Source organism: Balaenoptera musculus, chromosome 13 (assembly GCF_009873245.2).
Source record: "Balaenoptera musculus isolate JJ_BM4_2016_0621 chromosome 13, mBalMus1.pri.v3, whole genome shotgun sequence".
Classification (NCBI taxonomy): Eukaryota; Metazoa; Chordata; class Mammalia; order Artiodactyla; family Balaenopteridae; genus Balaenoptera; species Balaenoptera musculus.
The window spans coordinates 18,522,792-18,594,880 of NC_045797.1; positions in this window are offsets into that span (position 1 = coordinate 18,522,792).

Genomic DNA, 72,089 nt, shown 5'->3' on the forward strand with positions numbered 1-72,089 from the left:
AAGGCCTTTTCAGTTTTTTACACCATTCCCATTGAGACAAGTACAATACTCTGTAGCAAATACATGATTTTAAAAAACAAAACTAAACAAAAACACCTCAGTCAGAGATGCTTCAGCCTTAGTTGATGGCTGACCATGCACTAATCAGGTTGGAGCCTTAAAAAACCCACGACGTGTTTAAAAAAAAGTTTGGAAATTAAGCAATCATTTCTAATACCAACTAGAGGATGTCCTGGTTAAAGCCCCTAAAATACAAAGAAATAATTGTTATACTTTCTTTACATACAGTTCTTCACTTTTGCTGTGAAACAGAATTTTGGGCACACAGCCAGACGTATCAGGAAAATAAGCTGGCAGCAACACTATTCCAAATTTTCAAACAAATTTTATTCCCATACAATTCAGACTTTAAAAAAAATTTTGTTAATGTACACAGGGAACATGATTCTTTTTTATGCAAACAATAACTTACGCCTTGTCTCGACTACATTGAAGTGTAAAATCACTGCTGTTGGAGCTTGCCAAGGGGGGCTGCTGGGCGGGAGGTGCAAGCAGTCACCTCTGACCCTCGAGGAGTCTGCAGGAGGGCAGCCGGCTGAAAAATGGCTCTCGGAGGAGGAGGTGAGAAGAATCCTTCCCTTCTAAGAAAGCAGCAGCAAGCCCAGGCCGGGGGTAGGCCCAGGACCTTAGATGAGAGTGGCCCTTTCCCTCATGCCAGGCCTTCTCTGGTGCGATCACCAGCATTCAAGGATGTGACTTAGGCTTCCAGCATACACGACTCAGTCGTCCTTTCACCTAAGCACGAATGAGCGGCTTGAACCTGCCCAGCAACTGGAGTGAGGGCAACTCTTCCATCCACTGTCTGCGGAAACCGGCGGTGCCAGGGAACGAGCACCATGACTGTGCCCAGCAAGCTGGGCCCGTTCCCAGGCCCCACGGCACACCACGCCCATCACACACGAGGAAGGTGGAGCGAGGGAACTTGGTTCCCAGCAACCCACCCAAATCCCTGGAGCTTCCTTCTCTTGGAAAAGCAGAGCCCTCAGCGGCAGAGCCAACACTTCCTCCAGCAGACATCCCCCCAGCAGTGTGGTTCTCCTTGCAAAAGAGGACTGGGGAGGGCACAGATGGAGATGACCTTGGATTACAAATGCAGCTGATTGGTTTCCGAGTTTCAGGGATGAGGCTGGAACACCCGTGGCCTAGGGGAAGGCATCCCTCCAGGTCCCTGCCACCCCTGGACCCCCAGAGGAGCCAAGGTGCAGGGTCAAGGGAAGTTGTGCTCTCCCAGCCTCTTCTGGCCAGTGTGCTGCTCCTATGACATCACCTTCTGTCCACCCTGGCAAAGACAAACACATTCTGCTAGAAGAATCTCACCTGCAGCATGCATTCTGCTTTAAGCAGGAAGACCAAGATAGCAGTGAGATGTAGGAAAAGCCAGGAAACAGTACTCAGTATTTCAGCATTCTTCCACAAAATGTCAAGTGATGGGAAGAACTTGACGGAATGCAGGAATAAATGTGCTGTGTTACCCACATGCAACACAACCAAGAACTGAGGGCAAATTCACAAGCCATGCCTCATAACCTTGGACCACTTCCCTCTGTGGAAGCATCAGTGTTGCAGATCCAGAATCAGCCTTGTACTTACAATCGAGGGCTGTTCACTTCCAGCTCTTGTTGCCTATACTCTCGTGGATGTAGAAAGAACAAGACAGGGAGAGAGCTTCTGGGCACACCGCTATTTTGCTGTGGGGCATGGAACAAGCCCCATACCCCCACTGACATGCTTACCCATTTTGGCCAAGGATAATTAATGCCTGCCACTCCCTCAATTCTTAGAGCTGTGGTGCAGCTCACATGAGAATGATTTGTCGAAGAACTTTCCAGAGCTAACACACTAGATGAACGGGAGGTGGGGGGTGGGTAGCATTCCAGTTAAGGTTAGCCTGCCCCAGCACACTCCCACACTCTCCTTCGTGGGTCCCCTCCAAGTGCCCATTTGTTCCAAATGCTGGCCCCTCACCCCCAGAGGCCAAAGTCCAGGGCCCAGCACTGCTACTGGTACCAATGCCAACTCGGAATGAATGTCCTCCAGCATGAGAAGCAGAAAACATAAGTTAAAGAGTTAACAAAGGAAACAAAGAGGAACCCCTGGAGCTTCCTGTTCAATTGTAGCTTTTGGGGCCATGACCCACCAGCCCCAAGCTGCACAGTTAAAGCCCTGGCAAGACATTGGGGGCAAGCATGTGAGGGGGTCCCTGCAGCTGCACAGGTTGGCTGGCAGGGGGCACTGTGGGACCAGAGGCTAACCTGTGGAAGCCTGGTCTCTTGTACTCCCACATGGGTAATGATGCAATGCACAGGTGTTCACCCTTACTGTGCCCCTTCCCCTTCCAGAAAAATCACCTACCACTTAAAGGTCTGTGCAGTCTCAGGGATGGGGGTGGCTTGGGAAGGTGGGATAGCTGGGGGCTTGTGAAGTTCCTGGTGCAGAGCCAATGTTGCAGCTGGCCCAGTGTGTCAGCACAATGGAGGTGGTAGAGTAGACTGGGAAGTGGGAGGGATCCGGGCCACTTCTGTCTTAGTTCACACATGGGAGAGTGACCCCAGGTCACCCCCCACCCAAAACTGGGGCTGACTGGGAGTAACTGAGCATGACCTAGAAAAAGGCAGAGATTAATTCAATGGAGTAATTTCCCCACCTACCTGGGGCTTAGAGCTGGGGGAGTTGGAGGGCCAGAGAAGCACGAGTCTGCCAACCTCAGTCAAAACTAAACACTAACATTGTCTTTCAGCCAACCCCCGACCTATAAAGCATCAGGCACAGATCCACCAGAAGAGAAGAAATCTGGCATCCAACATTTACATCAGACATTCGTGTACCCTGGATTTGTGTTTTGACTTGTATCCCTAAAGAGGTGGTAAAACTTGCAGGGATAATTTAGTTTTTCCAAGCACCATATTTTGCCAAACAAGAACTAGAAACAGTGAGATATCCAGCTTATCCAAAGGAAGAAGTCAGTGAGCAAAGGGCCTACCCCACCCTCCAACAGCCAGCAGGAAGCGTTTGGGGACGGGAGTGGCTGAGATTGTTCTGAGGCATCTTTTAATTTGTCAGGCCACCCCGCTGGGGCAACCCAGGGCATCCTCAAACATACTACAGGTGCTGCTTCTTAAAGTGCAAAGAGACCCAAGAGGACTAGTCAGCATAGACTTTTAACAAGAAATGGGTACTTGAGGAGCCAAAGAAAAAGAGAAGGCTGGTTTCCCATTATCCTCCCAAATATTCCCTGCTGAACAGCAAATGATCTGAAGAGGTAGTGATTCCACCTTAAGGAACCTTTCACTGGGGGTAGCCAAGTGGCAGAGAGGCAGTTTGCCAGTGCCTTACTGCTCCAGCCAAATATTTCACTTTGATAACACACAAAGTACAAGCATAGAGGCATTTAGTTGAGGTTTAAACCTCCTGATATTGACAAGAGACCAAAATGGCAAAAGTAGGGTATATATTGAAGGATAATCACTCAATAGAATTTCTGTTTATTAAATACTAGGGAACCCTAGAATTGATGCATAATGCAGCTGACCATGTTTTCAAGGTTGTATTGACAGAGAAAACCCAACCTTGCCAATGATAACAGTACTCCAAGTCAGAGAAAGGAGAGCTATCTGTAGATGACATGAAAATGGCTATGGAGAAGATTTATTTAGGTTATCTTCTTTTCCCTCCATTATTTTGATAGCAATGAGAATTTTGTAGTAATTGCAATGATCATTAATCCAATGGTATCAGAGTCACAAAGAGCATGTCTAGATTCAGGCCTTAGTGTTGGGTGCAGTAACTGGACACCACTCTGTATGTCTCACCTTTGGTTTGGATGCCGGAGGGCTAAATTAAAATTTCAGGTTCTTGTTCTACCCGTCCAAAAAAGAACTTTGGATGGGGAATGCAAAGGAGTGACACACAGAGACTGAGACATAGAGAGAAACAAAGAAGCAATGTATTAAAAGAGCAGAAGCAAAAGTACAGCACTCAGAGAAGAGTGCAGGTGTCCTCCTTAGTGAGGAGTACCCGGCAGGGTTTTCTGACTTCCTTTTTTATTTCATCTTAATCTTTGAAAAGGCATGAACTTCTGCGATTAACAGCAGAATATTCATTGATAAAATAGTCCAGGTAGGTGATAATTTCATCTGTTTCTTGCGCGCTGGGCACCTGAAGCCACTGCACATGCCCTCTGAGAGCCATTTCCCTTAAATTTTCCCTTACCTGTTGAGCGCCACACGTGGAAGGTGGTATAGTGGTCACTTGCAGCCTGGGCCTTTTTTTTTGACCTTGCTGGGCCATGTTATATGGATTCTATGATCAAGGTTCCCTATGCAATTGTCAAAAAGCTTCACCAAATTCAAATTTATGTTCTTGCTGCTGAAGCCATTCCTCCATGCTTCCTGATCTCATTAAGTGCAAAACAAGGAGGTGGGTTTGCTTTTTTGCTTAATGCCTATACATGAGGATGCTATCCTTGGGCTCAGTTCTAAATTTCCTGCTTCAGTCTGAGTGCATCTTTAGTTGGATTCAGAAAAGTTGCATTAGAGTAGGAGAGAAAATTCTTAAAAAACATATTTATGTGAAAACTGACAAAGATCCTCTCCCTGATCATATTCTGTCCAGGCTCTTTGAACTCCTTTTCACATGAGCCTTGACTTTTGGACTTCTGTTGTTTGTCTCTGCATTGTCCAATTTCAGCAAGAATCCTGCCAAGTCAGTTTAATCATCCTTGAGATCTGACCCAATTCCTCATTCTCCTTGGTCCTCTAGGTAATATCTAATCACCCTGGCCTGCCTTCAGCAAGAACCCTGTCAGGTTGGTTTAGCCAGAATCAGGCTAATGTTTTCCCTGATGTTTTCTTTTAGTAATTTTCCATCCATTGACCCCCACCTTGCTCCTTGGTATCAATTCCCTTTTTTTTTTTTGGTTGCTTTCAGAGTTGAGACCCATCTATCTCCCCTACTACATACCCCATCGTAGTAGCCCCCTTGTACACCCATTGTAATGTTCCTCTTTGAATAACGTCTGTCTTGCTGTTCTTTAACAAGTTTCTTGAATAATTTTCTCTTTAATGGAACAAATGGATAATCCATTCTAATTCAGATTTTATTTAATATTCACAAAGAGACATTTGCATTGCTGGAGAGTTTGCATTGCTGGAGACATTAGCATTTCTGGCAGTTAACTAACTGCTGGAAAATTAATCTTTATTTAGGGGATTTCAGGCATCAGTTGGAAAGATATTTTGGTGCAGAACAAATTTTTTCATCACCCTTAAAATCACACAGTTTTGGCAACTGTTATTCCATCAACAAGTAAAAGCCTAGTTGTATTTCCCAACAAAAAGGCAAGAAGAGGCTGTGGCTTTAAACACATGGACTCTGTGATCAGCAACACAGTTATGGAAAATGCACACATTTTCTAAGGGATATATGATTAAAGGGAAAAGAAATAATACCTGTAAGAAAAACCCAATAGAGTGTGGAAAAACTATCAAGAATTTTCTTGTGTGAGGGGCAAAATCCTTTCTGAAAACCAACTAAGTTGGGACAATTGAATGCTAATTACCTACCAGTTACAAACAATAAAATGATGTCCATGAGCTCCCCAAATTGCTGTTATTTTCTGTTTTCATTAGGTTTTAAAATTATCCTTTTATTTCACTTACTGTCCCTCCCTGGCTACAGAATTTCATTACCTTCTTTTTTTGTCTGAAATTATAGCTCAAACTCAAAGGCCTAATTAGGAAAGAGGAATTTGAGCAACTCTGACAACTTATTTTCAATAGAAAATCTTCTCACTGAGCAATTCAGTCCATTCAAGAGCAACTGCAGCAAAGCTTTTCCTTAATGATCGATATTATTCTCCACCAAGGCTCTGACCTCATCAGAGTAGTTAGTCCTGTTCGTTTGGTAACTCTCTCTCAAACAATTCTTTGAATATAAAATTATTTGCCACCAGAAGGCATAACATCTCTGCCAGGAAACTACATTACCTATATAGCAAATGTAGACGAATGGATGAGATTCAAGCTTAACATAGAAATCTTTTTTAAAATGAATAAAAATAAAAGAAAAGAAAAAAGAAGGAAAGAAAGAAAGAAAGAAAGAAAGAAAGAAAGAAAGAAAGAAAGAAAGAAAGAAAGAAAAGAAAGAAAGAAAAAGAAAGAAAGAAAGAGAAAGAAAGAGAGAAAGAAGGAAAGAAATAAATCAGTGGCAGTAATTTTTCTATGTATGAAGAATTTTGGAATGTCATCCTACTTGCCCTTTGTTTCTGTCACTGTGACCATTTCTCCAGACTCCCTACTTTCTTACCGACAAAGACACTTTCCTTGACCAAACTTTAGTCAGGCTCCTCTGAGCCCCCTTCTTGATTAAGCCAAGATGTCTTAAGTGCATTACTCACTTTTAGCAAGAACCCAGCTAAGTCAATTTAGCAAGAATCTCACATCTTTGGTATCTAATTTTCTTTGATATCTGATGAAATTCCTTATCCCCTACACTTGGTATCTGATCACTTTGACCTGCCTTTAGAAAGAAATTGTCAAGTCAGTTTAACCAGAAATGTTAACCCCCCATATTTCCTCTTAGAAATTTTCCATCTACTGATCCCACTCTTCTCCTTGGATAAATCCCCATTTGTCTTTGTTGTATTTGGAATTGAGCCCAGTTCTATACAGAGGAATATTTCCCTATATTGCAATAGTTCCTGAATAAAATCTGTCTTTACCACTTTAACTATTGTTCAGCTCTGTTTTTCTTTAACAGTACATGTAAATTTAACCCTTTCTTTTTCTCTTGGCCAGTAAAACTAAACTGACCTTAGTACCATCTGTTTATAATCTTCCCCTTCACTTTAGAATTCAACTTGCAAATCTCTATTCTTGAAGATAGGGAAGGGGTCAAGAATAAACCACTGTGGCATAAAAAAATATTTTGAATGGAAGGCATTTGAGTTCCTGAATTTTTAACTGCCTAAAAAGAGAGCCTCCTAAAAGAACTCAGCTGTCATAAATCTCCTCTCAGGGAGCAACTCTAATCTCAGAGAAAGAAGTCAGCACCACACCCAAACAGACACTGTCACAAAACTATATCTCCCCTCTATTTTCCTAAGGTCCCATTAGTCTTTCCAGAAAGACATTTCTTCTTCCATAAATGCCCTCTTTTCCCCTTTCTAAGAAACCATTTGTTCTCTCAGAAGTGCCCCTATGTCCCTCCCTGTTCCCTATTAAGATGGTATATAAACCTCAAATTCTAGTTGCCTCCTTGAGTCATGTTTCTTTGTGAACTCTAGTGTATATGTACATAATTAAACCTGTTTTTTCCTCTGGATAATCTGATAAACTGTCTTTTGTCAGTTTAATTTGCAGGCCCCTAATCAAAAATACAAGAGGATAAAGGAAAAGTTTTTCCACTCCAACAATAGAATTTTTGGGTTAAATCCCTTCCTGCTAAATGCCTATAGGGCTACAACGAGGCCCCCATTTCATGATGGATGTATCTTCCTTTTATTATATTTATATTATACAAAACTGTTTTTCTTCTTTGAATAAACTATGAGATCTTTCAATATAAAAATTATTTCATGTTCATCTTTAAAACTTCTTTATAACTTATGTAGTACATAAAACAAAGTATGCCAAATAAAAATCTATTGAATGAATGACTGGAATATACAAATGAATGTGTTCATTGTCCTACAGAGGATTGTCAGCACAATCAGAACACTGTCCCAGCAATTTTCTAAGTTTTCTGATTTTATCTCTGTGACTGAATAGCTACATCATCAATAAAACATGATGTCTGAAACTCACAACAATCTCAGCACCCTCTTAAGGATTTGTAGATTAAAGATGCACATGAACTGGGTCATTTCATTATTATCTAGGGAGTGGGGCTAAGAACATGATTATATAGTTAATGATTTAACAAATATAATAGACTTGTCTCTTTGACCACTTGCTTTTCCTTCTTTCCCTTTTCTTCAATATAAAAATATTTCAAATTGTGTTTTCTTCATTACATCTAAGATAAATCATTTATTTGTTATTTATTTTTTGTCTACTCATGTTTTCTACTTGCCCCCATTCTGTACAGAACGTAAGATTCACTAATGAAGTGAGAGATATGTCTTAATATTTATCATTATCACCTAATAGTGCATCGTAGCTACAACACACACACACATACACACACACACACACAAATCCTTAAAAATGTAGTGAATAAATAGGCATCATTATTATTATTGATTAGAAGTTACCTTGCATGAAATTTACTCCTCTCAACCCTATTATTGTCTATTATTTCTCCTACATGTTTCTACAAGCTTACCAAGTTCCTGGTCTGATGCCTGAAACTTGGATATGTGCAATATGGTCTTATGCCACAGAATATATTTTTTTTCCCAAGAATATCATATGTGATAGTTTCCAATATATACTAGGAAAATAACTAACATTTATTTACAGCCTATTATTTCATCAGGAATATTGCCTGAAACAGTTTATTTAATTTCACAGGAATGCTATGAGGTCAGGATCCCTAATTTCATAGGCGGAAACAGGCCATATAGTGTAAGTAACTTGTTTAAGATTATGCATTCAATGAGTCTTACAGTTGGAATTCCAAGTTTCGAATTATAGTTTGCATGTTTGAAGCAGTTTAACTATAGTTTCATTCTCTTAGGTCATGCATTTTGATTCTGTATTAACAGTAGGAAAGTAAAGAGATTTCCTCTTCATCTAGAAAAGGTGGAGTTGAGAAAAACTTCTAGGTTGCAGCTTTAAACTCAAATGGTTTTACTAGCAGTATTTCCCACCAGGAGTCCAATTCAGCAAAATCAGGAAATCTGGTTTCAAGATAAGTGCATCAGTGTGTGATTCAACTTGAAAAACATTTCAGAGACATAAAACTATTTTACATGAGTATATCATCTAAAGGAAGTATCATCAGGCCCACTGCAGCCTAAGCAGTTCTATCCTCTTGAGGAAATATAAATCATTGATGAAGGAAACAGAGTAAACAAGGCTCCAATGAATTAAGTAGCTATATGGGAGCTGTCCTAGTTTGCTATCTCTACTAAAGTACAATAAAAGGACAGAGAAAGGAATTAAAGTGAAAGCAAGCAGAAGTATTACATATTAAGGAATCACGCAAGATAATTCCAGACAGGTTAGAAATGACTTTGAAATATAAACCATTCTGGGAGGATCCACACTATAAGGGAGGGATGCATAACCAGAGGGAGGGGACTACTGGTCCAGAAACACATCGTGCCACCCAATAATAGGTTAGGTCCAGATGAGGGACTGTTAACTAACATACTGGAATTCCTAAGTTGTAAAAAAAGACATAACTGAAACAAGAATTTTTTAGGGCTTTAAAATGTTGCTAAGTTTGTTCTTATGTCCTGCTTTTTTATTTTAATTTATTTATTTAATTAATTTATTTTTGGCTGCATCGGGTCTCGTTGCAGTGCACGGGCTTCTTGTTGCGGTGGCTTGCCTTGTTACAGAGCACGGGCTCTAGGCACACGGGCTTCAGCAGTTGTGGCACTTGGGCTCAGTAGTTGTGGCTCGTGGGCTCTAGAGCACAGGCTCAGTAGTTGTGATGCACGGGCTTAGTGGCTCTGAGGCATGTGGGATCTTCCTGGACCAGGGCTCAAACCTGTGTCCTCTGCATTGGCAGGCGGATGCTTAACCACTGCACAACCAGGGAAGCGCCTGTCTTGCTTTTTAAAGGTCCATTTTTAAGGACCTTCATATTTTTTCCCAAATATTAAAGTAATGAGGACTAGGGAAAAATATACCACCAGTTAGAGATGAGTATCTTTTTCTAATCATTATTTTGACTCATAAATCTCTGCCTATATATGTCTATTTAATTGAAATCATATTGTTTATCAGTTTTATTATATCATGTTTTCTCTTGACACTATATAATCATCATTCCCTCAAGCTATTAATCTATCTCTCTATATAAGCATAACTTTTAAAATTTATTATTTCAATGTATGAATGTATGTAAATTATAAAAATATTTTCATCTTAACGGGTATTTTAGATTTTCTTCTCATGACAAATATACTTTTGTAAAAATCTGCATGCATATCAAAGATTTTTTTTATCCAGCTAAATTTTTCAAAATTACTAAGTTCAAAAGAGGTATATTTAAACATATTACACATATTATCTATTGCCCTACTAGTACAGCTGGTCTCCACCTATTCTGCCTCAGTGGCTAGGCTGTGCTCTCTTCAAACTGACCCATGCAGACTATATGATTGCTTTGTATTCATTTGAAAAGGTCAATAAAAATAAATAATAAACCCTAAGACAGGACCAATCATTCCTACTTTCCTGTTCCGCTACCACAAATCCTGGGTCATGTGTTTCTGGTACCAGCTCTTGGTTTGTGGCCAGCCTATGGATGGTACAATTTTCAGAATGCTGAGAGGAGATGAGCTTTGAAGAGAGTTTGGGATGATTTAAAATTGGAAGCAGCTGTGTAAATTTCTCTCCAGTACTTGAGGAGACCCTCAGTCACAGAGTGGCTGTCAAATTAATGGTAACATTGTTGGAAAAGTTTTATATGATTTCTAAGTCAAGCCAAGACTCTGAACAGACATGGTTTAGTAAGTAACAGCCTCTGAAGCACTAGTCTTCGTGTCAGAAATTAGGAGAACAAGAGGATTCCTGCTGGTGGGTTAAACTATTTTGAAGAACCTTTCTGGAATTTGTGCACATGCACTGCTCTTCCCTGTATTCTGCTTACCTGGACCTGCAGGTAAGAGCCTGTGACTACCAGGATTTTGCTTTGATTTTGTTTGTTTGTTTGTTTCCACCCTCCCCCCACCCAACCCCCCCAAGCAAAACAGAACAAAACAAAAAACTATTTATTTTGGGATTTGCAGGAAGAGAGGAAGAATGAATACTGGATAGGTAACCAATATAACCTATTTAGCAAAGCACTTGTCATACAGTCAATAAATATGTGCTAATTTTGTTAAATACCAAATATCAAAGCAAGATAGATATCGCATTTTATAGAAAACATAAAAGTAAGAATTATATTTCTTGATTTATCCTGAGTGCTGTTTGAGAAGGTCTCTTAGTCACTTTTAGACGTATGACTATGTCCCAGGTTCTTACCTGCATAGCACATTCAGATGTGAAAATCACATCTCAACTCTAGATCTACAACCACCTGCTGTCTCTGTCTCCGACTGCAGCATTTCCTTCCTGAACTACAATGGTGGAAATATTTAGTGGGAAGGGACCATCTTTTTAGACAGGGTTAAACCTTTATTTCCCTCAGGGAATTGCAATAGTTATCAAACCTCCCCAGACTCCTCCAGATATGGAAGTTAATGGCTAGAATTTCCCATGTGAGGGCTGGCTGTGCATTAAAGGATTAGTACCTATAATCCTGAGACTCTCCCTCTGGTAAACGGGCTCCTTTAACATAGAAATTGTCTTTGCTTTTTAACATTTGCAACACTCAATACAGCACATCCCCAAACCATCGGCTGAATAACTGTGCACTGAATTCCCATTAAAAGCAATTAGCTGTTTATGTAAAAAAAAAAAAAAAAATCTATAATTCTTTGTTTTGGAAAAAATAATAAGTGTATATGTGTGTGTGTGCTTGTTCTTTACTGAAAAGATTTGAGTCATAGTTTGGCAGTTTTGCAATTCTGGATTTTTACATTTTGGTTTTTGCTGATAAAGAGCAAACATTCATGTCATTACATGTTTTTCATGGGAGGGTCTTTGTATTTTATTTTTTATTGACAGTAGAACTTAAGAGTTAGGTCTGGCTGTTTTCAGTTGTCTTATTTAAAACAATGGGGAGATAATCTGAGTCATACACAAAGTGAGTGAAAATTGATAGAGAGGAAATAAGCCTAGATATTCCAAGATTAGAGCCAATAAATGAAAACATTGTGTCATAATTTTATTAAGACAAATTTTATAATTATTTTGTTGCATACTGATACCTACTACCTCCTCAATGAAGAGGATGTTCTCAACGAAGGGCATCCAGTACGAAGTATGTTTCATCCAGGTATCTGTCCATTACACCTTCATTACCATAAACGTTATAAAGTGGCCAGTGATTCAGATCTTCCTAGAATTTATACACTTCTGCTTATTTTTGCTAAGGCAGTTGCTTTATCTGCCTTAGCCATGGCAAACTCAAATACATAACAGAGTGTAAAGGACACTAGATGTGCTGTTCCAGTCTTCACCTGAAAGCTTAAAAGCATTTTCATAGTAATACAAATCATAAGAAATAAAAGATTGGAATTAAAGCATTGCTTTGTAAATCTCTTTTATTAAAAGAACTATCACTAGTGTTTTGTCATTGTTGTTAAATTTCCTATGTGCTAGCCAAAGGGATAGGTTTAATTATTTGGACCTCATCTTAGATGAACTGTAACATATAAAGGGGAGTAAAAATCTGTAAAGCACCCTGGATCCCTCTTTTCCCCTTCCTCTTCCCACATTCAGTCCATTCCATCTGCTAAATTAATCCTTTTACTGCTACCATTATATCTCATCTAGACAATTGCAAAACAAATTTATTTTAGTTTCTTGCTCTTGCTAAACATGTTCCATGTTTGGGAATTTGCTCTAGTTGTTTCCTATGTTTAGAGCACTTTGAATGGAAAACTTTGAATTATGAGGACTTCTTTGGCCTTCACATTTCAAAACTGCCATTCAAGAGAGAAACTTTTCCTAATCAACTAAACTGTAGGGGAATTTCCCACTTAAGTCACTAACATATCACCCTATTTTTATGTCTTTATAGGAAAAGATAGTATCAAAACTATTACTTTCAAGTATTTGAGAGTTTGAAAATAGAATCATAGTACAAAAATATGCAAAGATACTGTAGAATTTATATTTCATAAGACTCATGCAGCCCTTTTTATGAACACCTCAGCCTTTCCCTACTGGATAGGCTTTCAATTTTGACTGGTCAACTAATATTTTCTTCAGGTTAAAATGTTTTCATAACAGATTCAATATTTTGTCCATCCCTATCAGACCTCAGGTAAATAGAGAGTTTTGGATCATCTAGTTTGTTTAGTAAATAGTCATTCCCTGTTCTACTCTCAAGATGGAGTTTGAGTAGGGGGTTTACTCTGTCATTGTGACATTAGAGGCAAGTCTTGTTTTCTGTAGTGAATGTGACTGATCCTTCTGGATATTTTGAATGAAGATTGGAAACAACCACTGGAATCCATGGAACTCTCACTATGGTCTTAAATACTTCTGTACTGGTGGCTTCTTTATTCTATACTCAGGGGTATGTGGTCTATGCTTTTTGTCACAACTGTTACTGGTTCTCACCAGGTGTACACAATTTCAGTGCATCTGTATTCATGGGAACCAGGTGCATTCTCATGGGCTTTGTTGGCTATGGAATGCAACCTGTCCCATGCTTCTCCTTTGAGGATTAGGTCACTATTTCTGATGCCTGTGAGCTCACACTTTCTGATACATTCGACCCAGATATCTGACTCTGAGAGTGTGCAGGAAAACAGTTAACATAGCAAGACTGAGGATGCTATATTTTAAAAAAACCTGCTTGCAAGTGATGTTTTGGCAAGACTTTTTTTGTGCAAACACTATGATTTATGTTGAACACTTTCTTTCCTTCTGAGAGTCTGAGATTTTGGTAAATGGTAGGCAGAAGGTGCCTATGTAATACATACTTTGGGCACCCATGTTGCTGCATTTATTTGCCAAGGAAGAGTATACCTCATGAGACCCCTTGTGGGAAGGAGAGAGCATAAAGATGCCTGCACATGGATTTCTCCAGACTCCATCTATATCTTTTCCCCTTATTATCTGGTCATATATCCTTACAACATCACTGTAATAAGTCTTAGCTGTGAGATAAATATATGCTGAATCCATTTGTTACCAAACCAAACGTGGATCTGCTTACCCGCGTGTGGTAAAGCTAATCTACTAACACCAGGTTGTGGTGAAGGGAAGTGCAGTGTTTACTGCAGAAGCCAAGCAAGGAGTTGAGGTAGCTAGTGTTTAAAAGGCCCAAGCTCCCTGAAGACTTTTAGGAAAAGACTTTTAAAGACAGGGTGAGGGAGGGGGATTGTTGGATGTGTGATCAGCTCGTGGACATTCTTCTAATTGGCTGGTGGTGAGGTAATCAGGAGTCAACATCATCAACCTTCTGGTTCCAACTTGTCTGGGGTCTACCTGCTATGTTCTTCTTCCACCTGGGAGGGGTTTCAGTATCCACAAAACAGCTCAAAGGACATGGCTCAGAATATTATCTATAGTCCTTGAGGAGGAACTAAAGGTCCTTGACTATGTTTAATGGCTAAACGATAATTATTTTGTCTTGCTTGACTGTTATTATTTTGTCTTGCTTGACTGTTTTCCTATCTTTCTGCATTTTCTCACCTCTTTGATTAAATTTACTCTTTGGAACTCAGGGAAGGGTTAGGATGCTAAAGTATTTTTACAGACAAGAGACAGGGAGGGGACATGGAGTTGGGGTGGGGGTTGTTCAGGGAAGGTCCCATAGGATCCTGCTTTGTTACAGAGCAAGTCCTTCTAGTGAATATCCATACATAGAGGTGGTCTTAAGGAGGGCTTGGGTGAGAAACAAATAAACAACAATGACAACAAAATGGTGTCATCTCCTTGCTTTCACCACTCTGATGTATCTTCTCCTGTCCCACAATCTTCAGGGATTTTTATCCTATAAATATATTTTGTAATTGCCTTTCTCTAAAAATAATTTTTAATGCACTTGACAAATAGCCATGTACTTTGGGACCATTTTGAGGAGATGTATGCCCATTATAAGTTATTTGCATTTTTTTCTAGTAAAAAAACGTATGTCTGCAAAAGACTTCAGTTAAAGGGACTATATGGAACTCTGATGGAAAACTGTAAAAGGGATTGCATTGAGTTGGTAGAGAAGCATTTAGAATACTGACTTGATGCAATAGTTTAGGATGAAAATGGCCTTAACTAAGGTAGTTGGAGTATAGCAAATAGTGAAAGAATTGATTAAAAGGTTGAATTTATATGCTTGTACAGCAAATAAAACATATCAGTTGCACATTGAGAGGACTCTCCTAACTGTCCTTTTACCTACCTGCCTTACATAGGAGATAATAACATTTATGTGACTACAAGAAAGAAAAGAAAATTGCATTCACTATCTGAACTTATGTTGGTCATTGAATATGGCACAAACTCAATAGCTTCTTTCTGAGTTTTCTTCTTATTTAGATTTTATAAGTGAATTCTGGCAGGAATCCATCCATTTTTATCCTATTACTCTCATAAACTTTACTGTTTTACATAAATTCAATTTTGAAGTTCTGAATAACGTTGAGGACAAAATGTATTGCATAAATGTGGGTGTCCCCTATTCTGAGATATGGGAGAGGAGAGAATGCTGAAGCATCTTAACTCCTCCAATCTCTAAGGCTCATTTTCCCCTTCCTCTCTTATTTCCCTCCAGCCATGCATTTTGTTAAATGTTCCAGTTACATTTAGCTAAAATAAATAAGCATGAGGGAAAATACTCTGTGATAACATAGAAATGGGACTTGAGTAATGGCATGGATTATTTATTTGAACAAATAAGCATTTTGAATTCTTTTGAACCAGGTCACATGTAGGGTGGCATGAGGTTTACAAAAGTGAATAATGTATGAACTTCTCCTTGAAAGAATTTATAGGCTTTCTGTGACTATAAGATGTGAGAAGAATGCCTATGGAAGTCATTTTCTTTCTTCTACCCAAATAATTAGAAGTTAAGTCACCCTCCCTGGCCTCTCCTAAAATGTACTTTTAGGAATAACAAACTGTCACCAGTCAGAAGGATACACTGTATAGTGCAGAGACTAATGGCAGGAATATTTAGTAGGAGACAATGATAATGTGTTGTCAGTGAAGAGGTAATTAAAAATAATGATATGAAGTGGAGGGGATAAGATTCACCTTGCAATGTGGGAAAAATAAATAGGACTTGGGAGGTAGGGGGAAGGGAGACAACACATGATTCTTAGGTTAACTTGTGATAGGAAGAATTTTAGTTCTTAGAAAAATTTAAAATAAATTTAAAATGTTAAATGAGGACATAGGCAGTTGAGAGGATGGGGAGGTTTGTGAAATTGTTTAGTTTTAAATTCATTCAATTTAATTCACTGAAGAGCCAGTGTTTATATTAAAGTTTAAATGTAGAACAGTGTATGCAGTGTCAGGTGAGGCCACTGACATTGTTCCAGTGAGAGGGTAAAAGGGAGCTAAAAAAGAAAGAATATGAGTATATATATGAACTCCCTTTTATCTTCATTGATCTTCTAAGAGTAACTTCCTTTTCATCTAATATTAACAAATACTTTTTACCTTGAAATAACCAAAACAATGAAGGTAGTCGTTTTTTGTGTGTCCAATATCACTGTGGTATAGTTTTATCTTTTGACATGATGCTCATTCTCCATTGTTTAAAAGCATAATTTATTGGGCACTTACTATTTCCAGACATTTGCTATATGCTTTGCATGCAACGTCTTATTTTAAATATGAGAACAGTGTTGGGGAGTGGGTCATAATACTTTCCTAAATGTACACAGTAGAATTCTGAATCTACATTAGGTTATGTGGCTGAACCGAGTTCTAACAACTCTTAAGTAGCAGAGTCAGATTTATACATCCTGTATGGCTTAAGGGAATACAGTCAGCCCTTTGTATCCATGGGTCTTCACAGATGGATTCAACTAACCAAGGATAGAAAATATTTGGGAAAAAGTTCCAGAAAGTTCCAAAAAGCAAACTTGAATTTGCCACACTCTAGCAACTATTTGTGTAGTGTTTGCATCATATTAGGTATTGCAAGTAATCTAGAGATGATTAAAGTGTATGGGATGTTTTACATAGGTAGGTTATATGCAAATAGCATATTTGGATTTTGGTATGAGGTTGGGAGGGAGATCCTGGAACCAACCCCCAGATACCAAGGGATGACTGTATATGCATAAGAAACAGACAACACTGCTTCATTATTCATTGATTCTTTGGACTTTCTTAAACATCATTCAAATGCAATGACAGGCAAAATGTGGCTCCCTCAATGTCTCTGCTTTTAGTTATTGTAGTTATTAAGTATACAAAGAATAGACTGCTTTCTGTCTTAGCCATGGAGCAACTTGCCATCTCACTCTGAATATTCTCTATTCTTTTTTTTTTTTTAAATAAATGTATTTATTTATTTATTTTTGGCTGTGTTGGGTCTTCGTTGCTGCGCGGACTTTCTCCAGTCAAGGCGAGCGGGGACTACTCTTCAGTGCGGTGCGATGGCTTCTCTTTGTTGCGGAACACAGGCTCTAGGTGCACAGGTTTCAGTAGTTGTGGCTCGCAGGCTCTAGAGCGCAGGCTCAGTAGTTGGGGCGCATGGGCTTAGTTGCTCCATGGCATGAATATTCCCTATTCTTGTTTCTATGTTGAATCCATGATCTCTGCTGACCTGGTGGCAATGTGGAAGGTTTCTTGTACTAATTTTGGAGGAAATGATTAAACTCCCTGTTTGACCAAAGGCCCAGGAGTCTATACCAAAGCTTGTATTTTAGTAACCTGGATAATACAAAGATGTGGGGGCCAAATTTAGACACAGGCTACATATTGCTGAAAAAAGTGGAATCCGAAAATTACCTTGATGACAACTGGTGAAAAAACTGGAGGAAGGTTTGAGATATTCTAGAAGGGAGCTTAAGTAGATTTCAATGGCCACTTTAAAGATTATTATATAGCATTGAAGCCGAAGCTGATGTTAGAGAGCATAAATGATTAACAGAACAATTCAACACTCTTTTATGATTGCCTGCAGCAGTCCTTCAAATAGAATGAGGGAAAAGGAAACAAATGTTGGCAAGTTACCAAAGTATCAGAGTGGCAATATGAGTACAAGTGAAGACCAACCATTGAAGTGCATGAGAGAGGCACTAGTGAGGCACTGCTGATATGAAAAACTGGGAGATGTCTCTGTTTAATGGAAGAGGCAAATGAAGTTAGTGTGGGTTCATGTGGAAGAACTGGAAGCCAAAATATGGGTCAAGAGCAGCTTCAGTAAGAGCAGGGAAACCAGAACTAATGACACTGTCATAGGAAGAATTTCAGAATTACTATGAATGCCCATTCATATAAATGGGTGACCATTCTTGTGGGTAACAGAGTGAAGTAAATATTAACATTATCAGAGTAGAGAAGTATGAAGAACTAAGACATTGTAATAATGCTAGGAAATTGAAAAGAAGGGAAATATTGATAACCATAGTTAAAAGATTTTTGAAAAAATTGGAATGCAATGATAATAAAACAAAAGTATCATTCTCTTTGCTCCTCAATTATCCTTCTCAGTAATTTCCTCTAATAGAGTATTCAGCATTTTAAGCTCTAATTGTTTATGTATCTGTTCCCACAAAAGAATGTGAGCTCTATAAGAATAGAAAATATATTTTATCTTCCTTCTGGTCTGGCAGTACCTAATACACTTTTGTGGGATGAATGGATAGATTGATGCATAGAAAGATGAAAGGATGAGTGGATGAATAAATTAGTAAGTGTATACTTTATGACAAAAGTATGGACCCTAAAGAAAAAAAAAATACTGACATATAGGGAGGTATAATGGTGGAAAAATATCATTGGAAAGTCCAGTGAGTAGAATGTTCTCATTAATTCATGAGTTAGAAAAATGCAAAAATGAATATCTTCCATTAAGAAGAGGTTCTTTTCCCAAGAAAGGGGTGCTAACTGAGGAAAATTACAAGTTCAGAACAGTGTTGGTATAAAAGATAGAAAGTCATCATGGATGAAAAAATTGGCATATGATAAGGAGTGTGGTTGAGCTATATTGAAACACCTTTGTGGGTGAAGATAACAGAAAGATGCAACTAATGCACAAGAGAGTTTGCGTGGATAAGTGGAATGAAAGAGGCAGGCACCTGAGCAGTATGCTTCAGAAACTAAAGCACAGCAAATGGAGAAATGTATGGATACATTTAGTGTTTGTTTTATATCAAAGATTGACAAACCTGCTCTAAAACAGGTCAGATAATAAGTATTTTAGGATTTGTGGGCCATACTCAGCTTGGCTGTTATAGTGTGAAAACAGTCATAAACAATTCATAACTCAATGAGGAAGCTATGTTCCAATAAAACTTTATTTTGTGGATACCGATATTTGAATTTCCTATTATTTTAATGTTAATGTTATTTTGATTTTTGTTCAACAGTTTATAAATGTAAAAAACACTTGTAACTTGTAAGAAATAAAAAAAAAAAAAAACAAGTGATGTATCATTGAATTTGACCCATGTGCCTTGACAGGTATAAGCATGTATACGTTTCAACATAATTTATTCACTCCTATATACTTCATACATACACATCTCTCTGTAAAGATGCGTTACAATCTGTAAGAAAAAAGTAACTTAGTAGTAGTCTAAGAGTTTAATTATCAGATTGATTAAAAGGGAAAAATTCTGCCTTAATGGTTATAAATGACACTTATCCAGGGTTTTCCTAAGTGGCTGAATGAAAAGTGATCATTCAGAGATGGCAGTGCAGCTTCAGCTGAACAATTAGAATAAAAGGGGAAATGAAATGTTCAAACTTAAATATACTGGAGAACTAGTCAAATAATTTCAAATATGAGCCTCAAGATATTTATTTCCTTATCCTAAAATAAATATGTCACATAAATGTATGTTGACTTTGACTTATTTATTTTTTTGCAGTGGAATGGGATAAGATCCTTCTATAAATTCTATTAGAATACACCATCTATGTAAATAGTACTTATCAGTAACTGTATTTTAAATATTTAAATTGTTATATCCACAACCTCTTCCCAAAGTGAAATATCTTTGATAATTCTATAATTTATGCACTCTAAAGTTTTGGGCTCTTGGGTTATGCACCATGTCCTCACAGAAGGTCACTGGGAGACAGACTTTTCAATAGATCATGGGTCTGAAAAAGCATAGACTCAAATTCTAGGGTCTCAAATAAGGACTTGGACTTGGTGAGACAATAGGATGAAATAACACAAATTTAGGGCACAATCCAGAATAAGGTATTAATGCCAATTTATTTGAGATCAAACAAAAGCAACCACAACCATCAATGTGCTAGACATGAAGCAAAAGGCTTTTACACAATGATCCTAAAGATAAGTGTTATTACTCTCCATTTTACAGATAGTGAATAGCAGAGCTGGAATTTGAACCACACTTTGGAGCTATGTAATATGTCTAAAGCCCCTGAACTTCAGGTAAATAAGAGTGCTGGTTTCTGAAGGAGAAAGACATCTACATGGTTTAAAGGGCAGTACTAAATGGAGTTAGGATTATGGATTTGGATATTTAAGTCAGTCAAACTCAGCCCCAAGTTTTAGTGGTGTGGACTTTGGGAGAAGTTACTTAGCTTATCTCTATGAAATGGAGATAAAATTACCTGAGGTGAAAGGTGGTTATGAGCATTTGTTTTAAAACTGTATATAAAGCACCTAAAACATTGCCAGATATTTTGTATGTTCTCAATAAAAGAAAGCTATTATTTGACTTTAGATAAGACAAAACTAGGGCCATGGGCTGCCTTATTGGCCAGGAGAAAATAGCTTTGCAAATCACACCCTGTTATACCAGCAAAATTTTTCTTTACCTGTTGTGTTTTACTCTAAATACCTCCCTTCAGAACCCAAATATAGCATGTTGTAAACTTACATGTTCTTTGAATATATATTTATTTGTTCCTGTAACTGACCTGGTTCATTGTTAGTGATGACCGTGAATTGTGTAATCAACTTAATTGAAGTATGAAGATAGAAAAACCCACAGGTTGTACCTTTTTCCAGAATTCATTTTTTAATTGCGTCACATCAGTCTTGAAAATAAGCTCTTAAATAGTGAACTTTAGGGCTGTAGGCAATTTATGTCTGTCGGGTAAACACATCCCTTCTAATTCTTGCATCCCCATCTTATCATCACACTTCATTTAGCCACATCCAGATGGTGCTGTTGAAAGAGGCTATTGCTCCAGCCCTAGTGAACCACAGTCCAAAAATGAATACTGTTTACCTTAAAATAAAATCATCAATTGGTTACAATATAGGTTGTTTCTCTCAACACAGAAACACCAGCCTGGGTTTAGCAAATGGGGGGTGTAGAGGAGGACAGAAGTACAGAAGAGTAGTATCACTCACAACGGCCAATGGCATGTGTGAGGCTGCGAAGAAAAGGTAAATCTGTGATTCAGGAAGATATTGGGATGAAACCCCAGGAGTAAAGGGAGAAAAGAGTTCCTGAATATCACAGGGATTTAAGATTTGACAGATATTTGCATAACACATCATTTTGGAGAAGTAGAGGAACAATTAGATTCAATAATCTAAGTTTTGTGAAAATGTAGATCAGAAGAAGAAACTTATGCAGCCATGTCATGTGTTCCTTATTTTATCCTTTGCTGTTTTTCATACATTTTTCTCTCTGTTCTTTTTTCACCCTTACCTTACTTTCCATATCATCTTTGATTAATTTATTCTTCCATTCTCTTTTTTATGAAATTTCTCTTTTTCTCTAGGTCATCTGATTATAGCTAAAGATATATCTTGGGGGCTTTATTTCCAATTCTATAGCTAGCTTATCTTATAACCTGGAAAAAACTTCAACACTTCATAGATGTGCTTGAGTATCAGAGCTGAAAGGAAACTTCAAGATCATTTCCTCTAATATTTTCTCATTTTACCAAATGAGAAAAGATGAAATTAAAGCTTAGAGAGGTGAAGAGAATTGCCAGGTGTCAAGACGTTTGTCAATAGCAAAATCAAACTTAAGTTAGACATCCCAACTCATTTCAGAACTCATAACAGTCAGCCTTTCAGCTCCAAGTGATATGAAAACCAGTGGGAAAGTATTTGCTTTTTTTTTTCTTTAAAGTAGGATGTTTTGGTATTAAAAATTAATACTAAATTAGTATAGGCAGATCCATGTGGGAAACCAAGTCATAATCAAACATTTGTGTGTTGATAATATTATTAGATGAAAAGGGTTAAATACATTCAAATGCTAAATGAGTTCAGGTTAATATATCCTTATCAATACAATAATGAAAACAACCAAATAATATATAAATAAATAAATAAATAAATAAATAAATAAATAAATAAATAAATAAATAAATATATATATATATATATATGCTGCCATAGTGTGAAATAGCTCACAGAGACATTAAATTTTAAAAATTAAATATGATTAAAATGGGTGAGGGAATTTTCCAATGTGAGAGCAGAAAGACATATGTTATTCACCTTTTCACCATCCAAATGTAATAAGAGAAAAGGGGATGGATTTGTCAATGACAATAAGAACTAAGATTAGTGCTCAATAGTCTCCTAGGCATTAGGAGAATTTTGACTAATCAAAATTAGAATAAAGCCCTAAATCAACATGTGAGTTATGTTCTGTCCAAATAACCCCTGTGTGTCTCCAACAGAAAAAAAGTGGGTTCTTCACTAATAATGGGGTCATCCTTCCCCTCCCAGCATGGGAACACTCTTCCCAGGCTGAGAACCCACTTCTCTCTTTTCATCACTCATCACAATCCACTTGTTTTTCACTGCAGTTTCAGGACTACGGTTATCAAAAAGGTAATTTTACAAATGTATAAAAACGATAGAGGGAAGCCCTTTAAACTTGATGGTACAAAGTTAAGCACAATCATAATTAAGAAAGAATCCTTTCTCTCATGGACACCTCAATTTAAAAAAAAAAAAAGATAAGCTTTTCAATCAGAACTTAATATTTAAGTGGAATTGTTACACTTATAACAAAAAAGATAAAGAGGTTAAATCTAGTAATTCTGTACATTAGCAGAGCCAAGATACATATCCAATGATAAGTAAACAGAAAGATTGAAAATCACAACATGGAGGTATTGAAAAGAACCTGTATCTTAAAGATAAAACAAAGGATATAACATGTAAAGTTATAGTATGTGTGTGTGTGTGCCTGTGCTCTCAAAAGAAAATTCAGAGAGATTTACTTGATATGAATATTTTATTAAGTGAGAAACAAACTGTTCATGAACAGGGATTCTTCAAACCCCAAATTGGTATGAAGTTCATAGGCATGATTTTATGGGATAGCTTATAACGTTAAAATGAAGAAGTTGTTATATTTTGGGTGGAGGGATGACTTAAGTTTCATTTATGATTATCAGAAGAATTTACAAGAGTAACCTGTTTTGTTTACATTTATGAAATAAACTAGACTAAATTTTGCCTAACGTGGCTTAAATGATTCTGCATGGAGGATCTTCAGGATCAGTCTCTATTTTATTCTATTTTAATAGTGTTACATACATGCAACATACATAAAGAAAACTATAAAACATCTATGGAGCATAAAGTATTGCAAAAATGTAAACAAACTCCTCTAAAAACCACCCATATAAAAAATAAATATTACCAAATGATCTAGTCAGTGCTTATATATACCTACTCATTTGCCCCCTTCTATTAGTTTTTATTCCTTCTCAGATTTCTGTGATTTTCTATCTAGGATTATTTACTTATTTTTCTTTCTAAAGAAATCATTAGAATACTTCTTTCAGTGTTGCTTGTCTGGCCATAAATTCTCTCTCTCTCTTTTTGTCTACAAATGGTTTTAATTCATATTTACTTTTGAGGACATTTTTTTCTGTATTATAGGTTTTCAAATTGCAGTTATTCTTTTTTCTGCACTTTAAGGCTATCATTTCATTTTCTTCACATTTTAAAAATTTCTAATGAGATGTCAGTTGTCAGTCAAAGTGTTTCTTTTAAAGGCAATGACCTTTTTACTCAGAGAGCATTGAAAATATTCCCTTTGATATCAGTTTTCGGCAGTTTTTTTAGTGTGCCTAGGTATGTCTGTATATGTAGTAGGTGGTATTGTATGCCACCCAGATTTTCTCACCAGTACTGAAGCACTCATTGTCCCAGGTTCTGAGACTGTCGGCAATCAGTTAGATTCATTTGAGTCTATCTTTTTTTTAATTAATTAATTAATTAATTAATTAATTGATTGATTATTTTTTCTTTTTGGCTGTGTTGGGTCTTCGTTGCTGTGCGAGGGCTTCCTCTAGTTGCGGCAAGTGGGGGCCACTCTTCATTGCGGTGCGCGTGCCTCTTTACTATCGTGGCCTCTCTTGTCGCGGAGCACAGGCTCCAGACGCGCAGGCTGAGTAGTTGTGGCTCACGGGCCTAGTTGCTCCGCGGCATGTGGGATCTTCCCAGACCAGAGCTCGAACCCGTGTCCCCTGCATTAGCAGGCAGATTCTCAACCACTGCGCCACCAGGAAAGCCCTTGAGTCTATCTTTAAGACTCTCTTTAGAAGACATGAACCTTATTCAAGGTCACACTCCCTTCCTAGGGGCTACTCACATTCAATGCCTGGTTGATGCACGCACACAAAATCCTTGCCGCCATCCTCCAATTCAGAACAACTCTAAAAGTCAGCCCTGACTCTAGAGATACCCATGGGATTAGTTGAAGCCTTTAAAATTCCATTGCAGCTCAATTTTTCCCTCTGACCAGTTTTGCTTACTCCAGTCTCCCACAGATGATCCCAAGAGCATTCCCTAATAAATGTTCTGTATGCAAAGAGCCATCTCAGATTCAGCTTCTAAGTTAACCCCACCTGCAAGAGTCTGTGTGTGTTTTTGTACACTGCTTGAGGATTGTAGTGATTCTTTTTTTTAATTAATTTTTATTGGAGTATAGTTGATTTACAGTGTTGTGTTAGTTTCTGCTGTACAGCAAAGAGAATCAGTTATACATATACATATGTCCACTCTTTTTTAGATTATTTTCCAATATAGGTCATTACAGAGTATTGAGTAGAGTTCCCTGTGCTATACAGTAGGTTCTTATTAGTTATTTATTTTATATATAGTAGTGTGTATATGTCAATCCCAGTCTCCCAATTTATGCCTCCCCCATTTCCCCCTTGGTAACCATAAGTTTGTTTTTTACACCTGTGACTCTATTTCTGTTTTGTAAATAAGTTCATTTGTACCATTTTTTAAAAAAATTCCACATATAAGTGGTATCATATGACATTTGTCTTTCTCTGTCTGACTTACTTCACTCAGTATGACAATCTCTAGGCTTATCCATGTCGCTGCAAATGGCATTATTTCATTATTTTTTATGGCTGAGTAATATTCCATTGCACACATGTACCATATCTTCTCTCCAAAGAAGACACGCAGATGGCCAAAAAGTACATGAAAAGATGCTCAACATCACTAATTATTAGAGAAATGCAAATCAAAACTACAATGAGGTATCACCTCACACCAGTCAGAATGGCCATCATCCAAAAATCTACAAATTATAAATGCTGGAGAGGGTGTGGAGAAAAGGGTCCCCTCCTACGCTGTTGGTGAGAATGTAAATTGTACAGCTACTATGGAGAACAGTATGGAGGTTCCTTATAAAACTAAAAGTAGAGTTATCATATGATCCAGCAACCCCACTCCTGGGCATATATCTGGAGAAAACCATAATTCGAAAAGATACATGCACCCCATGTCCATTGCAGCACTATTTACAATAGCCAGGACATGGAAGCAATGTAAATGTCCATTGACGGATGAATGTAATGATTCTTGATTCTGTGGCTTGATGTCTTAGATCAATTTCAGAAATATTTATACTATTAAATATTCAGTATTTCCCCTGACATATTCTTCTGTTATCAAGCTAGAAATAAAAATATACATATAATCAAATTTTCACCATTTCCTGATATATATAATTTTGTTTTTTTCTCTGTGTTTCAGTCTAGATAATTTCTATTCACATGTCTTCCAGTTCACTAATCTTGTACACAGTTGTATCCAAATCTAAAAGCATCTATTGGGAAAAAAAGTTTATCCAGAAATGTATGAAAAACTAGCTTTTCTCAGGTGTGTTCTACCAAAATTATATTTTGCATTAAGATAGGGCAACAATAGAGAGAATAGAGAGAAAAACTTGGGAAATAATTATCTACCAATTAAATTATCATTTTTTGGTGAACTCAAGCAAATGCCTTTCTGAGATGCATGGAAGATCAAATATAATATTGAATGACAGACACCAGACACACAAGTATGAAAATCAGATGCTTCCATTTAAAAAAAATAAGAAAATAAGAAAATCTATAGCTCTAGAAATAAGGAAACTAAGTTTTAGGAGGATGGAGAATTAAAATGAAGGAGAGGCACAAGAAGGGCTTATGGAGTGTTGGCAGAAGTATATTTCTTGATCTGTGTGTTGGTTACTTGGGTGTTTGTGTTGTAATTATGAATTGAACTACACATTTTTTGCTCTTTTATGTATGTCTATTTAATCAGAACATTTATTAAAGACAAAGGTAAAGATAAAAAGCAACAAGTCATATAAATGCCAGAAAATGGCTCACTCATATATAGAAAGTTAATTAATGACAGATCAGGCATTTTAGACCAATGGATTTAGGAAGACTCATTTAGTGAATTTTACTGGCTATCCCACTTCACTCCATACACCAAATTTAAGATTGATTAAAGATTTAAATATCAAATGAAACACAGAATATAAGGTTGATAGATTTGATCATCAAAAAAATCAAAATGGAAATAAATTCAAAAGAAAAGATATTATATTAAATCCTCATTATGTGGATGCTCATTTTTTTCCTGCTTTCTTACTACATTGTTTTACACTAATTTTTAATGTATGCTGTATTTCATTTTAGCCATTTTTTATGCTACATCTAAGTTTTATTTTTTTTAACATCTTTATTGGAGTATAATCATTTTAGCCATTTTTAAAAGAGAGAGATTAGAACATTAGAAATAGATATAACAATTCTGATATATTTGCTGTGAAGAGGGACAGAGAGGCAGAGCTGCCATTGAAAAGAAATATCGGTACAACCAGGTTCCATTGTTTCTGTTGTTATTTTTTGTAGAAGCTATTCTATCATGTTTGAGTGACATTAGAAATGATCTAGTAGAAAGGGGCATAGGAGAGAAAGTTGTCATTTCAAGTGAAGAAACAGAGTAGGTGAGAGATGATGGGTTTCAGAGGATATTGAGAAGAGAAGTTACTTACCAAAGGTTTCCAGCTAGTAAGTGGCAAAACCAAGATAATATCTTTCCCTTTTCTGGAGGTCTGCTTTAGGTGGCTGCATCTATCTCCACCATCTGCTTACTTCTAGCATAAAAATTAATAGTAGTAATTACCTCTTTAGCCTTTCTATTACTCTGTAATATCAAGAGATTTTAAGTAGCATTTTCCATCACAGGGCTCTAAGCCTCTAGATGCTTTCAGATCTCTGTGCCATGTAGCTCTGTATTCTTGAATCAAATCAGATGTACCTTCTGTGCTAATGACTATAGTTATGTCCTTAATCATAATTAGAGAATGAGTAATACAGTAGTTAAGATTTGGGCCTTTCCAGTCAGACTTACCTGAGTCTGAATCTGATCCTGTCACTTCCTATATGATCATAAGCAAGTTAATTTTCATAAGCCTCACTTTCTTTACCTGTAAAGTGAAAGCAACAACTCATAAAATGCTGTGAGAACTAAGAAGCACCTGTCTCATGAGATGTTGTGAAGAAATGTCATTATGTATGTAGTGCTTCAAACAGTGGTACATACTAAGCTCATAATAAATCTTAGTAATTATTTCATAAAGCTCTAGTTTTCCACTGACCTTAATGAGAATAAGGTATCTGGCAGTCCTGGGTTTTAGTTAGAATGAAGAATAGACATTTGTGTCACCTTGGCCAATCCACTTACTATCTCTAGACACCAATTCTCGACTGTCAAAAGAGGAGATGGGTCTGCAAGATCAGAGTATTTTGAAATTTAGTAAAGGCAAGCCTGGACATTTAAACAGAATATTTGCTAATTCCATGAGATTACTTGTAATGATTGGATAACAAATAATATAGTTTATTGGCCCTAGACTTGTCTCTTTACCATGTAAATCTAGCAAGAAAAACTTTGGAATTTGACAATTTTAAATTATAAACATATGATTGAACTTTTTTTAGCCTTCTCCTTAATTTTCATTGCTGGCATTACTTAAGTTTCTGCTGAAAGCTGTTGGAAACTCTCCCCAAATGGAGAGGGGAAGGATACGTACTTTGCAAATAATTTCAAGTGAGTTATTGTATCCCCATCATGTTCAGAGACCTCTTCACAGGTCGGTGAACACATCATTAAGTATACCTCTGTCCATTTTCTTTTTTTTATTCCTAATTTTTCCTTGTGGCAAAATACAAATAAAATTTGCTATTGTAAACATTTTAAACTGTACAGTTCAGTGGTATTAAGTACATTCATATCGTAGAGCAACCATTACCATCCTCCATCCCCAGAACTTTTTTTTTTTAAACATCTTTATTGGAGTATAATTGTTTTACAATGGTGTGTTAGTTTCTGCTTTATAACAAAGTGAATCAGTTATACATATACATATGTCCCCATATCTCTTCCCTCTTGCATCTCCCTCCCTCCCTATCCCACCCCTCTAGGTGGTCACAAAGCACCGAGCTGATCTCCCTGTGCTATGCGGCTGCTTCCCACTAGCTATCTATTTTACGTTTGGTAGTGTATATATGTCCATGCCACTCTCTCACTTTGTCCCAGCTTACCCTTCCCCTTCCCTGTATCCTCAAGTCCATTCTCTAGTAGGTCTGTGTCTTTATTCCGGTCTTGCCCCTAGGTTCTTCATGACCATTTTTTTTTTTTTTTTTTTACATTCCATATATATGTGTTAGCATACGGTATTTGTTTTCCTCTTCCCAGAACTATTTTTGTTTTACAAAACGTAAGCTCTGTACCCATCAAACAGTAACTTCCCATGACACCCCTCCCCCAGCACTTTATAACCACAATTCTAATTTCTTTCCAATTAAAAAAAAAAAATCTCACTTTTTTCCCCATGCCCATCATCTGGTAACCACTATTCTACTCTCTTACTATGAATTTTTCTTATTTTTTTAAGATAACACTTATAAGTGAGATTATGCACAATTAGTCTTTCTGTATCTGGCTTATTTAACTTAGCATAATATCTTCCAGGTTCTTTCATGTTGTCACAAGTTGGAAGATTTCCTTCTTTATAAAGGGCTGAATACTCTACCATTGTGTGTGTGTGTGTGTGTGTGTGTATGTGTGTGTGTGTGTGTATGTGTGTGTGTATATCTCACATTTTCTTTATCCATTTATCCATCGTCAGACAATGTTCTTTTTAATGACTTTACCAATTTACATTCCACCAACAGTGTACAAGGATTTGCTTTTCTCTTACATCCTCACCAACACCTGCTCATCTTTTGTTTTTCATAATAGCCATCCCAACAGGTGTGAAGTGATATTTCAGTGTTGTTTTGATGTCATTTCCTTTATGATTAGTGATGTTGAGCATGTTTTCATATACCTGTTGGCCATTTGCATGTCTTTTTAGGGAAAAATGTTTATTCTGTTACTCTGCCCATTTTTTTAATTGGGATTTTTGTTTTGTTTTATTTTGCTGTTGAGTTGTAAGAGTTGTGATGTATTTTGAATATTAACTCCTTAAGAGATAAAAGTTTTGCAAATATTTTCTCCCATTCCAAAGGCTGCCTTTCATTATGTTGATTGTTTCCTTTGCTCTGCAAAACCATTTTAGTTTGAGGTACTTGCACTTATATATATTTGTTTTTGTTGTCTATGATTTTAGTGTCACCTCCAAAAAGCATTGCCAAGACCAATGTCAAGGAACTTTTCCTCTGTGTTTCTTCTAGGGGTTTTTTAGTTTCTGGTCTTATGTTTAAGTCTTTAACGTATTTTATACATATACATTTTATACATATGAAACAACAATATAAATCATGAAGTGGTTTGCCCAAATGTATCAGTGCTTCTCTGTTTTCATCATCTGTTATGTTTTTGAACCCTAATCCATTTCCTATGGGCAGAATTTAGAAGGAAGAAATGAAAGAGACTTAGTGGCAATGTTCATTGGCTTCCTCATCTCTGTGACTAGTTCATCTTCTCCTGGAATTTGTTTTCATGAATAAGGCCAAGGTAGGAATATCCTGTGAACCAGGAAAAGGGTACTCAACTAGAGTAAAGAAAAGAGTGTGCTATATGAGTCAAAGGAGTAAGGGTCTAAATGGGTTTGTGTAAATGGGCTCAAGAGCAGGAATATGACCCAAGGGCTAGAAGAGACCTGAGAGAGTTAGGATGAAGCAGTTGTCTTGGAAAGTCTGCTTTTGTTTTACTATCTTGGTTTCTGGCATGGTACAAACCATAGGTCATAATTTATCTCAATACTTTTAGGAACAATGCCTTTGGGATGCATATTGGAAGGTGGAGTTTCTGTCAGTAGGTTTCTAATCCACATTGTTTTATATATTTTCATGGAACATGATTTCATAAGCATAAAGTCAATTCTTGCCTGAGCTATTTCTCTAAGAGCTAAGGGTTCCATCTCTAAACTTTTGATAGGAAAGAAAGCATTTTGTGTGCCAAAGCACTGAATCAAAGAATGAAAAAGAGAATGGATAAATCTTTTCCCAATAATCTTGTGATAAATCATGCATCTGAAATGCTTTATAATTTTGCTATGGAAATGATGAACTACTAAATGGATTGAGATGTGTCTTATATTGCTCTTTTTATTTCCTTACTTTGCACATACATAAATGTCCCATTATAATTAATGGGAATTTACTTAATGTTGACATGAATGAGTTTTGTTATTTATTTATTTATTTATTTATTTATTTTTGGCCGTGTTGGGTCTTCGTTGTTGCGTGTGGGCTTTCTCTAGTTGCAGTGAGTGGGGGCTCCTCTTCCTTGCGGTGTGCAGGCTTCTCATTGCAGTGGCTTCTCTTGTTGTGGAGCACGGGCTCTAGCCTCACGTGCTTCAGTAGTTGTGGCTCACAGGCTTTAGAGTGCAGGCTCAGTAGTTGTGGCTTACGGGCTTAGTTGCTCCGCGGCATGTGTGATCTTCCCAGACCAGGGGTCAAACCCGTGTCCCCTGCATTGGCAGGCAGATTCTTAACCACTGTGCCACCAGGGAAGTCCCATGAATGTGTTTTTAACGAAAACTGTTGATATAGTTTTGTCAGTTCTTAAAATTATTTTTCCCCTTAGTCAGTAGAAGGGAAAATAAAAGGCCATTATGTTAGGCAGAAATCCTAGGACCCTTTCTCCTACAAGATATTTTTGCCTTTGGATACTTTCCCCTGTCATTTTTGACATGCTAACCACCCAAGGACTGCTACAAAGTTGAGAGAAGTGCGATTATACTAAAAAACATGGAAATGGATTTCTGTCAGTCACCTCAAGACTGTTTTCAGAAGGAAAATAGTTATTTTTTTTAAATTGAAAATCCATCTTAATTACTACTTAGGTCCATGGAACTTTATTCCTTCTTAAAAATGCAGAGGAAAAATGCTTAATATGAACTGAGTGAAACATAATGAATTGAAAGCAGAAATACATTTCCTATTTCCCTGCAGGTTTCACTATGATGACAGTAAAGGGTAAAAGATATAAACCAATGAGGATTGAGAAAAAGAGTTTAGGAAATATGACAACAGAGTCCTAGAAGGTAAAAATGGACAGTGGAAGATTATTAACTGACTTATCTGATAAATGGAGGCTTACATTGGGCAGACCAGAATGAGTCTCTACAGAAAAGAATGACAATGAGAAGCAAGGTTAACCAGATAGACATTTGAAAAATCTTGAGTTTGATGGCATAGGCTTCCCAGGAAAGTGGTGGTGAGGCTTCAAGTTAAAACCAGAGAGATTAGTTAAAAACTTGTCATTAGAGTTGTGATGACCATGGGGATACTCCTTTATCCATTTGTCTCACCCTCAATCTCATAGTCATGGAAGTAATCCCTTCCAGCTTGTCCAAAGATACTGTTTTCTTAAAATATTTTATTTGAGAGCCTCTGGATTTCTGGATACAGTGGCAGGGGATGGGGAACATGGAAAACTAAGGTGAAAAAATAAAAACATAAATAAACTGGAAGCTGAAAGCTGAATGGTTAGTTTTTCAGACATCTGCATCACCCTAGAGTAATTCTATATCCTCCGCAAGCTGGATTTTCTTTTTTCAAGACATTGAGTTTCTTCAAAACCTGTCTTAAAGAAATCTGAAATGTGATATCATTCTTCAAAAAAATCTACCTCTCCACCAAATCACCTTACGTTCAAGTCCTCTACTCAGCATGTCCCATCCTTTAACTTGAGCTTGTAGTCAGGTTTCCAGTGTCTTATTATTATAAATAGAGAGTCAGTGATTACCAGAATGATGATTACCAGATGTTTAAGAGAGCTTACATGAATGGGAGGGACATTAAAAAATGAAGTTGAATAAAACAAACAGTACAGGAAGCAGATGAAAAAGAATACATATATGTAGGTATGTATAGATAGATATACACACAAATACACACACAAGCTTCAAAATCGTAAAGTAAGATATCACATTACAAAGAGGAGAACACTACTAAAATATCTGAGACAAAAATATCATATGTAGTTTTAAAATAAGAATTAAAGTACCCGAACAATAGTATTGGGGTTTGAATATAAATTAGAACAAAAAAGACAAAGAAATGAGCAAGAGGATTAATACAAGGAGGACAGACTATCAGAGATGATAAGAATATTAGAAAAATAATTGGAGGAAGTGGATGTAGAGAATTTCAAATAAATAATAATACTATATGATAAAGTACATAATAAAAATAAATTTTCCCAAACTGAATTATATGTATTTTCTGAACAGTATACTAATAAGTGGGCACTACATTCAATGATAAAAAGCCCACAGCAAATCAAATCTTTATAAAATTGCAAAGTGTAAAGAATAAAAAGAAAGACCCAAAAGCATCCAGAGGGTCGAGAGAAAAATTATATACAAAAGAAGTGAGCATAAAAAGTACTTTAGTTTTCTTAATAATCACCCAAGATTTGGGAATTGGAATAATGTCTTCAAAATCTGAGGGCAGTTTATTGCATCCAAGAATTCAATATAATGGCAATGATGAAAAATATAATACAGATAAAGTATTACATTTTTAAGGCCTTTGGAGAATAAGTATTTGTGTACAATATAATAGTACAACATATGTTTCCCAGGACTAAATAGAGCAGGAAGAAAGAGGGACAGAAAGAGAAGTTTTCAGAAACATAAAGGAAGTGATAGGAGTCTTTGGTACTATGTTGAACAATTGGGAAGAAATATAATATTAATATGCCTGTGGCAGATCTATTTGTAAAGATTATATAAAACAACTTATCAATAAAAATATTTGCAGAATTATAATCATATAAATAAAAACTACTTATATAAAAATTGGACAAAATTAGCTGAAAGATGGTGCATTGGAAGTTGCATGGAGATACTGGAAAACTCAGTTTTCAACAACCATAAAGGTCAGTAGCTGAACAATTATATTAACAAAATAATCAATTATAAAAATTATTTAGAAATATAAAGACAAAACATTGAAGAACGTAAGTAAGAACTGAATATGGGGCCTCTGGAGATCAGAAGAGGTGTCTGGGGGCAGTTGAAGCAGAGGACTGTTGTATTTTGTAGTATATATCTTAGCGCTATTTGTAAATAACGTGTAAAAAGTATAACTGATAAAAACTAAAAATTAAATAAAAATATTGAAAGCACTCGAGGTTATATTTGGGTTTGAAACCAGCAAATAATTCATGGATAGGTCTCTAGCAAATACACTGCTCTCCAGTATGAATAATGTATTTCTAGCTTTGTTTGAAGTCATCAGTGATCATGAATAAATGACTACGTATATTAATTGCTTTAATATATTTAAATATCCCTATAGCTTACTGGTTGGAATCAGAACTCTAACATACTACCATGTTGCTGAGGGCCTACCCTTATCTGAAGAATATGAAGAGTACCTCTCTGACTTATTCAGACATGAAACTTGACTATTGTTTCCGGTACTAATGTGATTTTGCTCAAACTTTTTGCTCCTGGAGACAGTGCCTCCTGTCAAGCTTGAAGGTCATGGTGGGTTGATGATGCTCCCTTCCTTTGGGGAAGTGAAAACAGCTAAGTAGCTATGTATTTTAAAAATCTATGTATGCATTACATTACTCTATAAACTAGAAAACTGTTCAAAATTGTTATTCTGGAGCAATAGTTTACCAGCATGCATCATCAAGAGAAAAGTTATGCACATTTATTTATTTCAGTTTACCCTTGATCTCAAAACAGAAAAAATGTGGTTTCACCCCTTCCCTTCTTTCTTCCAGAAAGCATAAAGATGTAGCCATAAGTTCTGAAAACTGTATTCCACTGAGTTATACACTGCTGTGGAAGGCAACAGAAAGGGAGATGACACCAATCTTATCAGTCCCCTTAGAAAGGACTGGATAGACTTGGTTTAAAAAACTAAATAAATATGCCTCAACAAGATTGGTTTCTCCTTCCAACTCTGCTGGGGGACAAGAAATCAACTTATTCTTTGTTCTACCGCATATATTCACCACAACTGAATTAACTAAATCATGCTTTGGTTTCCTTTATGTATATATTTTTTGATAACCGTAATGGTCAAATGTGATAAGTTCAGGCTAGTGAACAGATGCAATGGTTCCATGTCAAGGACAGAGAAAGCTATATCTTAGAGATCAAAAACTGGTCATCTATAGAGTAAATCCAATCTAAACATAAGGCTTGTTTACAGAACAGTACAAATTATTGAATAGGTGTGATATATGGCAAGATTTCTATAGTGGTTGATAACCTCCCTACCTCCTTCTCTCCCTCCCCTAAAATTTAAATAATGGGCAATCATATAAAAATTAGATTTTTAATAAAAAGTATTCCTGGCTATCTTGGAAAATCAAAAGACCTCTCAGTGTTGGGTCTGTTCTCTTACCAATGTCTGTGGGATATGGATGGTAGCTTCCCATGGTAGGGTGGCTTAAGCCCTCAATTTATTCACCAACACTTCACTCACTTATGTTATCTATATGACCCGTAAAGGCATTTAACTTTTTACTACTGTAATGAAATACACATAACCAAAATACCAAAAATAATCTCTGAGGGTGATGGTGATGTTAGTAATTAGTTAGATGAAGGATTTAATGCTAATCACCCATCATAGATATCTTATCCTATATCATACCTATTCAAAAATGTGTTGTTTTCTAATTGCCCAAGTACAGAGGAATAAATTGCATCTGGTCCCTGGTAGTCCAAGAGGGAAAAAAAAAAAAAAAAAACACAAAATTTTAATCTTCTGTTGTAGAATGGTGTTCCTTTGACATCTGATTTCAGGAGCTAAAAGCCATAGGTTGTTTATGTTTGTAGTTCACTTTTCTTCACTCCTCCATATTTCTTTTCCCATTTTTTGGTATTTTCAGTCACATGTTATTCCTCAAAGATCTTCTTTCCCTTCCCTTTGTACTTCTGTTCCAACTAGAATGTTGCTCTCCTGCCCTTCTCCATCAACCTACTTCTCAACCCTCAAGATGAAGTCATGCCTTCCTTCTATTAAAAAAATTTTCCCTAACCCACCCCTGAATGTGTTAGCCCATGTGTGTGCACACACACACAGGCACACACATACACACACACACACACACACATACTTTCCAGATGGAATCAAATGCTCCTTCTCTCTGCTCCCAGAGCAACCTGGATTGACTATATTATATGTAATATACAGTTGCTTACTTGCCTGTCTCCCATACATGGCTGGATTACAGGCACACTAAGCATCATTCATTTTCATACCCTTAGGTTCTGGACAGGGCTTGACACATACAGAACTCACTAAATTCTTGTTAAGTGAATGAATAGTAAAGGGCCTGAAATTACATAGTTAGAATGTAATCAATTTAGGGAAGCCTTTGATTCCTGTTAAAATACACATAGCCTTGTGAGAGGGAGCGCATATGAGCTTTTATCAATCATTTAGAATTGAATGAGAATGATACCTATAATTATAGGTTCTCGAAAAAAAGGAAAGGGTATTGGAACAAATAAAGAAAAGGGCAGGATTTACAAGAAATAAGGGCACAGTGAGGGGAAGGTGCCAAAACTTTTTCTAGTTTTGTAGAGACTTATTTTGACTGGCGCTCTCTGTGGAGAAACAGAAGCCAGGGTGGATTTCATCTAAATATTAACAGTATTTATCCTTTTATCATCATAGCCACTGTCCCATTCAAAACCGGGTAGAGTTCTCTGTGAGGGATGAAGGTCAATAAATTTACCCATAATTGTTTGGCACATAAGCCTCACCTGAACTTTGTCCTACATGAATTCAACCAAACTATAGCTGATAATATTCCCAAAGGAAAATTGTCACCTGGGTGATTTCTAAAGTTAGATGAACTAATTATAAAATCCCAAATGAACATGTGACTTTTCATGTTTATGCTTTTGCCTTCCCTTTCAAAAGAGCCAAGTGAACATTATTTCAGAGTCTGATAAATTGAATGTCACAGTGTTGCGATGTTTTCACCTAGATTTATCCCATAATTTAACTTGACTAAAAAGACCCGGAAAAATATCTATCTTGGGAATTCTCTGGAGGTTCTGTGGTTGGGACTCGGTGCTTTCATTGCTGGGGCCCGGGTTCAATCCTTGGTCAGGGAACTAGGTCCCGCATGCTGCGAGGTGAAGCCAAAAAAAAAAAAAAAAAAACTCTATCTCAACTCTCAGCAATGTCTCTTTTTCTATTCCATATACCCTGAACACACACATACACACACGCAATGTATATGTGTATATATGTATACAGAACTTTTCAAATTTTGCAGTTTTACAGGATTTTTTAAAATGTGGTAATTATTTTAGATTATATTGGACATTTCCCTATGGTTTTGGTTTATTTGTGCAACAGGGGAGGGATTAATGACATATTTTTCAGTTTAACTATCAGGGCTCTCTGTTCTAGGTAGAAACATTGTTTAATTGTTACAGTAATAGACACATGCTTGGTGCATCATGATTGTTTATGTGACATGGTGCTGTGTATAAACCAAAGCTTGGCTGTATCCTGGCACTTGGGTGCACTAAAACAGCTTTCTTGGCAAATAGCCTTATATCTTTTACTATAATCAGTAAATTGGAAATAGTAGAAATGGGGATGAAGTGAGAAGCAAAGAGGGCCAGGGATTTTTTTGTGTTTGTATACCTAAGTTTAGAGGCATACACATACATACATGATTGGGGGAGAATGTGCAGATGGATTTATTCTGAAGGTTGGAACAAAGGCTAATTTGTTGGATTATTAAGTGAAAATAATGACTCAATATAAATATTTTCAATTGAAATATGACATGTATTAATTCCTTTTCATAGGAGGTTTTCCAATAAAACAGGGGGGAGGCAAAACATGTTTTTCCAAAGATACTACAAAGACTTCATGGGATCCAACAGAAGATTTAAAAATGGATGTACATCTCAGTCACCTGATAAAATTTTTTTCCTACAGATTCCTGGAACCATCACAGTCCTACTGACTGAATTTTTATTAATGGGACTCAGGTGTCTGTATTTCTCAAAGTTTCCCCAGCTGCTTCTGAGGCTTCTAATTCAGCACTTCCCTGTACACCAGCATTTGGGAACCACTTCTTTAGATGACTCACATCTCTTTTCCCTCTAGAGTTCTATAATCCCAACTCTGGGAGAAAGCCAGACAATTTATATAAAGGGTATAATCTGTATTTCATTGTTGCCTAATAAAACAAAAGTAACTTTAAAGCATATTGAAAACAATTTCAAAATCTCAGGGAACTCTTCTGTGCCATCTTTCTCAAATAATTAGTTCCTGAGATAATAATACTCAAAGAAGAGTAACAGTCTTATGATTTATTAAATGAATACATAGTTTCTTTGGCTTCCACATATATAGTCTCAGCTATACGACCTAACTTAGAACCTTATTGTTCATCTGTACCTTTTTCTCCTTTCTATCTCACTCTATTGATATCAGCAGACTACAATAATTTGAAAATATGTGCACCTTTCACTGAATCATCTTGTTTGGATCAAGCAGATCTAGCAAATCTTTCTTAGTTGAGAAAGTTATTGCTATTTTTAGACATGATCATCTCTGCCTTGCATTGTGCTTCATTATTCTGCAATTACAGGGTTTGCCTTTGCATGCAGTCAGAGCAAACTACCAGCAAATGCTTCCATAAAACCTATTAATTCCACTAATTCTTTGCACCTTTTGAATGCAAGGGCATTTGGTTCCTAATTTTATTTCCAAGATGCTCAAAGTGCCAGTCTATTAGCAAATTATGCCTGATGTGTGGCCTTCGTGTCAGTTGAATTTTTTTATTGGCTCTTTCGGCTTTTCCAGATTGTCATGTCATTTCTTTCCTTCTGCTGTTTTTTGAGTATGTTTCACAGAGGTGAGATGCTATGCATCCCAGCTTATGTCCTAATTAAGCTGAATGTAACACCATGTATATGAGGCTAATTCTTCTGGACTTACAGTAAATTGATCACTCTGTCCCCTCTACAGAAACCACATTTTCATCATGTTAACTCTTTGCCCAGGAAAGTGGAAGCACAGGTGGTTCCTGAGGAATATTTGAATCTCAGGACCTATGACTTTTGCCAAGTGAAAGCTCAATAATTTTGCCTCTTTACTAGTCTGGTTAATACGATGTGTCATCTATTATTAGAAGAGACAGGGTTAACCAGCTGACTTTCAAACCACCAATTAGGAGAGTTGAGTTCAAATGCACTATAATACTGATTCACTCAGTGGCATCCTCATTTGAAAAGTAAGCAATCTGATTAGATCTTCGGTTCTCAAATGCCAAAAGAATGTAGCAGATTATTGGGATCATATGTTACATTATGGAATCCTAAGATCCTAGTAAATAAAAATATGTAGGTGTGAAAACCTATGTAGAAGCTTAGCAATACATTTTACGAAAACTCTCAAAGAATTATAATGCATCCAGTTCTGAAAACTACTGAAATTAGATAATATCTGTGACCCCATAAAATTATGTAATCTGGGGATTTGACCAGACAAGAAAAAAATTACCCGAATAAGACTGCCTCATTCAGTTTGATCGCTCACCCCTGCTAAAACTGGGAAAGGAATGTACAATCCAGAAAATATAAATAAGAAGGTGGGTGATTAGAAAGGAAAACATTGAGATCCTTTACCATGTCATAAGAAGATTTGATAAAAAAAAAAAAAAAATCAGAATGTTGTTTTCCCTTAAACATATGATCCTTTAAAAATTCCCCTTGAAAAACAAATGACACTAAATCTTCTCTACAGAGAGGAAGCTAGAGTTCCCATTTAAGGGTCATAGACTTAATGGAACAAAATTGTGCAGAGAATATACTGTTACTACTTTGTTCTAGTGCATGAACTTTTTGTTCCTTATAGGTATGAAGCCCTGAATTTATGGATTTTTTTGAAAAAAGGAGACACATGTTACTAAGTCTATCCTCTCCGATATTATTTCTGTTTGTCTGTTTTTAACATTTCCCATACACTAGGAGTGGGGCTGATTACTGTGGGGTGTAAAGTTCCTTCCTTTGGCCATTCATGGTTAAAAGTTTTTTGTGTTTTTGTTTTAAAGAAAGTGAAATTGTATTAGCGTGTTATAGGCAATGCATTACATGAAGTGATCTTCAGTGCACAGCTCATCTGAGCTGCAAGCGGATAAATAAGAGAGTGAAACCAATTATTATACACAAATATAGAAACAGGATCACTGTGAACCTCAAACAGAGGACTGAAAATCACTTTACAAAAAAAGCAAATGAAAATAACACCCATTTTTTTATTTATAAAAGTGCCAGCTCTTGAGTGGCAGAGTATGAAAAAGACCAAAGGACTCATATATATATTTATATTATATGCTACATACATACACACACACATATATACATACACACACATACACACATGAAAAAAAATACTATACAATAATAATTAATATATGGCACAAATGTGCAAGTGAAAAAAAGAGGGGCTGTATATATTGTAATGATTTAGGAAGATTTAAAGAAAGAAGTAAATTTGAGAACATTTTTGACAGTTGAGCAGACTTATACTTGTCAACATTGACCTTGCCTGGGGAAATGGGAGGAATTCCAAGGAAAGGAAAAAGTGAACAAAGGCCAAGAGGCAAAAAGATAAAGGTTGTAGTTTGTTTTATTCTCCTCAGTGTCTAGCACCAAGTAGCTACTTAACAAATGTGTGTTGAAATTAATAGGGATGAAGGAAGAAAGGGTGTTTGTCATGTATAAAGCCGAGGGTGTGTGGCAGGCAAAGTAGAGGATATGAAAAGCTCGATTGGCTGGATCGACGTTTTAGAGGGTATAGTAATTCATTTGATGTATCAGCTTGGAGGGTGTTTTTGGATGAGATTAACTTTTAAATCAGTGAACTTTGGGTAAAACTGATTGCCCTCCATAGTGTGAGTGGGCCTCATCCAATCAGTTGAAGGCCCAGTAGAACAAAAAGACTGGCTTCCCTGAGCAAGACTGACTTTATACTGGAACTACACCATTTGCTCTCCTGGGTCTCCAGCCTACTGGTCCACACTGCAGATTTTGGACTTCCCAACTTTCATAATTGCTTGAGCAAATTCCTAATAATAATAATAATGATAATAATAATAATATAAATATATATCTACAGGGTTTGTTTTTTTTTTTTAGTATTAGACATGAGATATTCATTTTGTGAAACAATGCAAGTGATTGTAAAATCCCACATACTATTTGATTAAGTGCAGTAGGGTACAGTCATGTGTAATCTTTTTAAACAGTAGTACATCTAGTCCTTTGCACTTAATTATTACACAAAAATTATAAGACCAGTGAACAAGACATGTGAACTGACAGGGAAATCGGCCTACACAATGAGAAATTATAACAGTACATCGACTGGATATAATTTTAGTCAAATGTTTTAATGGTGCAATTAAAGTAATCAATTAAGGGTTCAAATAAATTCTTTCAATATATTAATTTCTTCAAAGTCATGTTCAGGCAAGGTGCTGTTTTTAATAAAGAGATATGGTGATTGTGTAAATGCTTTGAATTGTATGTAACTATCATTTGGTTTCTAGGAAGGGGACTGAAGATTGACTCTTGAATGAGAGGGAGAAGAGATGATTTGAAGCAAAAATATTCTTTTAGATGAGAAGTGACTGGATTTTGAATGCAGACAGTTTAGAATGACTGGGAGGAAAATGAATGATTTAAGCATTTTTGCAGAATTGAAACTATGTATTTGTCAACTGATTACACATGGGGATTGAGGGAAAGGCAAGATGAAGATAAAGAGAAGGTTTTGAGGTTGAGTTCCTGCAATCATGAGATGTCATTTGCTAAAATAGAATGTAGGAGGAGGAGGTCTGCACCAGACATTGACCACAGATGCCAGTCTCTGATAGTGTTATCTATCAGCACATCAAGTTACCAGGAAGAATCTTGCCAGTATTAAATGTAGACACCTGGGCAGATACAATGAATCTGAAGGCTTGTGGGTAAAGTCCTTGAAATTTTCATAACGAAAAGTGTTCAATCACCTCATTAAGGATCATTTCAGGGTTTTAAATCTTCCCTTTCCCATTACAGTCCTGAATCCCAAGTTGTTAAATAAAATCTAATATAGCTCTGGGAGTGGGGAAGGATTTAAAAGACAACATTGTTGGTATGAAGCTTCCAGGAGAAGAAACAGAAGTACTACAAATAGAAGTGGCTTGGGACACTTATTTGCTAATACTTTATGATCTTTTCTTTCTCTATTAATTTATGCAAATAGTGTGACTGGTACTCCCCTCTATTCCTAAAATGGCAAAAGAACTGTGTACATTTGGGGGTTGGAGTGGTGTGAACTGGAGTCTGGTTGAAAGAGGCATGGAATGGGAGATCCAGGTATATTCAATGCTAAGCCTTAGATAAAGTGCTTTTTTATATAATTTTGAATTCCTTTAATGTTTTCTCATTAGAAACAATCATTAGATTGTTAAGGTCTTGAGGAGAAAGCTAAGAAGAAAGAGGCTAAGAAGCATATTTTCCTGTTGAGATAGTCTAGGCAAAAAGAGTCTGTTTAGGGAATATATGGCCCATCCCAGTGTTTAAGACAAATTGTATTTCAGGACTCAAATTCTGGCTATGAACAAAGAAGAAATTTTCTAAAATACACTCTATAGACCAAATCCTATTCAAAACACTTTACATGTACAGGTGCTTGCATTTCTGAAGATCATAATGTTCATTAATGCAAAAAATTAATGCAGTTCATGGAAAAAATAATGTAGATAGAGTGGATCATTTAAGACCTTTGAAACTTTGTAACCAGTGTACTAACAAAAGCTTTAATGATACTGATAAATACCTAAGAACAAGTTTAAAACTATTTTAAATTCCTGATAAAGAAATGTGATAGTAAGTATAGGATTTTATATTTTTAAAAAGCTACATGTAGCTTGATAATGAGGGTGAATGGAAAGGAAGAGGCTACTGAATGATGAAGACAGGAAATAATGTAAAAAGATTGGTGAGAATCAAAAACTTCTAAGGCAAAGCGTGTGGCCAGATTGATCCAGGAGGAAGAATTGAAGTGAATGTACAAAGCGTGTGGCCAGATTGATCCAGGAGGAAGAATTGAAGTGAATGTACTTAATCTTGAGTTCTTAGACTTTTCGTTAAGCTGCTGTTACATAATAATGCAAAATATAAACAGACTGGGAAAAGTCATGTATAACTCAATACAACTTTCCTTTTTACCAATCCCATAGAAAGTATTCATATAATATATAGTAACTTCAGCAGATCATATCTTGTATGTTGGTCAATCCTCATAATAACTCTGTGAAGTAGTTACTCTAATTATCCATATTTTAGTGAGGAGAAAATTTGGGAACTGAGAAGTTAATGTTCTTCCTGAGAGAATTCAACAAGTGGGAGAATTAAGATTAGAAGCATGAACGTTTGGCTCTAGAGTCTGTGCATTTAACTGTATGTAAAGCCACCCATCAAGGGAGTCGACAGCACCTTTGGGAAACTGTTTTAGGTTTCAAGAATTCAGGATCCCACTCTCTCTACAGCATTCAATAAAAATAAAGTTAAACAGTTGTAAATAATATGTGCAGATTTCGACTTAGTGAGGTTGAATTGTCTGAGAAATATTCAGTATATGTTCAATGGGATTTTACTGTGGATAAATAGGCAGTTGGTTTGAATTTTAGGTGAGAGTTAGGGGTTAGGGTAGAGATGAAAGCATCACCCAAAAAGATGTAGCAGTTGAAACTGAGACTGTGATTGCTCTTAGAATAGCTTTAGATAAAAGATAGAGCTATAAGAACATCTGAAGTTAAAATTTAAGGTATATCTTAATACACAGTGACAGTAAAGTAGAAGAAAAATAAATGTCCAGAGAGGCAAGGAGAAAATTGAGAAAAGACAGTTTCAAATATTTTTTAAATATTCATTTTTTGAAATTAATCCAAAATAAGTCACTATTCACACGTTAGGAAAGCAAAAGAATAAATACTTTTAAATGGAGGACAAGGTAGGAAATGAGATTGAGGATATTAATTTTATAAATAGTTTCAGAAGAATAAAGAATGAAAAGAGATTATTGACCTTGGTAATAAATGACCTACACAGTTCACAGTCCCTTCTTTGAAATCCCATGTTCCAACACACTCTATGATTATTAATACAGGATCATCAACTTTTGCCCACAGTAGTTTAGACCTGGCATGACACCTGACCTGGGGAAAGCCACTATATAGTCATGACAAAACAAATCCAATCCTCTTCCTAGGAAATTTAGATATGGAACCCTGGACAATTTTAACGACTGAATTGTTAGTGGGAGCTAAGTTCCAAGATCACTAGATGTAAGTCCAGAATGAGCAATATGGATACTTAGAACCATATGCAAGTTTAAAGTCCTACAGAAGCAGAGACTGTGCAGGAAGGATAACAGAGTAAATATTCAGAAAAAAAAAAATCTGTGTTTTAAAGCACAGAGAGAACAGTTGCCTGATGATTCTCCATTCACCATGACAGATAGCTTTACTTACTACAATTAGGTACCATAGAATCCCCTGTGTCCTTGCAATACTATTTCTACTTGAAGTTTGAGTGCTTCTATTTTACTTGTCATAGACATTCATTTGGTGAAGCTAATTTAGATAGGTAAAAATTGTATGCTGCTCACAGACACTGAATCAAGGATCTATAGTCTACTTTTCCAGTCTTATTACTTCCTATACACAATTATCTTTCTTGTCCCTTATTTTTCACCTTGCATACAGTTTCTCTTTTTCCTGGAATATTCTTTCTGTGTAACCCTGTCCTTCTCAACCACTGGAGTATGACTTAACATTGATATCCATCAGAAAGACTTCTCTTAGCTATATGTATTTTTGTTACAAACATGCAATGCTCAATATTGCACCTTGTCAATTTTAGTCATAAATGGCTCACTAACTCAGCATCCTGCGTGATTTGATTTTTACCTTAGCCTTTCTTCTGTTTGTATTGTGTTAACAGAGTGAACTCATCCACTTTCTTTATATAAATATATCATACCTAAGCTTTTTTACAGGACTTTATTTCCACAAAATACTTCTAAGGAACAAAAAGAGAAGAGATAATCAGTAAGTGGATCCCTTATATTTTTTCAAAATACTAGGTGTCAATGGTGGGGTTGTCAATCTCAGAGCCATTCCAGTGGTCTCCTTACTAGAGGACAACAGCAGTCCCCTAAGTGAGATAGCTCATGCTGAAAAGTTTACTTCTTCACCACTGACTATTTATATACAGATGGATTCACCTACAATCTACAAATGTACCAAATATTTTGATTGAGGTCAGCAGGATCATAGTCTTACAATTTCACAGTTTCCCTTCACATTTTCCCCTGATATCTTCCCTTTGGCTTTGAGACTGCTTTTGATTTTATCTTCTGACATCTACTCCTGGGCTGAGTCTTACAGATTTTAGAGCCCTCTAATTATTCTCCCCTCAGTTCCTCACATTTTCATGATTTGGGTGCACTGCTTCTGGTAATAGACAAGCTCTCCTCTTGTTTTAATCCCCAAACCCATGCAAGCATACTCAGTATTTCTAGTTTCTCCAATAAGAGAGTGACCAATTTTCCTACAATACAAGCTTAGCCTCTTCTCTTTTAACTTTTCTCCTTCAGCTATACTGTTTCCCTATAAGCAGCAAGGACATGTGAATGCTAAAAGCAGACAAAATGGATATTTCAAGAAGCAGGGTACATGCTACATTAACTTTGGTCATGTACTGAACTTCACCTGAAAGCAAATATATTGTTCAATCAGTACTCACAGAATGTTAGCTACTTTTAACTAAGTGGATCTTTCTAGACTAAAATATTAATAGTATTACAATAGGTAGCATGCACTGTGTGCTTCACATACTGTAACTCATTAAAGCCTCACAACAACCTTATGACTTAGATATTACAATAATCTCCATTTTCCAGGTGAGGAAACTGAGGCATAGTGACATTCAGTAATATATTAAAGACTAAGTAGTTAGTTAATAGTGGAGCTATAGCTTGGGCTCAAGCAGTAGTGCTTCAGATACTGCAGATTTACTTACTTTTCGAGCTACCAGTTCCTCCTGAAATTGACCAGGAAGGCAGCCTCCAGATCATAGAGAAGATGGTGAAAATGCATAAGGTGTGTAGTGAGGAGGTCATAGATCTGAGGATGGGGGCCAGACTATTAATAATTGTTTCCTTTCCTAGTTACAAAATAGACGGATAGAGTCCAATTGGAATGCTCCAGCAGCATTTTTATTACAAATATTTAGGCATGCATACCCCTCAGCTGGGTGCAAAAACTCACTTGGAAGGTCAGTCTCATGAACTATTACTCTCATCATGCTGAATGGTGAAACTTCAGAATTGATGGCATACCTACAGCAAATTAAGAGCATTTCAGAGGATTTGGAAGTTTTCCTAATAGTCATAAGATTCAAAAAAATAGAACAGCATGCTAACGGGTTTCATAATTGGGAAAGGATGTTCCCAGCTATTGGTTCTGAGACAGATATAGGAAGGAAAACCAAATCTTGGGAAGGAGAAGAGGTCCAAAGACAGGAAAGACAGGCAGGAAATATACCACAACTTAAATGCTAAAATAAAAACAGGGTCATGTCCAGGCACAGATATCAGTTTCTTCCAACTGTTCACCCCAAGTCCAAAATAGTACTTATAACACTCAGGGTTTGTAAGGTAATCTGAGGTCAAAGATTGTAGGAATAAATAAAGTCTAGGTTTTGCAGTAGGTAAAAGTTTGATGAAAATATTATGGTATGAATTCTTTTAAAGAAAGAAGACCTCAATTCTCAAAGAGAAATCTTAAAATCTTAAAGTTAAGGCAGTTCTGTACTTTAACAGCCAAATACAGGCACTTTTGAGAGTGAAAAGGGGGTGCTATTAATAATTAAACTAGACAATGACATAAATTGGACTGTTCCAGGTAAACCGAGACATATGATCATCTTACTTAAGGGCATAGTTATATGAGTGAGTTTATGTTCCAGTTTATTCCCAAAGTGATACAAAAAGTTTGAAATAAGTAAAACAAATCTGGACTAGTGACTGCAATGTGTGAATTCTAGCCCCAGCTTGGTCACTAGCTAGATATGCAGATTTTGACAGGTCACATAATTTTTCCAAACATTTCTTTGTTTTCCCTCTTCCCATTTCTACTTATACTGCTAAGTTTAAAGTTCTGCAGAGGCTCAAATGAGGAAATGCTCTGAATGATAAATAAGATCACATAAGCCTACTGGCATGGGAGGTTTTAAAGGTAGGTGAGATCAGCTGCTGTCTGCATGGATGATTTCAGGGCTACCAGGCAGACTCCTTAATCCTCTGAAACACCTTTCCCACTCCATCCAAGCCATAATAGTTAAAAATTAAGGAATTTATTTAAATATATCCAGCAAAATTCATACTAAGGATTTTCAGTTGCATATATATTATATGCATCTTGATCAATATAAAGTTGACTTCTTTTTTTGTAAGGAGTATTCATTTTGGAATTGGATTTTAAAGGAAAACTAGACTAGGAGCCCCAGGAATCCCCAGAGGAGGCCAACAGGGTGTAAAATATGAAGCGATATAAGCTGAAGACAGATTGTTCCCACACTACCAAGGCTGGAAGTCATTTTATATCAAAAGATATTTAAACTAAGACATAATCAATGCCCTGTTCTCGTGCCACCAGCACAGTGTTTTGAAGAGTGAACTAATAATTGAATCAGCAAATTGTTTTGTCCACATAGCTTGGAGTGATTGGTTTGACAGACATTTTCGTCTGCTGTTGAAGCTGACTGGTTGATCTGGCATTGCGTAGAAGAAGCTTATCATCAATGATGTGGATGTGGCAGGAGAAATTGCAGTTGATTGATGGTATTCACAAAGTGAAAGGCTTTGATGATTGAATCCTGAAATATCAAATCTCAGAAGCTTCACTTGATGGTCCCAGTCTTCAAGGTCTTTGTGTTTGTTAGGTCCTGGAGCAGAGATTCTCAGTGAAAGTAGTAGACATACAGAGTATCAGGAACAGTTTAGGGCATGCCATAGTTACTTTGTTATCAGTGTTAAAGCACAGAAATTTGCAAATGACTCGCTATTATATAATAGATCTGATTCAAGTAATTTCTTGTAAAAGGTCACTTTGTTCTCTTTTACTCTACTTTCTTTCTTGAGAGAGAGGAAAGCTCATAATCTTGTTCAATCCATGTAAGAATCTCTAACATGCCAACATGTTAAATCCCTCCACTCCAGACTTGAGAATTTACACTGCATGGTATGTCTTAACTCACATTATCACATTTTTCACTAGTTACCTTATATGAATGTAGCTTGTTTAAGTCCTTGTTAAACTCATATCTCATGAACTTCAATATGATCTGAACCAGTGGAGCTTTGGAATGATGGGAAAAAATCATGTAAAATGTGGTTCTGAGCAAGGAAACAAGTCTGCCTACAAGTAAGACACATGAAAAGACAAATCACCTCCCTCTAGAATGCCAGAGATGCCCATCATGGGAAGAGGCTTCAGGGTACATACATGTATACACACACACACGCAAACATGCACATGCAGTAGTCCTTTCTCTCTCTACTTGTATGCAAGTTGGTTAGTGTGTTTTCTATTGAAACGTAGTAAGAAAGAAAAATGAAATAAAATACAGTGAAATGTAGGAAAGAAAGAAATATGAAAGATTGGAAGGCAGGCTACCTTTTATCTGTCAAATTCCCACTTTCTTGCTGTGAGATTGTTCTTTGAGGTATTTTGCTTTCTTAACATATATTAGCTCTCACCTAAATCCTTCACAGTGCATTTAGAAGTAAGTAAACCATTAATACGTTCATCTACATGAAATGGTCCTTTCACTGTTACCTCCGGTAGCCATTTAACTGAACTTGATATGGAGAACACATTGACATTGTAAAGGTTAATGATCCAATGATTAACAATACTCATTTTCAGAAAATGGCTTTAGTCATTGCTTCATAGAACAAGGGGAAAAACAATTTGTTCAGTAGTCTCCAGTGTCTGGGGGGATGTCTTTCTTTTTATCCTAAAAGCAGAATATTATCATTGTTCTCAAGCATATAACAGTGCTAACAAATATTAGGCAAAGTGGCTCCTATTGTGTGTCTTTTTCTGTAGCTTGGTACAGAAGGGTTAAATGAGGCAAGAAGGCTTTCCCTGATATAGGAGCAGCCCAGAAGCAAATAATTGGAAAGCATCCAACCAGGTAGACAGAGCTTGGTATCAAGTATGTGGTGACAGGTGGCATGAGGAGCCTAGAGTCTGGATTTGCAAAGTGAAATCCATCAGGCAGATGGAGCAGGGCAACACAAGAGCTAGGAAGAAGCAATATTTGGAGTTTCTTATGCTAGGCAAGCAGTGCATTGGGATCATAAGTAAAACGAACTGTGAAAAGGTAAATCCTAGACAAATGTTAGAGGACTTCAATTTTTTAAAAATTGAGTGTTCATCTTTAAGAAAGGCAGAATCTTTATTAATACTTGAGTTCAATATAAGAGGTCAGTCTTACTGCTACCTTTTATTAAGTGCTTACTGTGTGCCAAATTATGAATGTTTTCTGTATCTCTTATTTTATATCCTCCCCAAATTCATAAGGTATACATTGTCAGGACCACATTGTAGATGCAATGACCAAGACAGAGGAGTGCAGTGGCTTATCTAAGTGTCACAGCTACTAAGTGGCAGATTGTCTACTCAGATACAACAGGTTTTTTTTTTTTTTAATTAATTTATATTTTATGTTTGGCTTCATTGGGTCTTCATTGCTGCACGCGGGCTTTCTCTAGTTGCGGCGAGTGAGGGTTATTCTTCGTTGCGGTGTGCAGGCTTCTCATTGTGGTGGCTTCTCTTGTTGCAGAGCACAGGCTCTAGGCATGCAGGCTTCAGTAGTTGTGGCGAACAGACTTAGTTGCTCCGCGGCATGTGGGATCTTCCCGGACCAGCACTTGAACCCGTGTCCCCTGCATTGGCAGGCAAACTCTCAACCACTGCTCCACCAGGAAAGTCTTGATACTACAGGTTTTTACAAATTTTTATTTTATTTATTTATTTATTTTTGATTTATTTATGGCTGTGTTGGGTCTTCGTTTCTGTGCGAGGGCTTTCTCTAGTTGCAGCGAGCGGGGGCCACTCTTCATCGCGGTGCACGGGCCTCTCACTATCGCCGCCTCTCTTGTTGTGGAGCACAGGCTCCAGACGCGCAGGCTCAGTAATTGTGGCTCACGGACCCAGCTGCTCCGCGGCATGTGGGATCTTCCCAGACCAGGGCTCGAACCCGTGTCCCCTGCATTGGCAGGCAGATTCTCAACCACTGCGCCACCAGGCAAGCCCGATACTACAGGTTTTGATAACAAAGGCGGAGCACAAAATCTCCATTTAAGAGTAATGTGCTACTTCTATGTTACTTTCTTCATTGTTGATATTGTTGTCATTACCATAACCACAGAAGAAGCAGTATCATCATCAACCTCATCTTTATCATGTTATACAGGATACTGTGCCCTGATTCTTTTTCCCTGTCCATGAATCCTGTTTCTGATAGTCATCCAAAAGATAACCATCCTCACCAAGAACCACAGCTATTAAGATTATATCTAAAGTTACCTAAGAATCTTCATATGGCTTCACAGTTTTCAGTTATGAAAACAAAAGCTCTCAGAGGGAATCTAATCAAAGAATTTGGTCACATAGGTGATAGAAAAAGCTGAGAAGCCTATCAGGTGAGACTGAGGTTCCTCAATGATAAACAACAGCTGAAAAGACTAAAGAACAATGGAGAGAATATATTTCTGGAGCTAGGAACCTGAAACCATCGACGAGGGGCTAAAACCAAGGCTAGGGACATCCAGTGCAAAATGCGATCACAGAAAGGATGGATCAAGCTGCCAGCTAAGCATCCCCCTTTAGTTATACCTAAAGCACAAATAAGACCTGAATCACCTCCATAGATACCAACTGAGACAGAAGGAGGTGGGAAGAAATGCTCTGGCTTTTCCTTTCTTCCTGTCCTCACTAGCAAACACTCACCACAGCCTCATTGTCTGAACTCAGCAGGAAACCAGCTTACACAGGAACCTGGGAAATTAAACATGCAGGGTTACCACCTTGCCCAACTGAGTGAGGCAGAGAGAGGGTGAGGAGTGGATCTAAGCACAAACAGGATGATAAATGTCACAACAGTCCATCTTCAAATGATGGCTGCTTATCTCTTTCAGAGACTCCTTCATCAAGTCCCCCAAACTGAATTTTCCATGAACCAAATAACCTGTATTAATCTACTATCACTGCTTTAAATTACTTCAAGTTTCTTACCTCACATTTCTGGGGGTCAGAAGTCTGAAATGGGTCTCACTGGACTAAAAATCAAAGTGTTGGCAAGTCTGCATTCCTTTCTGGAGTCTCTATAGGAGAATCATTTTCCTTTTCTTTCCTGCTATCTAGAGATTGTCCACATTCACAGTTTTATGGCCACCTTCTATCTTCAAAGCCAGAAAATCTCCTTCCTACTCTCTGACATCCTGACTCTCCCTCTCTGTCTTCCTTTTAAAGATCTTTTAAGGACCTGCTCACTCAAGAACTCTAGGGATTGCATTGGGGCCCACGTGGATAATTCATGATTAGCTACTTAGCAACCTTAATTTCATCTTCTACCTTAATTTTACTTTGCCATGTTAAGTAATATATTCAGTTTCCGTGGATGAGGGCATGGACATCTTGGGAGTTGGGAGCATTATTCCGCTGAGCACATAACCTATTCTTTTAATTGTACCATTTCAAATAATCCCTGATTTTGATAAGAATTCACTGTGCCAATTTCATGCAATACAGTAACAGACAGGCAGAAAACTCATTTTATTAATGTTGATGAAATTCATTTGAATCTGATCAAAGGACTTACCAAATCTTCAGTGGCATTTTATTACCTAGATATCATTTTGGCTGCTTGGAAATTTTACCTTTTTTTCCTCAGAATTTTCATTGTTTTAGACAGCTAAACATGCTTATGATTGACTTCTGTTTAAATAAGGTGTCACTATTCCAAGCACCAAGATTGAATAAAATTAATACCTACTTTCTATATAAAATAATAAATTAATAAAATATAAAATTAATACCTACTTTAGTAAATATAGATAATTGCATATTAGTATAACAAATTAGCTCAACCCAAATGGATTTTATTTTGTTTGTTGATCACTGTTGCTCAACTGTTTTGGCAAGTATCTTGGAGATGAAAATGGCTGCTTCTGAGAACTAACCTATACTCTGGAGTCTAATCTAGGGTGCTTTCCTTGGAATTAGGTTCTAGGTTTTAATATTTGAAATTCTGGCCTCTTCCCCTGGGGAATGATCCTTAGATAGACAAATCCTTGGCTAGCTATGTATCTCTGAGGCACAGAGAAATACCATTTGTCTCTTCAAATTGTCTTTTGGTCATATATTTTTTCTGATAAATAGATTGGTGGCTAGGAAGACACTTTGACAGTGGATACACCAATATAAAGACATGAAATATGACATTTTTATTCAATTTATCAAATAATGTATATGGCAACCTACTAAAATATTTAAATGCCTAGTTTGATTTTTATCAAATCTAAAGAAATTCATATGCTTTGAATTTAATTTGACTTAATTATAGAATATACTTGATATATTATAGATTTTATCTATACATTCAAACACATATAGCTTTCTAGAATTGGGAGAGCAATCTACTGATTTGTAAAAAGCAGATTCAACTACCTATGTCAAAATTCAACTTTTCTCACATTTTTAGCTCTGTGACTTTGGGCGAGGTACTTAACTTCTCTCTTTGCATATGTTTCCTCAAATGTAAAATGAAGACAAATGCTGCTATCCATTTCTTAAAACCAATGCTAAGATAAAATAAGTTAATATATGCAAAGCATTTAGAGCAATGTTTTTCAATAATAAATGCTACATATCTTCGGTGTTAGAATAATTGGCTGATAACTATTTCATTTTTAGTTATTTTTCACCAAATTGATCTATTATTAAGGATTACAAAGCTCTTTTACATATACCTGGATACAGAGAGTGACCCATTGTTCTGTGTGTGTGAGCTTTTCTGTAAACACAGAGCTGTGGAATTGGCCATGTTCTGTCTGCAAGACTCCCTTTAAAGACATACTCTTCCTTAATTTAACACCTTAAAAACTTTCCATCATCCTGAAAACCACTTTATTTTCAAGCAGATTACCTAGGTGTTAGTTGAAGTTATCCTTTTCACATAGTTAGACACATTCTAAAATGATGAAGAATGCCACATTAGAGAGAGGTAAATTTTAGGATTGATCAGAACGAGAAACAGCATAAAATTGTCAGCAGCAGTAATTTGAGTTGCTTTTATGAATATACTTATGGGATACAGATCAATGCTTCTAACTCTCCAAATATTTTCCCTGACATACCCAGAATAGTGCCTCGGGTTCCACCCTTAAAGCTTCTGTGATTTCTAATCTAGCGTTCACACTTCACAACATTGAAATGCTTGTTAAAGGAATAAAACCTTTCTTATTTCAGCCAACAGCTCTGGGACCTACACTGTAGCCAGCTTGGGCATAGTTTTGTGGCAACTGGATAAACTTGAGGCATGTAAAGAATTGGAGAGATGTTCAAGGCAAAGATCCAGGACTAGATGGGCAAGTTTTGAAGAAACAGTTTCAAAGAACAGCTAAGCTCACTTTCCAATAATTGTTAGGGCAGGTACCAAATGGAAGAAAACAAAATGTCATTTCCCTGATAGAATCAGCAACTTCACACCTCAAGTATGGACCCAACAGTGTGTACATACTTGAAGCTCTGGACACAAATATTATTAGGTATTATTATCATTTTCTTAGTAGGAAAAAAGATTAGTCACCTTAACAAAGCAAATAGTTACGTTTCTTTGTTTCTCTGCATATTTCATGAGTAGAAGGTACTAAAGAGATAAGAGTAAACAAATAAGTAATATCTAATAATAACAAATTTTATGAAGAAAATAAAATGGTAAAGGGCTACTAACTGATCAAAAGCTACATTGAAAAGAAAGTTTTATTAAATAATTTAAAATATTTATATTGTAGTTTTGATTTAGACAGTTGAAAACTTACTCTGTGCTATTCTAAGCAAAACACAAGTACATCATTTATATCACTTGTTTATTTCAACAATACGATGAGTCATTTTGCTGGTACCTCTGTTGTATGGACAACAAAATTAAAAGTAAGGACAGTTAAACAAATTGCCTAAGTTCAGACTGGTAATATGGTGGACGTCAGACATATATTCAGGTTTTAAAGTTTGTGAGTTATCACTTTGTGTGTGTATGTGTCTAACCAAAATTTTAGACCGCTTTGTCTAACTTATCCCCTCTTCTTCAAAATGAGAAATGGCTTCACCCGTGACTCTTCAGCAGGCTCTCTTCTTCCTTCTTTCCCTGCAGCCTCCTCAACTCTTAGAAATCTTCACTCAAAAAGTTGTGTAAAAGAATAACAGTTGAAGACATTACCCTCCCCAGACCATCTTTATTTTAGTAGTCATCTCAGCCTTAACAGAAAATAATTTCTGATTTGGTGAATTTGGGTATTGAGTTGGGAGGGAATCACTTGGAGACTTTCCCAGGGCTCCATAAACCACACTGAAGTGCTCCTGATACTGCCTGAAATATGTGTCTTTTCTGTCTCGGTTTGGTTTTCTCTTCTCGGCCACTCTAATATTCCTTTTCCACGTTGGGCTATAACATCTTCTAACAACAGTCTTTTCTCCTGCTAAATACTGCTTCTTATCAGTTGTCCCTTACCTCCTCCTATCTTGATGATCACTTTATTAAACTAGACATCTTTAGGTATGCTAAGCTATTTTCTTGTTAGAGCCATGGTTCTGAAACTCGGCTCCATATTGGAATAACCTGGAGAGCTTATAAAAACCCCCATGTCCATGCTAATTAAATTGGAAGCTTGTGAAAGTGAGGCCTTGGCATAAGTAGTGTTCTAAGCTCCCATGGTGATGGCAACTTGCAGGCAGGGTTGAGAATTATTGTGTAAAGCTTTAATCCCAGACCCCTAATGATTTTTATTTATTTATTTATTTTTAGTTTTGGCTGTGTTGGGTCTTCGTTTCTGTGCGAGGGCTTTCTCTAGTTGTGGCAAGCGGGGGCCACTCTTCATCTCGGTGCACGGGCCTCTCACTATCGCGGCCTCTCTTGTTGTGGAGCACAGGCTGCAGATGCGCAGGCTCAGTAGTTGTGGCTCACGGGCCTAGTTGCTCCGCGGCATGTGGGATCTTCCCAGACCAGGGCTCGAACCCGTGTCCCCTGCATTAGCAGGCAGATTCTCAACCACTGTGCCACCAGGGAAGCCCCTAATGATTTTTTATAATTTTCTTCATCCCCTTCTCAAAGTATCCATCATCAGATTGCACCAGAACAGAGATTCATCTATTAATTTGGTGGTTATAGCAAAGGAGCTGTTAGGTGGTCAGGGCAAGGTCCATCGAGGTTAGGCAATGGGGATATGGGTATGCAGCTTCAGTATTTTCAGTTCCTTCTCAGATTTTTTTTTTTTTTTTTTTTTGCTTAGGTCTCATTCATGCACTCATTCAAGTCGCTGAAAAAGAAGTCAGCAGGAAAAGAGTATAAGTAGAGTTGCTCCTTAGGGTGATAATGCAAAGGGCAGAGGGTGTAAGAGGAGGTAAGGGATCCCAGATCGCAGAAAAGTAGATGAGCTCAGAAGAGCCTGATGAGGTCAATGTCAGTGAGATTACACCTTTCACCTACACTCAGTGTCTGCCTCATGTTGAAAAGTATTGTGAGTGAATAGACTTGGCTTTGACTCTTGGCTGAAACTATAATACAACAAGGAAGGGAAAATCTCTTAACAGTGGTTTCCAAGCTTAGAGGCACATTATAATCACTGGGGAGCTTGTAAAAATCCCCAGGCCCAGACCGAATTCCATGCTAATTAAATCAGAATGGCTGAGGTGGAGGCCCTGGCATCAATGCTTTTTAAAGCTCTGTGGGTGATTCCAACGTTGCATCCGTTATAGCAGCGGTCCCCAAACATTTTGGCACCAGAGCCCGGTTTTGTGGAAGACAATTTTTCCACGACGAGGTGAGGGGATGGCTCAGGTGGTACTGCGAGCCATGGGGAGCGATGGGGAACGGCAGATGCAGTTTCACTCGCTCGCCCGCTGCTCACCTCCTGCTGTGCGGCCCAGCTCCTAACAGGCCGAGGACTGGTATCAGTCGGAGAACGGGGGGTTGGGGACACCTGCGTTATAGAACCACTCTGCTAATAACCGCTTCTTAGAGAAAAATTCAAAGTTTTCTATCTTTTGCCTATGGTGTTTGGCCAGGGCAGGAGGGTCAAAGAGGATGTTCCCATTCTTCCCTCCACCAGCCCCGTAAGTTATCCCTCTTATGGACACTCATTGACTAGAAGCTGTGGAATTGATTTCTGATCATGTACTTCATTTTCCTTGCACTAGACTAATTCCTTCACTGCTCAGATCTTTAAAAGGACATTGCAACTCCTGTGGGAAATGATTTATAAGTGATAAGCCTCAAATTTAATTACGTGGACCTAGTTATAGGCTTTTTTTCTCTAATAGTCAGTAATCTATTTTTCCTTTAAGTGGTCAATGAATAGAATACATAATCGCCAAGTGTTTTTGAGTGACACATTATTTCAGTGGTCCTTTCCAGAGTGGCATGCAATAGACCTGATAATTGTCATTTACTGGGGCTCAAAGAATTAAAATTTTTTTTTCTCCCACCAAAGCCTTTCTTTACAAACACTTGTCTGATGGTATACATCATCTCATATGTAGTCATTGAGAGATTGCGAACAGGGAAAAGTGGGTGTTCTTTTCTTTTTAGACACTTCCAATCATTTTGAGGAAACTAAACACAGGCTTACACTTAATTTATTTTAATGGTTCTCAATTTTTAGAATGGCTATGAACCACCCAGGATGCTAGAAAATTTTCAAATTCCTAAGTCTTATTTTGAGACCTTGTGGTCCAGTAGTTCCTTTGCGTTTTCCTGGAATATTCATGTGGATCAAGCGGCCTTGATGATTATGCCATAAATAGTCAACTTTCTAAGTTTCACAGATAAAATAGCAATAATAATATCACCAATTTTTTGTGCTGATGGAATGGTATAATTTATATAAAGCACTTACCAGTGCCAGGTACATAATAAGTGAGAGCTAAACTATATATGTTGTATGTCAAATCATGTGGTATTGCATTACATTATTTTATATTCCATATGAATGCAAAACATTTTAAGTAAGTAAAGAAGAAGTTTAAATAATAAGTGAAGGGATGTCAAGAGGTGGTCAAGGTCGGATAGAATTAATTAAAGAACGTTTCACTGTGTTGGTGAGTTTTAAAGGGCCTTGAATCAGCAGCAAAGAAAAAAAAATAGCTATTACTCCTGTTAAAGAAATTGACATTTGACAATAAGTGAGAACATCATCACTGACTAACTTGGCTGAATCTCCTTGTTATTCTTATTAAAAGTTCCAGCTTTATGACAATGTATTATAAAATGATAATTTATCTTTGTTGAGTGATTCTATTTATGAACCATCTCATATCATTGAGTTTCTGGCTCATGTGTACATTTTAGTTAGCTGATGAATTAAAAGGTAAACTAATATCAGCCCAAAGCTGTCCATGATGGATGCTTTGTGGACATAATGCAATGGGAGGTGAAGAAACCACCTTGGTTTTTGCAAGAGTTGCAGGAGCTGGTGCTAACCAGAGGGAATTTGCCATATCCAAGGCAGATGCTACAGTCAGTTGGCTAAATACTCTGAGTTAAGAAAATGTGCAAACATTTGTACAGTCTGGCTTTGGGGACCTCAACAATATCAAATTCACCATGCGAGTCAAGTGGATATATAACCTTTCCAAGCCTAAAAAAGCAAACAGAAAATGGACTGAGAGAGAAAACAGCAATGAAAAGGCACACAGACAGACCTACAAGGTCCAGCTTTATACCTCTTTATAGGAGGTGGACTGCAAAGCATGCCAAGCTCTCCAAACATTGCTATCTAGGCTGCTTTTTTTCCCCAAACAGAAAGAATGGCTCATTTGATCTAAGGCAGGAGTTTAGGATCTATAGTCATCCCAATGTAATATCAGGCATTTTACATGTCAGACTGTGCTAAGTCCTTATTTATGGACTCTGTTTTGAAGTTTAATGTGCCAAAATTTGTATTAATCTAAATACATTGGTTCAAATTACAAATATTTATTGAATACCCACCATGTGCTAGATAATAATATAAGTGACATTTGAAAATAAAAATGAATAAGACCTCCTTGAGTGCAAAAGTTATGTTCAATCCAGGGAATGTTGGCATGAGCCCATATGTAATGAGAAACCTAAGTAATAATTAATGGAAGAAAGATTTCTGCATAAAGTCCAGGCATTCAAGTACAGACCTCAGTGGAAGGTGGAGACTTTGTTGTATCAGAAAAATATCAAGATATTTTTCAGTCTACACATGTCTCTTATACTTAAATTTTCAACGTGGAGGATGTAAGCATAGATAGTTTTAAAAATGCCCCTAGGAAGATCCTGACACTTATACTACTACCTGTGGTAAATCACCCAATTAAAGACAGGAAGGAGGAGTCTATTTTCCCTCTGGGGTGATCTTTGAAAGCCTTTCAGAAGAAGTAACACAAAAATAATTCCTTAATGTATTAAAAACAAACAAAAAAACATTGAAAATAATTTCAGCAAAGGAAAAATAATTTCTACCTGAGGCACGGCACAGAAGTTCATGATTCATGATTTTGGGAGAACACCCATGTTCAAATCCCTTGAGAATGACCTCCTATATGACGACACATTAGTGTTATCAACGTGAAAAAGGGAAGAGGTATACCTAATAGCTACCTCTCCAAGGAGGACATCTCGGAGGGAGTCTGAGATGGTTAAACAACGTGGTTTATGATGGGCCAGCTTCACTGACATGTGCCTTTGCACTGGGACTTAACTCAGAAGAAAGTTCAATGCTTTGTAGTTGTTGTCTTGAAATCTTGTAATTGTTCATTTTATATTTGAATTTGTGGTTTTTAAGTAAAGCCCAATGGGACAATGGAACAAGTGCTGGTAGCTTCGAACCTTGGCTTGGAGTGGTGGCTTCACAGGCAGTGAAGTCTCCCATCACCTCCCCACTTGCCCAGCATGGGGTTCTTAACCTCAGCCTCCCGGCGCCCTGGACTCTGGGCTTCCTCAGCCTCCTCTTTTCCTCCTCCACCCCAGGACTGCTACAACTCTCCACTCTTCTTTCAGGGAGAGACCTCCATCCCAAAGATCTGGGTTCCATCATGAAGAGACTCAGGGCAAGGCATGCTGACACCAACCCTGCTCCAGGCTGGCAGCTCCACAGCTGTTGGGTGGGTGAATCAGAGGAAGTGAAGCTCTGGGCTGCCCCAGATCCAGATACTGGGCATGTCCTGAGTTGCAATCTTTTGAGAGTCACCTGTCTGCCAAGGGTTGGAGTGGGAAGCTGAGGGAAGGAGAGACTGATTTCCCGACTCATGGCCAGCAAGAGAGGTCTGTTTAGCAGCTGGCAGGAGGGGGACCCAGCAGCTGGTGAGTCATGTATGCTCACTGATTCCTGGGCCAGCACCCTGGATGCATGTGACATTCTGCATGTACCCTGCAAGTATTTTCATGCTTCAGGGAGGATGACATTAAGTAACAAATAAAAAACCCACCATGTTATGTCAAGAGAGAGTGTGTGAAAGAATTTTTTTTTAATATTTTAGTACTTTTTATGTTCTTAGTATATGATGCAGGCATGATTATCCCCATTTTCCTGCTTTTAGAAAAAGGAGTGCTTCATTTTTTTTTTTTTTTGTTCTGGGTCTGTCTAATTATGTAGCTGGCCCTGTGCCTATGATCACCTTTGTCTATTAGCCTGAGTCTAAACAAGGCCATATGTCAAGATGCTAGTACTGATCTATATCAGGTTCTTTTCTTCTTGGGGTATATGAATAAAATATATTCTACCCCCTTGCAGGTGGGTGGGTCTATGTTATTAATTCTCATCAACAGAATGTGAACAGAACTGAGGTGGGTCACCTTGAGACAAGGGCAGGGAAAAGCAGGTGTGCCTTTTCTTTTTTGTCCACCATCTGACTACCTCCAGATTGATGGGCCCTGAGACTCTCAATGACTACATGTTTCAGACCTTCTTTCCAGCCTCTTTCAATCAACATGGGCCCATTAGACTCTAAATTCAGTGAAAAGCCAACTTGAATATGTTAAGCCACTAAATTTGGGGGTTGTTTGTCACTTGATCACCCTACCTCAACTTAATACAAATCATGATAACAGTCTCCAAACAATACTTGTCTGGCCCTACCTCTACTCAGAACTTAAGGACTCTCTACCTTAAATCAAACTACCTCTGAGTTCCTTTTGGAAGCCTTAGTGTATCAGTCACATATATTCATTAAATATTATTTTTAAATCATGTGGAATTTAGCCACTTTCACTTCCCTTGTTTGACATGAATATTTTTAAGTTTTTTTTTATCTAAGTATAGTTGATTTACAATGTTGTGTTAGTTTCAGGTGTACAACAAATTGCTTCAGTTTTATATATATATATATATATATATATATATATATATATTCTTTTTCAGAGTCTTTTCTCATATAGGTTATTAAAATATTTTGAGTATAGTTCCCTGTGCTATACAGTAGGTCCTTGTTGATTTTCTGATTTATATATAGTAGTGTGTATATGTTATTCCTAAATTCCTAATTTATCCCTCCCCCACCTTTCCCCTTTGGTAACCATAAGTTTGTTTTCTATGTCGGTAAGTGTTTCTGTTTTGTAAATAAGTTCATTTGTATCATTATTTTAGATTCCACATATAAGTGACATCATATATTTGCCTTTCTCTGTCTGACTGTGATAATCTCTAGGTCCATCCATGTTGCTGCAAATGACATTATTTCATTTTATATATATATATAATATATATATATATATAATATATATATTATATATATATAATATATATATATTAGATATATATATGACATGACTTTAAAAAAAGGGGTAAGGACACTTGGGATTGAGCCTTGGGATCTCTGAGTCTTGGGATCTCTGCATCAGAAAAAATACAGAAAATGAGGATGGGAATTTGTAGTCAAGAGGTGGAGGAAATAGGGAAATTCACATCTCTGTATGAACTGGAAAGTCAAACCAAAACCACAAAAACACCCAAGAATGTGACTCATCACTTCAGTTACTTTCATAACATTCAAGTAAAATATTAAATCTATGGACATGGAGTAAAAAGAAGAAAATACTCTGGAAAAGTATGCTCTGTGAAAGCCCTCGAACGATGAAAACTAGTCAGCTCTGTTGTCTAGGCTTACAGCTCCATACATATTCAACTTCACCCATGGACATGTGTGTTGCTAAAAGTTTAAACTCTGGTTGTCAGAAGCATTGAAATAGAAATGGCCGTATTAATAAATATAAGACATTTATTGCTCTTTTTCTAAACTCTATAATTATTTTAGGTGAAAAAAGAAAAATTACACTTGAATTCCTGCCTCTGTTAAACCATTTGATATCCATGAGACAATGAAAACATGTGAAGATACCCAAACATATATTTGGATTTCTCATGATCCCTTGAAGAAAAATAATGTCCTCTATATTCAGTCATCTCTTTCATTTAAAAAGTAAAACCAAGACACAGCTTCCTTTGTATACATTTTAATGTTTTAATTACAGCAGTTCTCATTTGTCATAGTAATGTGGAACTGTAAAATAGGCCATGCAACCTGAAATCATACAAAGGGATTGTAAAAATCAATGGGAAATTTTCTGACTATTCCACGACCTTTAAAAATCTTTGTCAAAACATTAAAAATTTACTTATTGTCCTATAAATGTATAGGAAAGGGAAAAAATATAGTCAAATATTTTAGATGTTATAATTTAAGATATTGGAAATATTGAAAATTGCATTTTTATTTCTTTATTAAAAATCTTATTAAGAATAGTCTGAACATTGTATTCTTGTATAACTTATAATAGAGAGCAATATCTTACATATGCATTAGCAAAGTATAGTACTCTTTCCTGGGTTTGAACAGCTTCGAATATTTAACCCTGTGTATTTTCAATTTCATGGTATATTTCCAAGTGTTTCTTATTTAATTTTTTTTACATTATCACTTTCCCTGGGACATCTCTTTTTTTGTCACAACCACTTCCTCATTTACTTCGGTAAGTTGGCATTTACTGGGTTTCTCTAGCTGCATAACTAGAGTTTCTGGAATGTCAGCAGTGTCAACGTTCAGCTGTTTCTTCTGTAAATTCCTGTATGTTCAATTCAAATTTCACTTTTGTCATTATCACATTTCGTTTCTTTTCTGTTCTTCCATCATTGTTTCCCAATTTCCTCTTTTATTTGTAAAATATCCCATGGTCTTATGCCTGGGAGGCAAGGAGGAAGCAAAAAATAAACACTTTGCTGCCTGTGTGTGAGATTCATAACAGGTATGCAGTGACCAGTGACCAACAGACTTGAAAAGAAGTGATGTGACTGGTCATTCATCACAATGTGCATCTGTTATTCACAGAGGTTTGTGAACTGAAGAGCTGTATCAGTGAAGTTTATACTTCATCCAGTTACCAGAGTTAACATACCATGGTAACTGAAATTTGAATTGTGTTGCTGGGGACTGGCATTATTTAATTTAGCTGTTGTTAACTGAAATATATGCATATTAGAACCATGGAGAAAGCGGACTGCCTGATTTTTGTAATATTCTCAAGTACAGTATATAAAATGACTTCATGGTTTCAGATACTATTCAGTAGTTTTGCCTTTTTTCCAAAATAAACACATCTTTAACCTCTTGTATATTTATCAATTTATGTCCAAATATCAGACCTCAGTGGGTAGAGATTTTTATGAAATATTGTTGATCATTTCACATAAAATTAGTTGAACTGGGCAAGACTGACACATTTGCTTTATTAAAATTTAACTAATCGTTGAATTATATCTTACAATGTCAAAAATATTGACCCACTGCTTTCATGAGAAGAAAACAGATCTAGCCAAATTATTCCAATGAAATGCTTCCTTATAGTTCCACAGGTTTAAAGATGTTGTAGCTTGGCAGACTCAGTACAATTCAGGTCTATTGCAATTCATCTGGAGTATTGATGTTAATTGAACGATGTAAATGATATATTTAGTCCTGTACTGCACAGTTTCTTCATGAAATTTGCTGTTTTTGATTTTTCATACATAACAGAGTTATGTAATTTGTTTAGTGAGATATAGGAGGGAAAATATTAGGTGTATATTTAGAGAGTCACATGAGTTTCATTCCTGCTGCTTTCCCGAGTGGGAAGAACAGAGGGAAAGAAAAATAACATTTCTTAACCTGGTGTTTGCCACTTTATACATGTTATTTCACTTAATTATCATAACCAGCCTAGGATGAAAACATGGTTATCACCATTTTACAAATGAAGAAGTAGAATCTCAGAGGGAAGACATAATTTTCCAGGGACACAAAGCTAGTACGTGATAGCTTGGAGATTTATATCCAGACTTGTCTACTCCCAATAGTCACACTATTTTTTAACACCAGCAGATGCAACATTTTTTCATACATTGCAGACTTTTTGCTTGATGTATATTTGAAGGGATGAAATACACAAGACAATTAACAATAATCACAAATCCATAAATATCATGAAATAATATTGTGTTATGCATCATAAAATCATCCACACCCATTTCAGTATTCACATCATCCCATAGAACTGTATCAGTCCATTAACAGAACTGTTTTATTGACAGATTTTACTCAAACCCAAACATATTTAGTGAAAATGATTAACCTCTGTGGTTGTCCCCTACTATATATTCACGTTATCTTAAGTAAGTCTCTTGAAAGCAAACACAATTCTAACCCTGCCTAACTCAAAGCACAATTTGATCCCATGTTCCTAGATCAGTTGAGACAAATTCCACTGGCATAAGCACAAGTATGTGTGATCTGGAAAAAATTATTCTCATAGGTATCTTAAAAATTTGCTGTAGGGTAATAAGTAAGAAGGGCAGCCAGACAGGCAAGCATTTCTGGCACTACAGAATTAAGACCTGTCACCTCCAGGTTGGTCTCCAGTCTGCTATTTCCATTGCTCTCCATTCTGAGTGCTATAAAGGATAATAACTCAGAAAGCTAGAGAGCTTTTTCCTAAAGTCATCAGATGTCTTAAGGAAAAAAAAAAAAAAAAAAAAAAGCCTACAGCAAGTCCAACAGTAAAGTGAAATACTGTGAATTAAAAATCTCTGTTCTGGAGAATATCAGAAATTACAGTTTTTACAGACTGGAAATCAACACACATTTTACTGTATTTGTACTCACAATTCCACCTTGCTGTGTAAATGGAAAAAGAAAATTATGCCTCCAGATCTAAAGCAAATAAACCAGAAGTTTGAATTACATATCACAATAAAAAGGATCAATGAGCTTGTGTCCTTGCAATAAATAGTAACAACAAATACATATTTTTTTGTCCATCTAAACTTATTTTCATCTACTCATAATATTTCATTTACTTTCTAAGAGTTCTCAAGTATCCTATTGGATTCCAACAAAAGCTCTTGCAGTATACAAGATAGCATTATATGCATTTAACATACAACATAAATGAGTTAAGCAGTCTCTGATTTATCCAAAGGCAAGCAGAGAGAAGAAAAAAGAGCAATTGGGGGATCCTTATGTAAGAAAAATATAAACCCCTGGAATTGTTTTTCAGAATATAATTTTAGAATCAGACGACCTTAACAAGTATTATTGTTTGCCTGGAATGTGTCAGCCACTTGCTAAGTATAAGTAGGTGACTTGCCTGCCCTTGGGAGTTTATTTTCTAGTGGAAGGATCTGATTTTAAATTAAAAAATTAAACATTCTTACAGAATTATATTGAAAGGAGTGGCTAGTGCTGCTTTTAGAGTTATATTGGGGGGGCTAATCTGTAGGTATATTGGAATAAGCAGAAATCATATAAATTACTGAACACTGTAAACTGAGAGTGTTTAGTATAGTCAAGGATGTTAGACATGGCACAGTTTATCATACTGGTGACATTCAGAGTGTGGCCATGGGAGTAGTTGCTGAAATGGAGTAGAGGTTAAAACCAGTGGAGTTGAGAAGACCACAAATTGACACTATGGTATAGGGACCCTTCCCTGTGTAAACATTCAATAACTGGGGTAATAGCCACAGGATGACCACAGACATTTCTTTTCTTCTTGACCTGTTCTGTCTTTTGCAAAGAATGGTTTTAAAACTGGCAAAGCTGACCAAGCAAGATATTTTAAAATAATTCCTAGTAAAAATGATTCCTATCTCTTTCTCATTACTTGATTTTCATAGCCAGTTAGCCCCAGATTTCAGTTATCTTCTATCTTAAATCTTGATTATATTTCTCTTCACCCCTTTCTTCCTGTACCCTTGATGTTTTTTAGACTTTCATCATTCCCAGGTAAACTATTTCTGAAGCCTTATTACATCAATCTCAACTTCAAGCCATTTAACACATTATCAGAGTAATCTTTCAAGGAGGAAGTCAATGTAGACTGGTGACACTCAGACAATTCCCTGCTTATGAAGCTCTGGGCAGAAAATCTCAAACACTTCAATTCAGTGGCCTGTAGAAGTCCAGAGCCCGTCTCAGAATTTCTACTAATGTTTATGCCTCACATATTCTCATGTCTTCTTCTTCCTCCCAGGTTCCTGCATTCTTGTAGAATTCCCTATAGAGAATTCTCTCTAGAGAGTCCAGATAAAATTTCAACCAATTTTTTTAGTTAAAAGGAAATTAAAAGTATTATACTATGCATTTTGAGTAAAGTAGAATTCATTGACATTTTCGTCAGGAAAGGACTGGGTTGGGTGGATGAAGGATGGAACGCTTTTTTTGTGCCAACAATATATTATCCAAATAGAACAGACATTTTCACCATTCTTAAAATCGTCTTCAGCCTCCATATTGTAGGGGACTTTTGCTGTCGTCTCTTGTCTAGTCCAATTTCTCTTTGCCTTTTTACTCTCTTAATTCTTCTCCACACATATCCCTTCCTCTAATCTTCCCCTTAGCCTTCTCTTCCTTTGGCTTTTTCACCTCTCATGATCAGGAACGAAGGTAAAGTTTTTTTTTTTCTTTCTGTCTCATGAAAATTAGCTTCTTTTTTCTTTGAGGCCTTGATATTGTCCACCTCCATACCCAAGTGGTTTATGAAGGTATTTTTGCCAAACATAAAGTCAAAAGTTCAGTAATAGAACTGAGACTAAAATAGTTTTTGAGGTTTCCCTTTCCCTGAATTCACATTGCCATCCTCTTGCCACAGGATGAAAATACTATGTTCCCTGCCTTTCCTCACTTAGCTTAACATGTAGTCACTAAGTCCTTACATTCTTGTTCACTCAGTCATCAGCACTTATTGAGCACTATTATGTACAGCTTTCTGGTTGGTACTAGGCATCTTGAGAGGAGTACTGCAGTGTTTTGTGTGGCCTGAAGCTTCCATATTTGTAGAGGCTCTTTTTCAATACAAAGTGATGGCTACAAATAGTTATGAAATAATATCTATAATCAACAATCATAATACATTATAAATGTTAAAACACTAAGTGCCACCAGTAATGAAAAATTCATAGAGCAATATAATATTTTTATACATCAATAGCCTGAGAATGCTCTATGTTACTCTCCTACCCACCAGATTTTTTGGCTACAAAATCACCTCTTCATGTGACAACAATTTTTTACTATTGTCTTTACAGAAATAAATAATTTATAATCATTCTCTATTATAGTTATTTTTCATATTTACTTATTTATTCATACTAGTTTATCTCTTTCCACTTCACAAGTCACTGTTGGTGATGTCATAAACATTTTTAGGATTCTTGTTAAATTTAAGAAAATGTCTATCAAGCTTCATTCTCAGATGAGCTCTGGAGTTTGGGATATTTCAAGTTTTCTTCCAGTGACTAAATACTCTTTTTGTTGATGTCACTTGCTAATGAGTTTGTTTTTGATGTCTTATTGTAGTAGCATAATATACATCTTAGTTTTCTTCTGTTTCAGTATTTCATGTAGACTTCTCTTTAATTGACCCCTTAATGACAGTTAGCCACTGTACCACCTGACAGGAGGACAAGTGTGATGGGAGATATCAGTGTGGTGAGAGCCCATTCTTAACTAATTGTGGTTAAAATATTACACTTGGTCCAGTTTTACAACAGTTTTACAACAACTGACAACCAAGTATACACATTGCTAAGACTCCTTGAGAGGGGGCTCAGGCAAGTGAGGGGTCTTACAAGTTAAGCTTCTTTAGCTCTGTGATGACACAGTTAATCTTAATCTTGTTCTTGCTTTTAAGACACTTTCAGAACATTATGATATTTGATCTACATAAGGAGCTTTGACACAAGAATTTTGCTTATGTTTTTCTTCCCTGACAGTAATAGCTGTATGGCTTACTTATGTCCTGAATTGCATCCCAATAATAGTTAATAATAGCAATATGTAATATTTCCCCCAAATAAAGGGATATATATCATAATACTGGAAAGAATGAAGCTTTTTTGTAGACACAATAATGTAATTACCAACATTGTGCAATGGAACCTTTGCATTAACAATGATATCCTAATAATTTAGCAAAACAATTTAAATTACATTTAAGTTGATGAATTGATTACCCTTAAACTAAAATTAGCAATTATCAGTAGTAAATAATGAATCTCATTTTCTTCCTCAGTGACCTGTTCACTCTGGAATTTAACTTTTGATTTAGGTTTCTGAAAACCAAGAGAGGTGGTCCAGATTATATACACACAGCTACAAATCCAAATGCCTTATGTCTCCCCTATGCCTGCCTCAAGTACCATGATTCTGTTGAATGGTATTTATTACTATTTCCCAAGACAGAACACACAGGAAGTCAGTCGGCTCAGATTGTGCTCACCAGCATATATTTTCCACGTTTGTAGCTTAATGGCCAGGTCTCCAATTTAGGCACTTTAGAATAAGAATAAAGACTGGGTAAGAATAAAAGACTCGTTAACCTCATCCCACCTCTAAGAAGCTCTCCTCATCTCCAAACTAATCCATTTTCTGCATGATAAAAATGTACTTTTGAGACACTTTGGATGTTATTCCTGCTCCTAAATTTCATCAGTGTCTTTCTTTGGCTTCCAAGATATAATTTAAATTTATTTTCATAAGTTTTAAGACTATATGTCTTGGTCTGACCCATATGCCTATTAATACTTTTCTTCTACCAATCTAACTCTTGTTTCAGCCTCCAGAAATATTAAACTCTTCGTAGTTTCTTGAACAATCTCTGGCACATGTTCTCTTTCTCTGTAATTTTTGAGCTATATACATTTGTAGTTTATTCTTCAAATATTCACTTGAAGCCTGCACTTTATGAGATCTTCCCGACTTCCCTAGGCACAGCTAAATTCTTTTATGCATTCATTTTTTTTTTTTTTAATTTTATTTATTTATTTATTTATTTTTGGCTGTGTTGGGTCTTCGTTGCTGTGCGAGGGCTTTCTCCAGTTGCGGAGAGCGGGGGCCACTCTTCATCACGGTGCGCGGGCCTCTCACTGTCGCGGCCTCTCTTGTTGCGGAGCACAGGCTCCAGACGCGCAGGCTCAGTAGTTGTGGCTCACGGGCCTAGTTGCTCCGTGGCATGTGGGATCTTCCCAGACCAGGGCTCGAACCCGTGTCCCCTGCATTGGCAGGCAGATTCTCAACCACTGCGCCACCAGGGAAGCCCATGCATTCATTTTAAGGAGAAATTTGCACCTAAAATTTTCTTACAGAATGTTTCTCTTTTATGTTTTACATACCTGACTCTTCATTAGACTGTAATACCTTCATTCTATTATATATAAATATAATTATATTTATTACAGATTAATATATTATATATAAAACTATATAATATCAAGCATAATGCATAGGGAATAATAAGCACTAATTGTTTAATTACTACATTTACTGAACATATTAGGTAAAAAGTATAGTTGTTTTATTGAAGTTATTGTCTGTGTTGATACTTTCCTCAACCTTCCCAGTTTTTGTTGATTTATTAAGCAAAAGAAATATATGATAAAATCATATATATCTTCTGTTATTGTGACAGTTTTTCAGTGGATGGAAAAATATTTTACCATTTTATTCCTATCATAACTCCATCCACTCATGTAACCCAAAAAAATCTGTCTGTATTTATTGAGTCTTAAGTGGAATATCTTTTACTGGTATATATAGCATCTACTCAAAAGCAAAAATGGACAAAAGTTATCCCTTAGATGAGCTGACATGCTGACCAGCTTCCTAGTCACTAAATTGTACCGTAACTGGGTCACTCACCTGACCCTAGTGGTCCAGCTTGAGAACAAAAGAGTTGCTTGTTTATTTTCAACAGATACCCAGTGGAAGTTGCCAAGGTGGTGCCTGCTGAGAGCACCCTGCAAGATGGCACCAATATTTACCTGACAACCAATCCAGAAAACTGTGGCTCAGCCTATAATCCCTCCACATCCAGTCCAGTCCTTAACATGATCCTTCCACCACATCTCTACAAACTCCCTTTTAGCCATCCCCCTTACTCTTCAGGTCCATCTACTACTCTTTCTAGTTCATCTGGGTTATATAAATAGCCATATATACTCAACTTCCAAGATGCCAGTCTCAGCTATTTCAAAACTACTGATATGGGCCACTCACATTTTTTCCATTATAATTTATGTATGTGCCACGGTTCACTTGGAACTTTAATCCTATTGAAATGATATCTTGATCACCTGCTCCTGAATATGTAGGGAACCATAAGAATATTTTACGACTTCACAGCTCCCTTGTCTGCTCTCTTCAGTCTTTCCCATTCAGCTGCTGAGATGTTTTATTTGGGCCAAATCACCATTCCTATGCATTCAGGGTCCAAAAGAGTGGCTTGAGCAAAGTGATGCATTGGATATGCTTTGAATTAGAGAATAGGATTCTTATCCCAGTTCTGCCAAGTATCTCTTTATATTGATAAGATACAGAGTCTCACACTTTTCAGTATGGAATAGATCTTAAAGAAGTCCTGCTCCTCTCTTAGCAATAAGAAGACTGAGCACCTCAGAGAGTGTGAATAATTTGTAGGAACAGTTCATTTAATAAGAGCTTGGCTTGGAATTTAGATCTCTTGGAACCACAACGGGTTACCTCTATGCCTGTTAAATTTGCTGATCCTTTGTTTTCTCATCATTAAAATGAGAGTTGTATCATCAATTATTACATCATAAACTTATTGTAATTAAGAAACAAAATCATCGATGTGAAACATTCTGGTAAGCAAAACTGTCCATACTAACATGCAATATTATTTGTGCAAGACCTTCCTGAATCTTATTTTTTCCCGTGGAATCACAGATTGTCATTATTCCACTTTATTTTCTTAAATTGAGTTTTGATTACTAAGCCCTCCCCAGTACTTTGTACACTGTAATTATATCTATTTAAGTGGTAAACAAACAGCAATCTATGTGCATACTCTGATCCCACAGTGGATTTTCCCCAATCTACAATCATCTAAAATTAGATGCAAAGAATGTACCAACCTATAGCAATTGATGTCCTGGGACTGGAAGGAAAGGAAGACAGTGATCAGAAATATAGACTAGAGGGAAGTAAAACAGAATAAGGGTTGTTCATTACAGGAAAATGGAAAATAACAGTTGTTTTGCACCTAATATAGGCTGGACATGCTTATGTACACTTTCACATTTAACGTTCACAAGGTAGATGAGTAAGACTGTTGGAGTAACTCATCCAAAACAAGTAGAGCCATGATGTAAACCGCGTCTGTCTGTTTATTGAACACTTGTTCTTTTCACTACTCCATGGTGGCTCTTGATTTATCATTGCAGATAAATGAAATCAAAGCAAGGAGCCAGAGAGCTGCAGTCCATTGGGACTTTTCCTGGGCTAAATATATAGAGAAATATAAAAATTCATCAGATTCTGACACGGACTTCCTAAGGGAAAATCAAGGAACTTGATGATGATGGTGACCTCTGTGACTGTGCCAGAAGCCTACCCTGGTCCTATATCAGGAGCCAAAACTAAAGACCTGAGGATAGGGAAAGATTTTCTCACCAGCCACAAGGTTACTGAATGTGAACTGAGGAGTCAAGGTAATGCCTTAACATTGATCAAGTTCACTTAACTACTGTGATTTTTGGAAAACTGGTGCTTCGATACATGAATTTAATCCCAGTTTCTGTTGTCAATATCACTTCCCTTTAGGATACCTTATACTCTCATCAACGAATCCCGAATAAAAATTTCTAGCCCATTTTATGTGTTTCCATACATATATCCGAATGCCTAATCAGTATTTCTATTTAAGGGTTTCATGGTAAATCTTACAAAGTAAGTATAAAGAAAAATTATTTAACATCTCCACCAGATTTGTTTCTTTAACACGTGGCCTTTGTTAGTAAATAACACCTCAAGAACTCTGCATCCTCCTTTGTAGCCCACACATACACATAGCAAGTCCTATCAATTATCTCTCCTAAATTTATTCATCCCTTTCTCTCTGACTCCATTCCCATCACCGTTATTATATATCCCATGGACCACTGAAAAAAGCCATTTTTTTTCCATACCAACTCTTGTTCTCAGCCCCAAATACAGTCTTTACACTTTAAGCAGAGCCTCTTCTGTAGATGCATAGCTAATTATGTCACATCCAGGAGTAATTTCCCATCCAATTAAAATACAGCTCAAGTCCCTTTACACTGCAATTTGTGTGAAAGAGGCCTCTAAAGTTGTGGAGTGCATGGCCTGTGTGGTCTATGCCAAGGAAATGGGATTTTCTTTTGCCATTTTATCCACCTGTATCTCTCCTCCCTAATCTTTATCAGAATTGGAAGTTATATTTTGGGCTAATAATGTATTTAAATAGTATATTTACTGATAGACTGTCAGCTTCATTAAGACAGAAATGAGTTTTTCTAGCCCACCACTGTGTCCTTGTCCCCTAGCATAATACCCTAAACAGAACTAGTGCCAATAAATATATGTTGAATAAAGTAATGACAAAATGTTTCACTGGTTGGCTGACAGTACAATAAATTGAATAATTTACTTTGGAATAAAGTTGAAGAGAGGTCATTGCTAGGTTTATAATTTTGTGGAGTAAAGATAATGAAGCTCTTTTTTTGGTTAAG